The sequence below is a fragment of the Gavia stellata genome, chromosome 2, assembly GCF_030936135.1.
Source record: "Gavia stellata isolate bGavSte3 chromosome 2, bGavSte3.hap2, whole genome shotgun sequence".
NCBI classification, from domain to species: Eukaryota; Metazoa; Chordata; class Aves; order Gaviiformes; family Gaviidae; genus Gavia; species Gavia stellata.
The window spans coordinates 76,239,056-76,301,967 of NC_082595.1; the positions used below are offsets into that span (position 1 = coordinate 76,239,056).

The 62,912-nt window shown below is 39.4% G+C and overlaps 1 protein-coding gene across 4 annotated transcripts; it reads left to right on the top strand.

Moving 5' to 3' along the window:
• Window positions 1-21,307: 21,307 nt before the first annotated feature.
• On the top strand, window positions 21,308-47,447 carry HMGN3 (high mobility group nucleosomal binding domain 3). Of its 4 annotated transcripts, none has more exons than XM_059835138.1 (6): window positions 21,308-21,431; window positions 36,065-36,115; window positions 42,480-42,509; window positions 43,125-43,172; window positions 45,527-45,640; window positions 45,757-46,138. In XM_059835138.1, the coding sequence occupies exons 1-6, from the start codon at window positions 21,417-21,419 to the stop codon at window positions 45,886-45,888; spliced, it is 390 nt and encodes a 129-aa protein (XP_059691121.1). In that variant the 5' UTR covers window positions 21,308-21,416; the 3' UTR covers window positions 45,889-46,138. The 4 variants fall into 4 exon arrangements, with proteins under 4 accessions (XP_059691121.1, XP_059691127.1, XP_059691115.1 ...); XM_059835144.1 differs by lacking the exons at window positions 21,308-21,431; window positions 45,757-46,138 and adding exons at window positions 21,935-22,010; window positions 46,154-47,447; XM_059835132.1 differs by lacking the exon at window positions 21,308-21,431 and adding an exon at window positions 21,935-22,010.
• The last annotated feature ends 15,465 nt before the right edge of the window (window positions 47,448-62,912 follow it).

Consider the following 62,912-nt stretch of genomic DNA (forward strand, 5'->3'; position numbering starts at 1 on the left):
GGAACAATCCCTGGGACAAACGATCGCCAGAACTGCGCCAGAGAATGGTGGCCCATCCAAAAGAGAGTCCAGGGACAGCTTTGCATATGGTACTGACTTCCTGACACATCCTGGAATCAATAGCAGAGATTCCTGTTCTTTGTTCCTAAGTCTATTGCTTTGCACTTGGCATTGTTAAATGCCATTCCATCCTCAAACTCTTCTCCAATCCCCTTCTATACTCTCTGATTCTGTTTTATACCCTCGATATTCAAATCCTTTCCTATGTTAATGTTGCCTCTCAGTTCTGCATCATCATCAGATTTCATTAGGCTAGGCACATTTTCCCATGAAAATACATACTACATGAAAATACTAAATTAGCGATCAAGACAGACCAAAACTGCTCCTGGAGGAATCTTGCTACATACTTCCCTCTAGTATTATGACTGTATTTTCAGCACAAACTCCTGTCATCTGTGTTCTAACTATCATCTTTTCAGTTCTTATATATATCCTCTTCATAAACTGATGATTCTCTGTGTGGAATAAAAAGTGAGTAAACAACATCCAAGTTGATTAAAGCTATTGCATTTCAAGGGAAAGATAACATAGAGAAAATATTTTTGTCTTTAAAAAAATTGTGTCATTACCATATAATCTACTTTTGGTGAACGCAAAACAGATTTTGTTCCATTTATCCCAGACATACTGGCAAAAAAGCAAATAAGCTCAGCTTTACTACATAAGACCCCTCCTCTTCTTTTCTGGTTCCCTTTTTGTTCATACAGCTAAAATTAAAATCTACTATTTTAATTGCATTTACAAGATCTAATTCATCTTAACTTTCAGCAATTCTTAATTTAGCTCCACACTTTTTGTCCTCCAGGAAACTGTTCAGTCTTTTTTTGTATTTCACTGAGGGTATCTACTTACTTCTGATATCCTTTTGAGGTGGTTAATTGTCCAGCTTGATTCTGAACCTTTTCATACCAGTTTCTGGATAAAAATTCTATACTATTTTTTGCAGTTTTGACTTCAGAAAAATCCAGCTTAAGCATTCCCTTCCCTTAGAATTTCAGTCCAGCCTGCTTCCCTATGTAGTTTTCCCAGCTTATCAAACTTTGCCCATTTAAAATCTTCACTGTAGCACAGATCACTTTTGTTAATCCTTCCATTTCATCACCTTTCTTCTCCAGATAACAACGTGCTCCTTAATGAATTCTCTTAGTCTAAAAGATTATGAGCTCTGTTAGTTTTGGCTACAGTTTACATGTCCAGATGAATCAGTTTGAATGAAGTTGTTTTACCTGAGGCATCTCCCTTGCATTTGTTTGCAGAGAAGATGAATGCAGTGCCCCTGGCTTTCCTGTCCTACCTGCATGTATAAACAACTGAGTGTTTTAAAACATAAGCTCCTGTGGAGGGAGTCATGTAAATGTCTATATCTGAGATAGTCACTGCAGATTCCTCTTACAGTCCCTGAAGAGAAGCAGACATTTTAAGGTTGCAAATCAGAAATGAATAATTCTAGTCCTTCCAGTGACTAATTTTGGATAGGGAGGCTACACAGTTAGCTCAGATGTAGGCATCTACATTGCAGATAACTACTGTTAAAGGAGATGAATCAAACTCCTGCTGTGCTTTAACCAGTTGTTTCTGAAACAAACTATTGCACCCATTTCAGTGCTAATGAGGTGGATTCTCTCTGCCACCTATTACCACTGTTGGAGACAGGATACTGGGTTACTGGGACCTTTGATATGATGCAGTTTGACATGTTCTTATTGCAGACATTTTTCAAGATAATTATATCACTTAGATTTTAGTTCACTGATAATTAATAGTAGTGAGATTCACTTGCTAGATAATAATTAGTATTATCCTTCAATAGTCTTGTATATATTAAGTATAAAAGACAATGCTTGCTCAAAATAAAGTGCTGGTCTGAATATCTGCCTTAAATTATATATTAGGTTTTGTACAGAATAGGATAGTCTCTGGAGACCTCTACATTAGGTAGTGCATATAAGCTGGTGTATGTTTATAAAAGGTTATCTACTAAAGATAATTACTCAGTTGTCACACACTGCAAAAATGATGTGCTAATAAACATACACATATTTGTCTAAAACCATACGGTTCACTTAAATTTGCATGACCATAAAAAAAAGCACAGTTGCTTTCTTCACACTGAGTCATCCTGATTAACCTTGCTTTCCTATATTCTTAGTTGAGCAGTCAATAAAAGATTAGAAATTTAACACATCTTCCTTCAAGCCAGGAACAGCTTTTCCTCTGATTGTCCATACAAAAATTTACTGAATATATTCTAACAGCAAATAATGCAGTTAGGTATTTGCTTTTGTTTGGTTATTTAATTATTAGGTCCAACATACCTTTTCTGTAAATGTATGTCCTGGTTTGTTATTATATTAATCAGATATGTAAAGTAATAAACGATTTCTAAAGAAATATGTCAACTTTTACTGTAAGGCTAAGGAGAGCAGAGAAAACTGCACTGACTATTATATAATAATGAAATACCTTGACATCTAGACCGCTTTATGATACTATTATATCTTGAGGCTGACATATAAAAGAACAATAATACTGATATTAAGCAGTAGAAAAATATCTAGTACTACTGACATTTTGACATAAGAAAGCTTAAGGTGATATACAGACACTCAGTGCAAAAAGATTACCTGATTTCCACAAGCTCAGCTGAGGCAATAGTCTGGTGAGGTGGAGGTGAATTTCCCCTAGAAGGCGGTGTGCAGTGATGGAGGGAAAGAGTACCACTGCCATTTCAGGAATAGGAAGTTCTGCATCAGGAGAGGTGCTCATGGAGCTGTACAGCCGTGACATTTTCCAGGTAATCACATTTCATCAATTTAAGCCCTTCTTGTCCTTGTGGATATTTCAGCAACATTCATAACAGTATTTAGGTTTGTAATATTTGCAGAGGTTACTTATTTTAAATGCTGACTGAATTTTTTGCATCAAAATTGTGTCTGAGCTTTTCCACAATATTATAAACTCAGCTATTCTCTGGTTTTCACCAGGGATGGGTAACTCTTCACATCTTTTCTACTTACTGATCTGACAGCAAATTTTTAAAACAGTTAGGTAGTAAACAATGGATAGCAAGCACTATTTGTGGAAAAACAGACTTTCTTTTTATAAACATAAAGTTACATCAATGAGGAATAATCTAATGATTGTGGTGAGCATTTAAAACCCATTACATAAAAAGACAGTTGGAGTACAAGCATAATTGTATAAGAAAATTCTTTGGAATTTGACAGATATATGCCCCTTACTGTAGTTTTTCATGTAAAACTGGCACAAATTTGAATATTACATGGGATGGAGGTGATCAAAACAGATTAGATTTTATATTTGGTTATATCAAAAAAGTCTAGCCTGAATTACCTGATATTAACAAACAAAACCCAGAAGCTGTTTAACATACACGTGCAGGAATTCTATTACAGACTTTACATGGTATTTGCCAGTAACCGATCTTAGAACATTAGCAGCTAGGCATCTTAACAATCAGGTGCATTAAATTCAGCTGTCATGTAATGTAGCGACTCACAAGAACTTTGAATGAATTTAGGAGGAAAAAACCCCAAGTAATTCCAGTTCAGTACTTGTGTGAGAAAGAGCAGACTCCTGCCCATTGTGGCTATGATCTCAAGAACTAGTCTGAAAACCAAGTTAAAGTACTTTACAAAGTTCCTGGTTAGGAACACAGGAAGCTGAAAGGAAGGAAAAATAAATTATTTTATGATTTTTCTTTTCCTCTTTCTTTGGTTTTCCTTTGGCTTAAAATATAGTAGAAGTGCCCCAGGGCTCTGAGCACCCAGCTAAACCGAACTTAGTACAGTCACTTCATGCTGTACTACCAGGTAGCTGTATGCATACTCCCCTCTTCATCTGTCTGCATGTTCCTCCTCCAACCACTCTTCAAAGAACAGCTAACACAAATAGGTGCTGGACAGGGAGAAGGAGGCAGCACCCCAGAGTCTTCATAGAGAATATATTCCCCACCCACCTCTTTCAATTCTGTTGCACTGGATCTAGCAACAGCATGTCTGCAGATTGCAACCTAGGCTCTCTTAGATATTCCGTGTAAAGGTATCCTAGGACATACTTGGCTCATGCTACTATTAATTTACCTTACTATGCTAGTTCAGGAGAGCTTTACTGAAACAGACTCAAGCGGATTTACACCCAGCTGTTTGAGGGTAGAAAATAATAATGGAATTCATAATTAGACAAATGTCAGTGTCATTACTTCTGACTGCCATATTGAAGTTCGAGACAAAAGAACAACTGCTCCATACTCCTAGAGGAAAAACCATTTAGATCAAGGCTCAGCAAGGAGCCTTGGACAAACCTGATGTATCTATTTACAGCCATGACAGAGAAGAGCAATTTATCAACATCAGTAAATCCTGATGAATGCCAAGACATACAAGCCTCCTAAATCAAATACGGGCCTCAACCAGGTTTTGTCTAATAATTGCTTGCTGAAAGCTGAATGCAACATAATTGATTGGATTCTCCCTCCTCATAGCATAGCACAGCCCTAGAGTGGAGGCTGTGAAGGTTTAGGATATTGAGCAGGAACAGGAAATTAACTGGCAGAAGATACAGGGATGGAATTCACCTTCTCCAGCAGGTAAGATCATGTGAGACTTGATGCAGTTTTTGACTGACCTTTCCAAGCCCCACAACCTGTTTTGAAAGTGAGGAGCTCTGCCTTCCATCTGCTATCCCTGACTGTCCCATTTAGCCTGAATACTGTGAAGTTTCTGTATATACTTGGCAGATGCGAGAAATCTGTATTTGGTTTAGGTACTATACGATACTTAATTCCACCATAACAAGGTACTGATCTAGAGATGAAAGAGTTAAGGCCACATTTTGGTCTTGTTAAACAAATTAATGCACTATTTTAGCTTGTGAAACAAATCAAGCCTTGCTCTGCCAGGGAACAAATGTGATTTTTCGTGACCATGGATACATGTAAAGTTGGGCAAGTCATTTACACTTTTCTTTCTCTGTTCCCTTTTTTTAAACTGGTTTACCAGTGCTAGTCTGACCGCAATGGATTTATTGAAGATATGTATGTTAAAGCTTATGACTATGCTGTAATAGTGGAGCTATGTAAGTATCTTCCAAGTAGAACAGTGACGCTAATATTCCTCCCACATTTAACCAAGGTATAGAGCATGTGGATGAACCTGCAGGACCTGTGGCATCCAGCAGGTAGCAGGAATAAGTGACAGAGGGAGGGCCATATTTATATAGCTTCCTGATGTTTCCTTGAGGTGTAGATAATAGGAGAAAAGAAAATGCTAGGATCTGCACCTGATGTGTTTGGGTTTTGCCACTGGGATAAAAATATCACACACATACACACACTCTATGTATACATAGAGTAAGAATTCACAGGAATAAGTGAGCTTCCTTTCTTGTATATCAGTTCCTCCTGTGCAGGGGGAAATAGGATCCTGAGAAACTCCATTTCCTTTAATTTGGCAGAAGACAGCTTTCCCTGAGAAACAAGCTTTCAAGCTAGAAGACAGACCAGCTCTAATATTCACCTATCAGTAATCTCCTGTAAGGATTATACATTTTAAAAAGAGAAAGGGATGTGCTCTGTGATGATCCTTTTACTTCTCATCATTTTTCATAGTTGTTCTGTCAAAAAGTACTGCTTCTTTGAGAACACAGTCCTCATGCAAGTATGTAGGTGACTAAGATTGTTGATGTTTTTCAAAACCTACTGGTAAAAATCCCCAAATCTCAGAAAAACTAAATCCCAGGCATCAAGGCAATGATAGCCAAGATGTAGCTTATGTAGCTTTGCTGCTAACATGGAGGGCTTCCTGTTGTAAAATTAAGTGAAGTGTTAGTCTCATTCTTGTAAGTTACGACCTTAGGAAACAAAGAGAAAAAAAGGACAGAGGAGATACACAGGAAATACAGTCCAACCTTAATGAATGTTGAATTTCCACTGACTTGTGCCAACATGCTGCTTGTACCAGAGAAATGGCAGGTGACGTCCAACATAATCAGTACCTAGCCAGTGGAAGAAAAGGTAGATTTAAAGAAAATTTAGGGAGAGAGTAACCTGTTTCTTTTCCTTTGCATGAGAAAACCCCATGGAACCTGGATCTTGTAGCCACATGAAAAGTCACTCAAAATTCGTATGTCATCGGCTGCCACTGTCAACAACAAAGCAGGGCTGCTATTGACATTTCCACAGCCAGATTCTGTGCTGTGACCTGCAGGGCACTGACATCCTGCCATAGTGGATTTAGTGAAACTTATGGTGAGTCTGTCCCCTGTGAACGGGGAACTCCCCAAAAAGTATTTGGAGGTCAGCATAGTGGCTTCCCTCCATGATCTATAGTACCCTTTTCTGGGTTCAGTCAGCTGTAGTAGGCAAAAATGAACACTTCTTAGGTTGAGTAAAACCTTGTTGAAATGGTTGAATGTAACAACTGCTCTTTGTTCAAGTTAATTGTAAGGAACTGTGCAAGGGGCCTCATACCAAAACACAGCCACTTGTTACCACTCTAAACAAATGTGTGCCCTGTGAGATCCCACTCAGGAATTTGAACTATCTGGGTGGCGGGCTTATATAGGTGGAGTTTCTGTGAGTGCTCTTGTGGATGTGTGTGAGTGGGACAGTGAGAAAGAAAAAGGGAGAGGGAAAGAGAAGGCAGGGGGAGGAAGCAGGAAAAGAACAGAGAAGATATGTTTACACTTCTTTTTTTTCCTTTTTTTTTTTTTTTTGCAAGCAGATGTGAGCTTGCTTTGGTTGTGCTCCAAGCAGACACAACTTGTTGTGCCCACGCTATCAGCAAAGGCTTAGTAGCTCAGGCTTACTAACCATGGCTACACTGTTTATGGTTTGGAGCTGACTCATGCCCATCCAGAGTAAAGGCTCACAACTGTGCAGTTAAAACCAGAAGTGACCAGAAAAACAATTCCAGGCACTGGCAGAATAAGCAAGTTGTGTCACCTCTGAAAAGTATATAGGCACTGTCCATAAAAGTCTAAATTAATATTAGCACTGAGCCATGGAAATTCATCTTGCAGTTCCTGTTTCCCAATCTAGCAATTCAGCACTGGGCTACACATACCTTCGGGCAAACTTCTGTTCTTGGTTTTGAAACTGGAAGACATATTCAGTTACCTGCTCTATAAGTGAGCTAATTTTCATTGTTATTTTGCGGACACCAGCTTTCAGCTGTGAGATTGATTGTCTCATTTTTCTGTTCTCTGCCATCTTGTCCATATTGTGTGACGTTGGCTAAATCCAGCTGATATTCATCAAAACAAATACTGATGTGCTCATTAAAAAAAAAGACAGCAATTATTTCAGGCTTCAAACCTGGAGCCTGAATGAGAGTTCAAAATGACAATCTGAAAACCTCGGCTCATTCTGAACATATCTCTACAAATCTGTCAGTTCTCTGCCACAGGTGTATGTGAAGCATCTCAGTAACTATCTCCCACCTGCACCAGCTCAGTTACCAAAACCAAGATACTCCTCTATCTCCCTGAGAAGAAGGAGGAAATATAGTCAGGAAGACTGATTGGCCTTAGAGAAACATCTGGGATCTGAGTTCTGCTTTGACAATTTCTGCATTTTATAAGAAACAGCCAGTGAAGAAAATGCATGAACAGTTGGAGCAAAAACTAAAAAACCAGATCTACCCCCTCCTGGGTAAAGGCCCTAAGGCAGAGAAGCCTAGGATCACATCCTCTTTTCCACTGGGTGGAACCCAAAGTCCTTTTTCATTCCTCTGGTGCTGTTAAATTATTGGCAGTTGCAGCTCCAACAGGCTGCAGATGTCCAGAAATCCTAGCCAAAAGACCACTGATCTCATTTGTAGATCTGCTCCTATTCTTAAAAAGACATTGCTGCCACATGGCCTGAGGGGAGGAGAGATCCCTCTTACAATATTGAATGCCTCAGTCCCAGGTCAGAGAATTACAGTCAGCATTGGCTAGGTATAGGCAAGCCAAAACCTTAGGAGTGTGCTGACCCTAAATGCTCTCTTAGTGCTACTTTCCTCTGACCACACGTAGTGTAGGGACCTGAGCTGACTCTATACAGGAATTTCATAAATCCTGCATGAGATCAAAGGGGTTGCAACTTTCAACATTGTGATGGTCACTTTCAGATATAGATGCAGGCTCACAAGAAAGACACTGATTTCCCAGCTATGGTGGTTGTACTGCATTTATCTTGATATGTATCATTTCAAGGGCCACCACTCCAGGTCTTTTCATGTCTTGATATGTCCTACGAATGTGTCTGAACTCCACACTGCAACAATCTTCTCCAAGGACAATAGGATGATCATTTTGTATCTTGTGTTTTGAAATTTTGACCCTAAGTAATTTAATTAATTAATTAAAGGTTTGGGGTGTTTTTTCCTTTAGTTTCAGTAAGGATAAGACTTCATTCTTCATATACATCTCTCTTCTGTGTCTCACAGTGTGATGGCCAAACCTGGCAATGTTTTCAGTCAGTGGTGGAAAGCATGTCTATAATACATAATGAAGGGTGTTACAGAGGGCTACCAACCAGAGCTGACTGAAGCTGGTTGCTTCATGCTGAAGCATGAAGTACGTGCTCTTTGTTACAGCACCATTCAGGCACACTGCTTCCACAACAGAGATACTACATTCGCATTACAAGGTAGCAGTAACTCTAGCAAATTTCTTTCCCACAATCTAGCTGCGTACATAGTTTTAGATAAGGTATTCAAAGGGAAAGAAAGAAGCAGGTGAACAGCAGATGTATGAAACTGCAGAGGTGGGCTTGAGGCTGTGACCCCATTCATTTTCTCTCTAAGAATGAAGACAAACTTCCAGTGAAGAAGCCAGAGAAACCTTAAATCAACAACGTAACTTTTTAATGTATATCTTAGTCTGTATATAAAATATACCATGTCATATGTAACATATGGTAATATATTAGGATATATAATACATGAGGTAATGTATATTGTCTTATCTTTTCTATTACAAGTTATATTCCATGCCTATTTATAGATTTTATATATATGTGTATATATCATTATATGTATAAATATAAAATTGAGTTTACTTCTTAATTTAAGGAAAGATTTTAACATAAATGGCACCCAGTACAGTAGAACAACCTCACCTCTCCTCCCCCTTCAAAGACATGTCTCTCTATGTCTCTGGCATATAGAGATACTGTAGCAAAACACTGAGGCAGTTTAACTTTACAAAGTCCAATGTAGAAGTGCTTTCAGAGTACATTAGCATACTGTGCTTCAGTAGTTTTGGTTTCTTCTCACAGGAGTTAAGAAGAAATTCACTTAATCAGTACATCTTGGCTCAGCTTACCAACTTCTTTTAATACTTTAATATCTTTGTTGGAGATAGTACTGTGAACCCTCAAAAAACAATCGTCAGAACTTCTGCTGGCAATTAAGATGAAGAAAATTAAACCCGGGAGACACACTAGCTGTACATACAAAGCTGATCCCCATGGGGGTGATTGTCTCACCTACTAGAGCATGCCAGAAACATCTCTTAAGGCTTTGACATCATCACCGTACTGGAAAAAAAAAAAAAATTACTCTATAAAATGGCAGTATGTTTAATATATGTTGTAGACCTCTGAAGTTTTCAGTTAGAATGCTCTGACTTTGGCATTGCTACATCAGTAAAGGCCATACCAGGTACATAGCCTCAGCTATGGATATCTGTTTATTAAACAAAAACAAACAAACAAAAAGCGATCTTCAGTCAACTTCAGCTAACCTTCTTCTCACTAAAGTTCTCCACTGTTTAAATTCTAAATGCCTAAACTAGCAGCTATGGATCCTTTCAGCTCCCCACTGAAAACACTTTTTACTGTATTTGCTGACTTCTACTGTTCACCCAGCTGTACAGGTTCCCCTAAGATAACAATGCATGCAATAGCTAATTGTTTATCATTTGGGGATTAGAAGCAGCAATATGAGTTTTCAGGAAGATTGGTTTCTTTTAGCTGAGTTTGTGATAGGGCGTTTACAGAGTTAGCCATACAGGCTTATAAACATTTTAAATATAATACATATTTTCAAATGCTTTTTGTCTTTGCAGTTGACAGGCAAAGGATTTGTAGAAGCACTCAGCTTTGGCCTAACTTTGCTTCTATCAAAGACAATGGTTTCATTGTTTTCAGTGGCAGCAGACAGCTGACAGCAAACCTTTGGGAAATCCCACCAATGAGGTCTCCCCGGTTTGAAGAGGATGCGTGATGTAAAGTTTTGTGGGCTTGGGGGGTGGTGGTGCTTGTTTTATTTTTGTTTAGTTTTACTTATCTTAGAGTGTCAGGAGCCAACTTGTAGCAGAAATGGGTGGAGTAGTTACATTCTCATATCTGTTTTTATTAGTGGGGATAATGATAAGATTAATTCAGGGGAAAAAAAGGTCTGCATGTAATGAAAAAAATATGAATGGATGCAAGTATGCTGTAAAGAAAAAATGGGGTTTGTAACTACAGCCATATCTAACACACCAAATTTTTTAAAAAGGTACCTTATTAGAATATTCCATAAACATCCGGCCTGAGTTTATATACAGGTTTTGGGTTTTTTTTAAAATAGTGACAAAATTTCCCCAACAAATGCTTTTTTTGTACAATGACTATATACTGTTTACTGTACAGAACCAAGCACTCTTCCAATAACAGTTCTATCATGCATTCCTGAACTTTAAGCATTCTTTGAGCATTAATGCCTCTAAATCTCCTAAGTGGTTAGGTCTAATTGAGAACAAAATGATGATTTTAAAGCAGCACTCTGGAAATGATTTTTTAAAGAAGTGTTTAGAAGCTGTGATTTATAAGGTCCATTAAATGATATACTATCTTTATTTCCCGAGTTTCACTAACTGTTCCTCATGCCTTTGTTGACTGCTATGACTAGACTTTGATATATCAACAAACATAATTTATGACTTTGTGGCTGGTTAGTATGTTTACTTACTGGTTAATATGTTTACTTACTACATTATCTAGCAGTTGATTTAGGATTTCCCATTTAAATTGCACTGGCTATTTAAAGGCCTTATTTGTCAAGGCTTCCATTGCATTGTCTTTTTCTTCCTGACAGCTCAATCAATTATTTATTGACATATTTATCATGAAATATATACAAAAAGGGACAAGCACAGTTAGCCCAGGAAAACATATGCAAGGAAGATGGAAAGACTTAATTAATATATATTTACACTACTTCCTTGCTACAAAATAGCTAATAAACTAACCTCTACAACTCTAGTACAACCTTACAGAAGACTGATTCATATTTAACATCTAACAGCAGACTTGTACCCAGTAGCAGGTGCAGCCTCAGTGTAAAGGAGGGATGAGAGCAATCTCATTGCTGTAATCTCAGGAACTCTGCGCCAGACCACTGCAGCTACAGTTTCTGTTCGTGTGTATGCTTCCTACCTTTCCAGTTTGAGGAAGATGAATTGATTGCAGAGAAACTCTAAGCAAAGATTCAAAAGAGCTAGTAATAGGGGATGCAGAAGAAGTGCTTGTTTTGTTTCGCTGGTCCAGAATTTCAACAGAACATTAAGAGCAATGGCTTGAGCTGTTCAGAGTGTCATTAAATGACAAGCTCAGAAATATTATTGTTCCTGTGTTGTAGCAGCATTTTATCATTAGTCAAGATGGTCTCATCACATCTTCAAATAAGATGAACTTCATACAGTGCCTACACAAAAAAAACCACTTACCTTTTACCAAAGTAGATAAATGTATACTCAGCACATTTAGAGAATTTTTTAAACAACTACTAAATTTTAGCTGATCCAATTAGGCCCTTTATAATATTCCCTACAGATAAATTCTGATTATTGACAGTAGGGCTTAATGTTGTGGAACAGAAACAAATGAGTAGTTTTGGGGATTTTTTTGTTTTTTTTTCACTGCATGTTAACAGAGAACCTATCACTTACCTAACTTGCCTTAAAATTAAACTTAATTTTAAAGTTTAAAAGAAACTCTTCCCTTTTTTTGTCAATCAGCTGTCGTATTTCAGAAAAGCGTGATAGTGATGGAAATGCTACTCTACACTATCAGGAAAAAATTAACCTAGATTTATGAATCTCCTACCAATGTTTATGTGGGTTTTGCAATTTCAAAGGGTGATTCAGAACCTTAGAAGGATGAAGTACCTCTTATAGCTGCCCAACTCTCTCCATCAGTTAAAGAGGATGCTCAGGGCAGCCAGTTTTCTGTGTTCACACAGCTAGTTCTGGCTGTAGCTATGCTGTGTGGAGACCACTTGGGGCACCCCCAGCTGCTCATTACCACCCCCACCATAGATTTCCATCTCCCAGGTTCTGCCAGTGTAACTTGTTTGATTGCTCCCCAACCTGCGTTGAAATGAGCCAGGCCCACTCACTTTCAATGACCGGTCTTTGCAGGTACATTTTGGTTTGGCGAAACTGAAAGAGAGTGACCGTCTGAAAGACTAGGCCAGCAGAATTAAGGGCAGCAGCTTTCAGAGGTTTTTTATGGTCAAGGGTGTGGAGGGGTCCCCTGAGCTAGCAAAGCTGCAACTGAAATGGGGCATCACCACAATTAACTGTCTGAAGGCTAGAGGGCAGGACAAATGCTGCAGTACAACTGCAGTCAGACAGGCTGTTCCAGCAGAAGCTCAATGAAGTCTATTGCCCCTAGTTACAGATGACTGCCCTGCCTTATTAACTGGAGGTTACCATTTGCCCAAAACCCACACTGTATCTGTGATTGCTCTCAGACTTGGGTCTATTAAATGGTTTAATTAATTAAATACCTTTACATACTTGTGTTTCTAACCCAACCACTTTGATAAGTAGTGAACTAGGGTGTGGCCACATAAGTTGGTATATCAACAGACCTGAGAGGAATCTCTAGCTTCACCTGGTTCAGTGGTAGGTGGAGCAATGCATAAGACCTTTGTTAAAGCCCTCTGAAGAGGAATCAGGTCTACTTTTGCCTGTTTGATGTATACCACAATGTGGAAAGCACGTCAGCATGCTTCTCTGTTCTCATCTATTAGCTACTTCATTCTAGAAAGGCTTAGATGTGCTAAGAATAAATATGGAAATAAATGGTAGAAAGGAATGTCTTCAAGGTAAGTCTCCTACATTCAGAAAACACATTAACATCACACTGGAAGTATGAGTGTATACTTACAGGTATGTGTTTGTGGGTGCTTTTAGAAAGGGCTGGCATAGAATTAAAGACAGAGTTCTGAAGACAGGGCTACTGCAAGTAGAATGACTCAGGAGAAGATTTAATGCGATAGAATCACTTCGCTGGAATTCTTGTCTAATTGAGAACAGAAAGGCTTTTCCCCGGCCATGCAGACTAATTCAAGATTTACTACTTTTAATACTACTTCATCTCAAAAAGTGTCCAGCTTTTTATATGCAAGGAGATTAGAAGGTAAGATGCTGAGAGAAGGGAGAGAGAAAATATTGCAAGAATATTGTCAGTTGTGGCAATCTAGTGCCTATGTTAGCATTTAGAAGGCATCACAGCTGGAGGTGTTGCTGAACCTGAGTCAGGTGAAGGCCTTTGCTCTTGCTTCAGCAAGTCACGCAAAACAATGCACTTGTATAAATAGGTTGTAAGTTGCCTCATGGATTTATGTAATAGAGTAAGAAAGCTAGAACGGGAGGTGGTTGCCTTACTTTGACAATGGGCTGGATAACCATGTGGTGTGCTTCTCATTTAACTTCAATATGCAGTTGCATCTCCAGGGTGTGTGTTTCTACTGTACTACTGCATCAAGGCTTAACAGACTTGTTAGTCACAGAACCCTGATTCTCCTCAGCTTTTTAGAACTTATTTTCCTGCAGTCTTTATTTTTTTTATAAGTCAAAATGAATGTTGGAGATATCTAACTGATAAGACTTTTCTCACCGCAATCTCTGGTATCTGGAAAGAGTTGTTTTACTTGCTCAACAAGTTCAAGAATTACCTTCTTAAAGGCTTTTTTTTTTTCATTATTTCAGTTGTTCTTGATTCTCTGGAACCAAGGAGGATCCAGAAGATTCCAAAGAAGTTTCCAAACAAACAGACTTCTTTTGCTTGGATATTTTGAGAACTCACAGGACTGGGTGCTGCTGTGGGTGGATACAGGCTCTTCAAGAGGGGCAGGCAAGGGTGGCAAAGAGTAGGAGTTGCCCTTTATGTGAGAGAGCAGCAGGAATGCATGGAGCTCTGCCTGGGGACAGGTGATGAGCCAGCTGAGAGCTCATGGGTGGGATAAAGGGCAGACCAACATGGGTGACATTGGGGTGGGTGTCTGCTACAAGCTGCCTGGTCAGGAAGAAAAAGATAAGGCCTTCTTTGGACAATGGGAAGAAGCATCATGTTCACAGGGCCAGGTCCTCCTGGCAGACCTGAACCACCCCAGTATCTGCTAGAGGGGTGACACGGTAGGGTGCAAGCAATCTAGGAGGTTTCCGCAATGCGTTGATGACAGCTTCCTGGCACAGGCCATTGGGGAGCTGACAACAACAGGTGCTCAGCTGGATCTGATAGTTCCTGTACTGGGTCTGGCTGGGATGGAGTTAACTTTCTTCATAGCAGCTCATATGGTGCTGTGTTTTAGATTTGTGACCAAAATAATGCTGATAACACACTAATGTTTTAGCTACTGCTGAACAGTTTTTGTAGAGAGTCAAGGCCTTTTCTGTTTCTTACGCTGCTTCCCACCCCTGAATAGATTGGGAAGGGACAGAATCAGGAAGATGACCAAAACTAATCAAAGAGCTATTCCATGCCATATAATATCATGCTCAGCAATAAAAAAAGGAGAGGAGTAGGTTTAGGGAGGTTAGGCATCTTTTGCTTGGGAACTGACTAGGCATTGGCCTGCCTGGGGGAAGTGGTAAGTGATTGCCTTTGCATCACTTGTTTTATTTTCTTTCTCTCCCACTTCTCTTTTGCTTATTAAACAATTTGCATCTTGACCCACAAGCTTTCTTGCTTTTACTCTTCCTTTCCTCTCCCCCCCCCCCCCCCCGCAATGGGGTTGAGGGGGGAGTGATCGAGCAGCTGTGTGGTGCTTAGCTGCCTTCCGGGGTTAACCCACAATACTTACAAACAGTGAAAAGCTGCCTGGCTGCTTGGGGTTGTGAAGGTCAGGGGCAGTCCTAACTGCAGTGACCATGAGGTGATGGAGTTCAGGATCCTGTGAGGAGGCAACAAGGCAAAAAGCAGGGTCACAACCCCGGAGTAGATTTTGACCTGTCTGGGGCCTGCTTGGAAGAATGCCATGGGATATGTTCTGGGGGAGAGAGGAGGGGTCCAGGAGAGCTGGCTGTTTTTTAAGGATCATCTCTTCCAGACTGAAGAATGGTTCATCCTGATGTGCAGGAAGGCAAGCAAAGGTGGCAGGAGGCCTGTATGGGTGAGCAAGGAGCTCCTGACAAAACTCAGAAACAAAAAGGAAGCGTGCAAGAGGTGGAAGCAGGGACAGATGACTTGGGAGAAATACAGAGCCACTCCCTGGAAGTTCAGCAATGGGGTTAGGAAAATTGAAGGCAGCCTGGAGTTGAATCTGGCAAGGGATGTGAAGAGCAACAAGAATGGCTTCTTCAAGTATATCAGCAGCAAAGGGAAGACTATGGAGAATATGGCCCTGATGATGAATGGGATGGGAGACGGACACAGAAAAAGACGAGATGCTTGACTATCTATCTTCTGTGCCTCAGTCTTTAGTGGCAAGACTTGTCTTCAGGAATCGAAAGTCCTTGAGACCAGAGGGAAAGTCTGGAGAAGGGAAGACTTCTCTTTGGTGGAGGAGGATCAGGCTAGGGAATGATTAAGTGAACTGGCCATATGCAAATCCATGGGACCTGATGGGAGACACTGGCAAGTGCTGCTGAGGGCACTGGCCAATGACGCTGTGAGGCCATTCTCGATTACCTTTGGAGGGCCATGATGATCAGAGAGGTTCCTGAGGACTGGAAGAGAGCAAATGTCACCCCTGTCTTCAAGAAGGAGGAATTACAGGCTGGTCAGCCTTGCCTTGATCCCTGGGAATGTGATGGAGAAAATAATCGTGGAAACGTTTCCAAATGTATTAAGGACAAGAAAGTGATTGGGAGTAGTCAGCATGAATTTATGAAGGGGAAATCATTCCTGTCCAACTTGATAGTCTTCTATGATGAGATAACTGGTGGGGAGAGTGGTGGATATTGTTTATTCTGACTTTAGCAAGGCTTTTGACACTCTCCCATGACAGCCTTATTGACAAACTGATGAAGTACAGGATAGATAAATGATGGACTGAAAACTGGCTGAACTGCCAGGCCAAAGCCTGGCAATGTGTGATCACAGGGATGTGATTAGTGGCATGAAATCCTGCTAGAGGCTAGTCACTACTGATGTACCCCAGGGGTCAATACTGGAGCGACTAATGTCTAACATTTTCATTTATGACCTAGATGATATAACAGAGTGTTCTTTCATGAGGTTTGCAGAAGATACAGAACTGGGATCAATGGCGGATATAGAGGGGTGCGCTGCCACCTCTGAAGAATGACCTCAACAACTGAAGAAATGAGCAGACAGAAATTCCACAAAAAGAAATGCCAAGTCTTGCCCCTGGGGAGGAATAACTCCATTCACCAGTAGACACTGGGGGGCTGATGGACTGGAAAGCAGCCTGGCAGAAAAAGTCCGTGGAGACCTGCTGTTGAACAAGTCAGACATGAGTAGTATAGCGTCCTTGTGGCCAGTGGTGTTCAGGGCTGCATTAGGAAGAGTATTGCTAACAGGTCAAGGGAGGTGATTCTTCTTTACTTATCCCTAGTGAGACATACCTGGAGTGCCATGTCTAGTTCTACCCAGTACAAGAGAGACATGGACACACCAGAGAGTCCAGCAAAGGTCCATGAAGATGATGAAGGGATTGGAGCATCTGATGTACAAGGTGAGGCCGAGGAGCTGGGACTCTTCAGTATGGAGAAGAGAAGGCTCAGGTGGGATCTTATCAGGTACTTGTACACATGGATGGGAGGGAGTAAAGAAGCTGGAACCAGGGTCTTTTCAGTGATATTCAGTGGCAGGACAAGAGGTAATGGGCACAAACTGAACTACATGAAATTCCATCTGAATGTAAGAAAACACTTACTGTGAGGGCAGTCAGACACTGGAACAGGTTGCCCAGGGGGGTTGTGGAGTCTCCATTCTTGAAGATATCCAAAACCCAGTTGGACGCAGCTCTAAGCAACCTGCTGTACTTGACCCAGGTTTGAGCAGAGGGTTGGACTAGATGATCTGTCCCTTCCCACTTCAATCATTCTGTGATTCTGTGACCTTAAATGTTCTGTGATTCTGATCTAAAATGTTAACAACTCATAGGCTGACCATAGCATGGAAGTGCCCAAAACAGTCCAAGTTCTCTGGGGTATATAGTCTTAGCCAAATTCTGCTCCAAACTTCATTGGTGTGGTTCCCCTTGACTTCTATGGAAACTGTGTATAGCAGCTGCTCTTTCTGCAAATAATCAGGAGAAATTTATGGCAAAAAAATGAGAATTATTAGATTTCCAAATTCAGCTGCCTTTCTAATATGCATGTGGAAGTGTTCATGCTTTAATCGATTAGTACAGTAGAAAAGTTGGCAGTGCTTTCTGTTTCGTCATAGCTAGCTACTAAATGTCTCTGTTTTCTGCTATTCACCGTGGTATTTGTGCAGAGCACTTTTGAACAAAAGTTGCCTTCCTTACAGTACAGGACAGGTTTAAAGTGTGGTTGTAGTGGTTCAAAGTGGTAGAGATGTCCCTGAATCAACGGTAGAAGGAGCTTTGCTGAGAACTGCGATATGTTCCAAATGCTTAACAGCTTGGAAGCCATCATGATAGTAGTGTGGTGAATATGGTGAGTGCTTGAACTTTTTTCTTATTCAGACATAAACCGTAAGGCTGTTCTGAAACTACTTTGACATGCTTTATGGGAATTCCTTCATACCAACTGAACTGCTTGACAGGTTTCTTTCCAAAGGTAACTGTCATACATTATTTTTGCTTACAAGTAACAATTCTGAAGTAACGGAAATTTATAAATTTCACCTTTTATTAATAATAATGAAAGAAAATAATAACCAGACTTCAGAATGCCTATGTTTGCAAGAGTTGAACTAACTAGAAGTGTATTGATTGCTTAGTTTGTACATCCATAACCCCTTACCTCCACCATTTTGAATTATTGGCCTACAGGCACATATTCATTTATAAGGAACGGATCACAATAATACCTCCTTTGACAGTTCCGAGGCTATCTATCTGGGTGTCTCCTTATTACAAGTGTTATCGCTTGGACATGAAAGGTGATGTGGGGCTACATAACTTTGATCTGTGTAATTCCTAAATTAGTATAGATAAAGTGGTACTGTTACAGTTGCATTCCCCTATTATAAATAGAAACAGTTGTGAAGTTAAAATAAGCTATAAACTAATTTCTACGACAACCAAAAATATGGTCAAAATATGTCTTTTCTGACATGGCCTACACCTGTGGTACAGAAGTTTTCATCACATACTGGAAGAGAGCATTTTTGCATGTTCGCTACAGATCAGCATTTCTCTTGTTAGTGGCAGGGCTTTTCAGATGAGGCATTAACACTAGCAGGTCAGGTACGCTCATAAAAGACAACAGCTGTAGAAAAAAGAAGGTACCAGACAATTCCCATGCTTTTTAACTGAAGGCTGCAGCAGCAGGCCAGCCAGTCTGAACACAAATTCTGTCACAGAGACAGTGTAACACAGACACGGGTGGACTTAGTATATGGGTAGTAGAAAAACAACTTGCTGCTGTTCTCATGTCTCAGTGAATTTCCCCTACAACCTGCCACTGTCCAGAGACCTGATAGGACTTGCAGTGACAGAAAGTGACTAGAAACAATTCTGTACTGACCCAGAAAATATTGATGGAGTGAAGAAGCAGACAAGCTGGACTGTTCCACAGAGCAGCGACTTTCCTGAGTGACTTCATCCTAAGATGTAATGTTTCCATTGAACCTGAGTTTGGTTCAGTGGAGGAAAAAAGGCATCTGCAAATAACTTATCAGTTCCACCAGTTCTTTCTCTCACTATCTTGGTGCTAACATTTTGCCTTTCCTGCACACTGCTCATTAGTTTTAGCTAATTATAAATGACATGTCAACAGAGTTGCTTCTCCCCTTCCCATAAAGACAGGAAAAATTACCTCCTCAAGTCTACTGGACTTTCTCTCTGCTTGTTCCCAGGCTCCTACTGCTCTCATGGAACTGTTGTTGTCATCTTCTACCTCAAAGTTTAAAGAAACTGGAGTAAGTGACTGTGGAAAGAAGGTGAGGACAGTTTTAATTGAACTTATGCATAAGCAGGGAAAGAACCGAAGAGTTGGCATAGGGTGCCCAGAGAGATCACAGAATCTCTGTTTGTGGAGATACTCTGAACTGATGAGGCTCTCAGCTGCCTGCTCTAACTGAGCAGAAGGCTGTATTTGGTGATCTCCTGAGGTCCCTCTTAACCTGAATTATCCTACAAGTCTAAAAGCAGAGGGACAAGATGAAACAGGAATATGATAGAACGAGGAGGAAGGTGGTCACAGAGCTAATCAGAGCTTTTAATATGTGTGTCCCCCCCCCGTTATTTCGGTTTGAAATTAGATGTGGGCTTAATCCAAATTTTTGGTTGGCATAGGAAGAAATATTGTGGTTATGCTCATCACTGCAGTTGTGTGCAGTTCTCAATAGTATTCACCTGTATTAATGGAGGCCTAGCTCTTGTTTCTTTCTGAATGGACAGCCCACAGTGAAGCTGTAGGGGTTGCTCCCATCATCCAAACTAAGGACACATGAGAAAAATGCTGGAGAACAGGTGAAGAAGGAAATAACATTAGGCTATAAAGACATTGCAGCTTGTTTCCTTCCTGTGTTAATCAATATCTAGGCATTACACTATGTAAGGTGGGACTAAATCTTTGATTAGCACAGGCCTCTCCTGCTGAAGTGCCTGTTTCTCAGTCTTTCTGTGTGGAACTATACCGCTTTGTATAAACTACTTAAACATACGGAAGTAGCATGCAAACAAGTGGGTGTGACTCCCTAGTTTGGTTTACACTCTTAACTGGGAGCAAACCCAGCTGGGTTCCTGCTCTGGTGAATTGTTAGTCCAAAATAATAAATATAAATTCAACAAAGCTGTTGAAACACTATCAACAGCAGTATCTAAGCTCTCCTACTCCAGAGATGCTGTAGTTTGTTGTCAAAATAATGTTATGGGAGAACAAGAGGTATGAGTTCATATCCCCTCAGGTAAAGAGGAAAATCAGGCCTACGGCTGCTGCATCCTTGTGTGCATCCTAACTGCTTAGCTCTTGGCTAAAAGGCAGGTGGCCAACCCCTTGGCAAATCTCTGGTTTCAGTTCTGCTCCTTCTTCTTCTGCAGGTGCTTGAGAGGGATCATTCCGTTTCAAGCTGATAGCAAGTCGATCACGTTAATTTTCGCATTTTTTTTAAAAGGTATTTGCTGGCATTTGAACTTCATTGAAGAATTGATTACACCACCTTATAATGGAGTGTTTCTCTCAGCAGCACTGTTTTGTCTTGCTAGTGATTAAACAGGGCATGTTAAAAGGAGACTTGAAAAACCAGCTTCCTTACATTTAGAGGATGAATGGGTTTACCCGGCAACATAAACCCCCGGGTTGAAGAAGGGAGAACGGTCACGATGGGGAAAGACTGCAGCGGATTTCAGCCGAGGAGGAGAAACCGGAACTAGTGGGAGGAGAAAGTGAAGGGAAATTTAAACAGGCTGAAGTAATTCAGCTGTACAACGAGCACTGTAGTTTTTCTGAGCGGATGCTGTTCGCCCCACGCGACTTGCCCGATGCACCCAGACGGCCGGTTCGCCTTCCCGACCGTTAATGAAGAACCGCGGCACCTGGCAGGTCGCCTCCGGGCTGCAGGCGGGCTCCCCCCGAGGGCGTTCGGCGGTCGGCCCTGCCCCCGCTCCCCACAGGGCCCGGGGCCGCCGCCAGCCCCAACGGTCCCCGCGCGCGCCCGGCCTCTGACCCGCCCGTGCTGGCCCTGATGGGCTAATCAGGATGGGCTCCCGCCGGAGAGAGGGGCGCGACGCAACTGGGGAACCAATCAGGAGCCGGGGCTGCCCCGCTCTGCCCGCCCCGTCGGCGAGGCGGGCTCTGGCGGTGGGGGCTGCCGGGGCGCCGGGGGCGGCGCGGCGGGCACCGGGCGCGGGCAGAGCTGCGGGCACCAGCGACACCGGTGTCGCCGCCGCCGCCGCCACCACCACCGGGCGGATCCGCGCTTCTGCCGGAGCTTCTTTCGTCGCTTTACTTTCGCGGCCCGGAGCAGGGACATTATGCCGAAGAGAAAGGTAAGGCGCCCCGGGCGTGCGGCGGGTCCTGCCTCCGCGCCTCCCCCGGGCGGGGGCGGGGGGCCGAGCGGCGGCCGGTGGGTGAAACGTGCCTTAGGGCTCGGGGGCGCCTGCTGCTCTCCCGCCGCCCTTCCGTTCCGGAGCCCGCGGATTGCTCCCGAGCCCGGGTATTTTGCTGCCTGTTGCAAGCCACCTCCACCCCTCCCCGCGCCGCCCGCTGTTTACTTTCCCGGCGCCGCGCGGGGCCGTGTCGCCCCCGTCCCCGGGGGGTGAAGTCGCTATCATAACTCCGGCCCCCCCCCTCCTCCCGCCGCCGCCGGGGAGAAGCTCTTGCAGCAGCTGCGGCTTCGCCCCTGGCCCCCGGCGGGAGGAGTTTCCTGCTTGCAAACTCCGGCAGCCGCCGCTGCCGCCGCGGGGGGAGCGGCGGGGAGGGGGCAGCCCCCACCCGGGGCGGCCGGATCCCGCCGCCGCCACCTCCCGCCGTGGCCGGGTGATGGCTCCGAGGTAAAAGGAGGAGGGGAGAGGCAAGCCATGTTTAAAACAAACTACACCCTTCTCCTCGCCTCCCGCGGCAGACCCGTATGTACCAACTCCGGCGCCCATCCGGGCAGGGCCCCCGGGGGCGGGGGGCGGCCGCCGGGGCGGGGAGGGGAGGCGCGGCGCCTCCTGAGGGAGCGCGCGCGGCCCCCGCCGCCACCCGCGGGGCCGGGGAAGCCACGGCCGAGGCGGGGGGCCACGGCCGGCCCCCGCCGCGGTCCATTTTTTGTTCTCGGAGCGGGCAGCCTCCTCGGTTGCGAGACCGCGTTCCCGAAGGGAGAGAAACTTCGGCGGCTCTGCGGCGGCCGGGCTCGGTCGTGGGGGGGGGGGGTTTCTATCCCTCTCTTTCCTGTTTGAACCCGCAGCCTTGGCTGCGCGGCGTCCTGGCCGCGGGGAGCGCTTGCGGTGCCGGCAGAAGGCAGGCTGAGTGCGGACGGTGGCAGCCGGCCCCCTCCCCTGCAAGGTGCGGGGCGGAGGAGGTGCCCGCCCGGCCCCCGGGGGTGGGCGACCGAGGGAGGGCCTGCTGGAGATCCTCGTCGAGAACTTAACTGCCCGCCTTCTGCCGGCGCTGATTGAGTGTGATGAGAGACGTGACACTAATGCACACTATGACAAAAAAATAATAGCTGCAGTCCTTTAATTTTAACTAGGTCAACCAAGGCAAAGCAATTTGTGGTTTTGGGGATTTCCCCAATGTCACCTGTGACCTCCTAACACACCATATCTGGGCTGGGGCTCAAATCTGTTTTAATAAAGTTACAGGTAGATGATGACTTCCAGGTAGCTCGATGTTCCGTTCTTGTCCTTTTGTTATTCCTTATGGGAGGTATCAAAATGTCAAATTGTCAAGTGTGCTACTGAATTATTTAATTCTTAGTTAAGAACCTGATTAAGAACCCTGAAAATGGGTACAATTGTGGGGTTGATTGCCTTTATTGGGGTAACTGAACTTGAAGTTAGTGAATGTTGGGCAGTTTTTCCTCTTGCTCTTCTGTCACTGTACCCTTGTATAGGCCTCACGTGCTCCTGCTCTTTTAGTGCCGTGGCTTGTCATCAGGAAAAGGTTGAAAATTGGCCTGTGCCCGTAGGACTCTCCACAACTTCGGAAACCTTGCAAACTTCCTACCCTGTTTCCTTTGCCCTTCTGCGTTCTTATAGTACAGGTAGTGTTTCAGGCTGTCCTTGCTACGAGGGGGTAGAGTTAAAGTCACTCATGTAGATTTTTTTGTGGTCTGTTGTGAAATGTTTATTAAGAGAAACTATCTTTGAGTACTAAGTCCTTCAGAACATGTCCTCTTTCTAGAAGATTATAAAAAAGTAATAAGAACATTGCATATGGGATCAGAGCAATGGAGATGGATTTTAATGGTGCAGTAAATTTTAATTTACTTAGCGTTGTATGGGTAAACATTTAAATTTTAAGATTATATATGAATTATGGGTTTTGGGAAGCACTGGTTCCAGGAAAAGTGTGTGATTAATGGCTTTGCTTTTTGAGAAAAGTGAAATTGCCATAAGTATTCTACAATAGTCAATTTTATTCCAGAATAACATCCACAGAGTGAGAAGTTAGTGATACAGCAGTAACTGAATAATGACACCAGTCAGCTTCCACATAGAGACAAAAGCATCATGTGCAGCTAACAGTCAATTCTTCTATTAAAATTTCTAACTTATAAAAAGGCTGCTAACACTGAAAGTTTTATAAGGAAATAAACGTCAAAATGAGTAATTTTTACAGTTATGGGGGTAAGTAAATAAATAATATTGCAGAAAGGGCATGAATCCACCTGTAGCTGGTTTTGTATATGCCTTAGTTATCTAAACTGGCTGGTTCTTTTTGTTTGCTTTTCTTTTCATCTCTGATTTTTTCACCTTTATGTAAACTGAAGTCCACTGCTGAGTCCGTGGCCTTATGTTCATTATGAATATTATGAACAAAAAAAACGTAGGCTGTCTCCCCTTCTGTAGAGGGCTGCGGCCTAAGGTATTGTGGTATCGGTAGTCATTGATTGAGGGTCACGGGGAAAAGGAAAAACTTATTTTGTGTTGAGATGGTGTTAAATACTGCGCTAAAACAAAAAGAGGTTGAACTTTGGATTCCTGTCAGATTTCTGTGCCCTTTGTCTGTTGTAATAACATGTTGTGGTGTGAACATGGCCTTTCACAAGAAGAATGGCATGCCAGTGTGGGATAAAACAGAATGCTTGTTGTGGTATTGATAGCAATGAACGCTTTTAAATGGATTGGGATGTTTTGTTTTGTCGCTGGTCTTGCTGGAATTAGCTCTTGGGTCGTACTGGAAAACTCCTTGATCTTGAAACAGCCCCAATAAAAATGTCTCAATGTTAGCCGTAAAAGGATGAAGAACCATTCTGTACCTGATGGCAAGAAGAATTATGGTACGGTCACATACACCTGTGTGCATAAGCATACATATGTCAGCTTTAATGTGATTGTCATCAAGGTGAACGGTACTTGCACCTTTATGTAGAATGTGCACCATCTCTGATGAATGTTAATAGTGGTGACTTGTCCAGTATTGAATGGGGAGCCCATCAGTTAGTTGGGGTTGCAGTCCAAAATGACTCAACTCATTCTTTAATCTGACTCTGTGCAATGCGACCTGCACCTCACATATTGTTTTGAAAACACTTGCAGTTGAATCAGATGTGAGGACTAGATGCAACTTTTTCTTATTATTTTTTTTTTTAATATAACATCTTTGAATGTTGCTATTGTTTCAGAGCAAATAAAAGATACCGTGGTCTAATTAGCCACTTCAGTAGACTATTTGCTGCCTTCTTGTAGTCAGGAATGTTAGTTTCTGCAGTACCATTGATGCTGTGAAAATGTAATAGAGAACATCTGTGGCAGGTTCCTGTTCCATTGTGCAAACTCACTGTCTTTAAAGTTGGAGAGACTAGTTGGTTATATTTACTACAAAAAACCAAAACTTCTGAATATTTTGCTTGGAATGCTGCTTCTTTAGTGGAAGTTGGACTTGATGATCTTATAGGTCTTTATGATCCTGTGAAGTTAGAAGGTGCCATATCCGGGGTTGTCCTATTGTAATGTATTTAGTTACATGATCACATGATAGTTTTTTTGTGGGACTTTTACCTTACTAGCTGTTTTGCCAACCAGGTATGTAATCAATGTATTTTCTAACTCTTGGGGTTAAACACACATTCTTACAGGTACTAACCTAGAGCTGTTAAATTTTACTTGTGCTTTTTTTTTGTCTGGACCTAAACTCAATTCTCTTTGTGAAATCCTTCTGCATGTTTGAGTTCGCATTTCTGAAGTGTCATGAATATTCAAAATGTTTTTCCTCATCCACTGATAAGGAAATGGGGCACAGAAGTAAATGATGGAGTTGTTAGAAAGGTCCCTTCATCTTGGATTCTCAGGTTAAGATGTCTGTCCTGATTTTCTCTTCCCTCTAATAAGCACCTCCTGCACTCTGAGAGGTGCATTTGTTGTTGTTACTTCTTCGTATTTGTCTTCTTGCTTTGTGGTGTGAAACTGAGGAACTTGCAATAGTAACCGGTTCTCTAAAATTTGGTTGGAGCAACTTGTATGTGATGAAACACCAATTAACTAATGAAGCCAAGGATCCTGCAGATGACAGCTGTTTGCTGTGGCTCTGAATGATCCCGCTGTTGCTGTTTGGTCTGTGGAATGAGGTGTAGATCTTGTGCAAAGAGTATCAGGTGAGTTTGTGTTCATCATGCAGCAGTATGAAGCACACTCAAGTGCTGTTTAGCTCAACTTCATGTCCCTTTCCATGTTTTGATACTTCAGCCGTGTGTCAGTCCATGCCAATTCAACATACCAGCATCAATGTAACAGAGTGGTTTTTCTGCTAAGGTTATCTACATTTTGAAGCTACTTGGCAGGAAAGAAGCTGCAGTGTTGTTGTGGGGACTCGCACCTTGCCAACAACTTGTTTCATCACTGGGTTTGGAAGCTCTTGGTCTGTAGCAGAGGCACTCTTCATTTTATCCTAGGACACACTCTGTTAGCAGTCGGACGTAGAAATGGCAGCGGTTCTGTATTTTATTTCACGCTCTGGAGGTGATTATAGGTTAGAAGGGAAAAGGGGGTCAGTACCAGATCCAGATATCTTGGCTGCTGCCCTCTCCCCCCTCCCATTCTGTCCCACTTCTCTCTCCAGACTTTCATTTGAACACCCCTGCATTTCATGCTGTCTGCTTCCTCCTTTCTCCCTGTGCTACGTGAGGACTAAGAGCAGAAGTCAGAGCTCTGAAAAGGTAGTTTCTCTTTCCACTTTTCCTGTTAGACCAATCCTAGACCATTCAGTAACTACTGGCAAACAGGCTAGGCAACAGCAGAAGATGACCTCCTTTGCATCCATGTCACTGAGGTATCCCTGACTTTGACAAACTCCTACCTAACATGCCAGCAGGGTCCTCAGGTGGGCTTCTACCTTCGGCATTCTTTGCAGGGACAGGTAAAACGATTGCTATGCAGAGATGCACTTAACATTCAACCAAGCCAAATGGAATAGAGGTGCCAGAGCATCTTCAAAGATTTCAGGAGTCTTCTAATACAAGGGAAAAGCATGTTTTGTCACTTATCAATTTTAGAAATTGTACCATTTGTACTAAATTTGTAACTATTGAGAATTTTAAACCTTGATGTATTTAAAACAATTGAAAACTGCTTAGTTTTCTACTACTCCAAGTATCTGATCAGACTGACTCAAAGGATCTACATCTTTCGTAGAAAAATGAAGAGATCACAAATTTTTATCTCCATATGGTATATTTAGATATAAAACAGTGCAGCAGTGTTGAGTGGCACTGAAGAAAAAACATGCATGAGTAATGCTGCTATGCTGTGTTGCAATAAATTATGTTTACAGGGCTATTAAATACATGCAACAAATATTTGTCCACGTTTTATATTAAAGATACACTTTAAAATAGTTAGGAAGAGCTAATTATAATTTTTAGCTATGACTGTTTTTTAGTTATGGAGATTAAAAGCTCGTTGATGAAGGATTTATAGATCTAAAATTTTTCTGATCATTTTATACGAGTCTGTAAAAATCTGACCCATTTATCAGCAATTGATAACAATGTATATAAATTTTTTTCTTAGACCACACTGAAATACAGTTGGACTTAATGAATGGGCAACCTAAAATTTCTTAGGTTTTCACTGAATTGTCAATTAAAAATCATTCTTAATGCTCCTTGGGTGCATTAAAACATGATATCTGATGAGGTGTAGCCAGTAGTATGATCTACTTTGTAAGTCATCACCTCTGAGTTCAAAACTAACCAGGTGCAGGTAATCTTTTTTATATACAGTAGTTCAATATGCCAACGGGGTAATACTATTTTGTGTTCTGGAGTATCAGTATTGTTAAGTTTAAAAAATAAAAAAGTCCTGTGTGTAATGGAATGTAGCAGGTATATGCTAATTAGTTTAAGGCTGCTTTTCTTCTGCCTTCCTTGAAAAACTTCACCTTCTCTGCTGTTTTATACCGAAGCAGTATCTGTGTATAGGCCTGCTAAGTTCCAAGGTGTATCCATTGTGTTTCAGAGAAATTGTATGAAGTTGAATTTTTCTTGACATGATTGTAATGTTGTCTTTTGTGTAAGTAAACCATATCCAGAGATTTCTCTTGGAAATTAGCACTTCATAGGATCATACTGGCCACTATGTATTTTCTGGTTTTTAACTGCACTAAGCTAGCACAGTGATTTATCCCATCATCCAGTAGCCAGAAAGGTGTTTTCAGGTGCTGAGCTTAAATTTCAGGCCATGATCCCCTTAATGGTTTTTTGCTTAACAGGTTTGAATGTGCTTTTGAATTTTTTTTTTTATCCTGGATCATTTTACTGATCCAGTTTAGAGATGCTGCACAGTGGCACAGTGAATGTGTGGTAACCTGTTAAAGGGGAGTAGGGCTGGGAACGAGCAACTGGCTGCATGCAGAAGTAAGATGCTCTTATACCAATTTTATTGTTGGCAAAATTGTCAGTGTGGGACTTTACAGTTTGGACTGTATTTCAACAGATACTTCAAGCTGGAGTGTACAGGCCAAAAGAAGCAATTCCAGGTACTCATTCCTGTCCTTACTCTGATTTAACCTGTGGGATATCATATGTGTTTGAGGTAGTTTTTGGCCAGACTGGTCTGCTGATCTAGTTTCCCATACCTTGGCAAAAAGAGTTAGGCTGGTTCATTGGCAGGAATGATTAGGTGGGGAGGGGCAGAACTCCTCTTAGCAGCAGCCAGGCATTAATCAGCAGCCCTAGCCAGCTCTTCTTTGACTGTCCCTAACTACGAGTGCATAGAGGAGTATGCTTTAATCCATTAGAATAATCGGAACAACTCAGTGGTCAAATTGTGTCCTTGCCCCATTTTGGGAGGGGGAGGCATTGGGCTTGGTTTTTGTTTTGTTTTGGTTTTTTTTTCCCCTTGGTGTCTTTGGAAATTACTAATTTTCAAGTAATTACTCCTGTAACTTGGAGATACAGCTCCTGTCTTTCTGTAGTAAAGAGTGGGTGTACTTGGTGACAGTGAAAGCTGCAAATATAAAATGGGGTGTTCCCTAAGAATGTTGGGATCCGTCTTCACAAAAAAATTGCATATGTTCCCATCAACACCGTCTTCATTGGGACTGTTGGGTATGTTTGCTTTTCCCACCTAGCTTTCTCCATTATCCTACTGCTACTCAAGTTAGTAGTAGCACACAGTGCTTCCATAGTTGGAAATCAAGTGTCTAATGACATTTTTACCTCTGCAGTGTTTTGTTCTTCTCAAGCAGAGTTGAGGAGAAGTGTCGGTGCTTTATTTGTAGTAGGGAAACATCCTTTATCTTTGCTGCATCCTTTCTTCCTTATCCCACCTGCAGCCTCCTGGAGACATTTTACTTTTTTGTTCTCTTGAAACTGCATTTAGGTTGTCTATGAAGCTCTTCATTCTGGCTGTTGTGGTAGAGCAATACTCCTGTTAACCCCAGTGGGAATTATTACTGACATGTAAGAGGTTGGTGTATCTAAGACGTTGTACCAGTTGTGCCTTTAGTACCTACCTCTTACTCTTCGACCTGCTATCATTATCTCTGAGGTTTGCTGTTCTGTGGCACCAGTTAGTTGAAACAACAACAAAAAAGGTTCTTTTCTAGATTATTGTGGTTTTATCACAATTATGTCCTCTGGGAGGGGAGGAATTATACACCTTTCTTCAGTCATTCGGAGTACTTCTTTTTGTCAGAGGTGCCTATTTTCAGGAATCAGTTGTTATTGAAAGTAGTTGTCTAAATTTAATCTCTAAGTAGATAGAATAATATTTTTTTAAAAGATTTTTTTCAGAAGTACTTTTTGCTAGTTTTGCTTTGCAAATCTGATCAGTTCTATTTAGATACAGATTTCAGAACCTAATCTTCAAGGTTTTAAAAACTCTGGCTCTGTATGTAGACTTGCATGAGTTGATCAGCTTCATCTCACTTGCAGCTTTGAAAGGTCAGAGAAATAATATTAGGGACTGGATTTCATCCATCATATTCTTTGAATCTGCCTATTTATTTTATGGTGGCAGTAAAATGGTTAAGCAAATACTGAGACAAGAATTTACTTACTACCTAGCTGAATTTTCACGTTTGGTGTTCAGGGGAAACAGAACAATTGCAAATGCACTGTGCTCACTGCTCCTGTGGCTGATCTGTATTTTTCAAAATGCAGCTGATTACTTCACTGTCTGAAAAAGGAACTGTCTGCCTAATTTTAAATTACAATGCTGCGTTTTTAAATCTGAGCCTCTAGAATCTTTACTCTGCTGTAGGTAGACTGACTACAGGGAAGACAAACTTGGAAGGAAAAGTAAAAGTCAAACCAGTTGTGAGACTTTTAAAATGTCCCATCAAATTTAAATGTGTTTTAAATTATATTGGTCAATCTTTGACCTTTTTTCAGTGGGAATAGCAAAGCCTCAATCTACAATGAAGGAATTTCCTCTTTTGGAAAAGCATTTATTCTGGCCGGATTTGGATATCTAGAAATATCCCAGGCTTAACTTGGTTTCTGTGTCTTCTGTCTTGTCTGGAAGAGCATAAAGCTCACAGAGGGCACCTGTTAGGAATTACGGAACTTAATAAAAAGCATTTTCTGAACCTACTGATTTTGTTTATAACCAGTTTATTTGCATTCTTATTTTCTCATATACTCTTTGAAAATTCAATGCATGTTAACCAGTCACTCAGTTTGGCTTGAATCTCTAAGCAAGAATTGAGACTTTGATCAGGAAATGTTTTCTCTGATTTCACACCCCCCCCACCCCCCCAATTGCTTATTAATACCAGGGGACATTAATGGTGGTCTTTATATTTAAACTTTTAAGTACCGTTTGTTTTTTCAGAACTTTGATCTTCACATTCTTCCCCAAAGAATTAGAAAATTAAATATTCTGCTCTTAATAGATGTAAAATGGAGGTATTTAAAGTCTGAAAATTACATATTGTATAATATTTCATTGAAATATTTATTAACATAAAATATTAAAATATTATATACTTAAAGAATAAATATTTAAGCAGGTTTTTTGTTGTTGGGGTTTTTCATTGTTTTTTTAATTGAAGAATATATGTACATAAATATGCAGTATATACAAAAAAAATCACCTTGGATTTTTTGGAAAAGAACAAGACCAATATCATTTTGGATAAGCATTTAAAAAATCCAGCCACTAACCAGATTTAATCTGTACTTTGCTCATGGTTCTGGCATAATTACTTGATTTTAAGTTAGTGGCATGCATTTTTCCCCCCCCCCTTCCAGGTTCAGGCTCTTGGTGGAAAAAAGAAATGAAGGGATTCAGTAGGAAGAATTCCTGATTTCTTAAAGCATTTATTAGGGGCAATTAATTTTACTTGCTAAGTTCATCCACATTGACTTGGCAATGAGCACTGTTCTATCTGCTGAAAACATCACAAAGGTTAATGATAAGATGCTGCAGGAGCTGAATGAGGAAACAATGGTTGGAAGGGTGTTGCAGGAGTTGGTTGGTGTTAAATTAGTCAACACATAGTCTTCATTAATCTAAAACAAGAAATAAACAGCATTTTAATTACATTTATGAACTGGCACAAAATTCAGAGCTATTCTGAAGGCAAATAATTAGAAGATCTAGCATGTATGGGGAAACAGTTCATTGAATTAGATTCAGTCTAATGCAGAGTTCTACTCACAGAGAAATGAGGGGAGGAAAAATTTTAGGAAGACAGTGCAGTAAACCCTGAAAAAGGCTTCTTTTGCATTGTGGTTTTGTTGCAAGCTTTTATTGTGTTTTAATTGGTGAAAAAAGTTGTTGGAGGACTGACCAAAGCATTACATCATGAAAATTGCAGCTAGAACAGTGAGCCAGGAAAGTATCTACAGGCAAATCCCATTTCACGCAGTGTATAGAGATGTGGCTGTACAAAACAGCTTGCAAAGAAGGGAGTAAACACTGTAGAGAACACTCAGGTGCTAGGTGTTTGAATGAAATTGGCATATGCTTTTTTGGGTTTGTTGGTTTTTTTTTTTTTCCCACATGGGTGTGAAAAGACTAATTTCTGTCCCAGCAGAGCCAAGGTGTTGAGTTTTGGCTAGTAATAAGATCCTTCAGAGAATGAATGATCTATTTCATTTTATAAGCACCCTTCTGTACTGACTGTTACTTCTCACACACTTGTATTCTCATTCTTTGTGCTTTTTAATGTACTCCTTTATATTAGTACAATCTGTTCATTTAAGTACAAACAAAATATTTATCCAGAAGCTGGTCACTGCAAGTTCAAACACGTACCTTTGGATGTCTCCAACAGACATCAATAACTTCACTACTTTGTGTAACTGTACTTTCATTACATCCTGCTTATATTGCAGGGGGTTGATTAGAAAAATTGAAGCTTTTTGTTTCTTTTGTGATGCATCTCTACCAGGTAACTCAGCCTTAAGAACAATAAAAAAAAAGGACATTTGCCTGTATGTTCTATTAAATGTTTCCTTAAAACAGTTACCTAGTTTTCTGTTTTCAACTTAAGAATTCTGTAATGGTGTTGGCATTGCAGATACCACAGTATTGTCCTGGTGTGTGGAAACACCGGTTCTTATATGTACTTCACAGCTGGTGAAATGCAAGGACTGTGTATACAAACAAGCTCAATTTTAATATTCCTTTGATTGTTTTTTTTGTTTTTGTTGTTCTCTATCATCTATTAATATTCCTTTGTTTTTTCTAATCCTCTCAAAATAATTTTCTAGGTTGTCCTTAAAAAGGGGCAGGGGAAAAAGCAAATTAAAAAAAAAAAAAAGCAGATCGCTGATAGACACAGGGAATCTTCCATGCAGCCTTCCAGGTTAATCTTGTGGTATAAAAGTTATGCAGCTCTGACAGATCTTACAAACTTAGCTACAGCTTAATTTACAATCTTATTGCCAGTATGTAGTGCTAATTGAGATATGACACAATGTGTGGTCATCTGAACCTAAAACTTGCTATTAGTTTAAACGTTGAAAGTGCATTTAGAGTTAGCCAGTCAGCTTCTTTCCTTCTGTGTACCTCTGTGATTGGGGGGAAAAAAAAAAAATCATTATTATCTGTGTCCTTATTTGTTTTTTTATTTTATCTGTCTTGTCTCTTGTAGGCATTCATACAGTCAATATCAGGCCCAGCAGGCCTATAGCGACTACTTTATGAGTATAATACAGGCATCTGACGAAGTACAGCTGAAGAATTACCGAGGTTGGAGTACTGCCTGTGTCAAGTGATTCAGTGCTTGCCTTGGTCTTTGATTTTGCTGCACAAAACCTGCAGTGTGGACAGTCCTGCTGCTGACTAGTTTACGATGTAGGGCACAGTATCCAGGGTGCATTTTAATGTGACTGGGGTGTCATGTGAAATACGGTGAGCCATAGCATTACGTCACATGGAAAAATGTGCCAATGGAATAGGTTACTTAGTATGTTTGGTTGCTTTGAAACCAGAGTTCCTTCAGTAGCTTGTCACCAGGACAAAAGATAGGGGAAGGGTTCCTGTGGAAGAGTTACGGACAAGGACTTCAAGGTTTTGGTGGTATCTACATAAGAGTCCTGTGACTTCCAGATACTAGTGCAGACAGTCACTGTGGGTAGCATGCCAAGTTCTTTGGGAACTATGCTTGGCTCAAATCCATTCTGTACAAATCTCTCTGGTCCCTAGGGAGAGGAGAAAGTACTGCAAAAACTAGCATGAAGATCCGCATCAGCTGGGACTCACTGGAATGTCTAAGTAGGACTCACAGGGGGGAAGATAAGTTTCCGTTCCTCTTTTAACAAATATATTATAGCCATATCTGACATGCATATTTTTTTGGTGTGTCTGTCAGGTTAAAGAGTCCCAGGCTGCTTGCAACTACCCTGTGCCACATCATTCTTGTCTGTTGTACTGGCTCAATTGTTTGTGCAGCTGTGCAGTAAAATGATTCTGCTGGAGCAGGGAAGACTATGTATTTATAATTTGTATATATATTTATAATATTTATAAATTTGTTTAAGCAGCATGCTATTTTTCAGTTGGATCAATTACTTTATTCATGACATGGCCTCCGATGCAGCCCTGCCGGCATACTGCGGAGCCAAGGCCCTGGGAGGATGAGCGCAGCCTCCAAACGCCTGGACTTTTAGTGATTTCAGAGAGGAGGGAGTAGATCTGAAATGGAAATGAGAGCATGTCAGAACCCCTTGCTGCTTATTCACACCTCTGAGATTATTACTGTGCATGTCGCTCCATGGAGAAAGTTATGTGGCCTTCAGAATTGCTGTTGGATTTTCTAAGTTGAGAGGGAATGCTAGGCTAATTAGCTAACTTAACTGAAGCATGTTGTGTAATATATCATAGTAGTATACAGTGGTTGTGGTTGCATTAAGAGTATTTTTTTATCCCCCCCCCGCCGTGCGGTTAGCTTCATGAGCAGTTTTTAAAATCTGTTGTCAAGCAATAATATTGGCATTTAAAATCAGGCTGCTCTGTCTATCAGAAATGTAGGAGACTTTCATTAGTGCTAAAGAGAATGGGCTAAATTACTGTGTGGTAACTGTGCGGTATTGCAGTGTGGGAGTTTGCTCCTGGGCAATTACTACAAGGCTATTGGCATGTGGCAGTGCCATCTTGTGATGATTTAGCCTTGTTTCAAAGCTCTGTGATTCCTAAAACTGAAGCAGAGTGAAACAGCCCGATTGTGGAATGTCAGTCAGCTTAATTTAGTTTATGGTGAGTTTTTTAGCCTGGCTTCTGAAGGAAATGAATCATGCCATCTTTCTGTCCCTACCCCTGTAAATCTTGAGCCTTTTGGCCACTATGAGGAAAAGATTATAAAATCCGAGAGAACTTCCATATAAATAGGTGCCCAGAACAGGAAGGATGCTATTGGAGTTCCCTCTCAGGGAAAGGGCATGGTGCAAGTTTGTTAGACTCAAGAAAATTTATATAAGAGAAACAGGTGTTATGAATTCACGGACTACAGAAAAACTATACCGAGAGCTCATACCATATTGTGAGCTGAAGAGGGAAGGTGTAGGAAACAAGACTTTGTTACTGACAGTGATCATGGAACTACTTGGTTTTGTTTTCCTTACGGCTTTTGATGCTCCCAGCATCACACCATCAAGCTGTAGCAACTCTTTAGTAACCAAACTGAAAGGCTTTTAGGAATGCAAACATGAAACAATCCTGCAGGCGGCTGGTGAGGCTGCAGTAGTGTAGGGAACAGTAAGGCTCCATTTTGGATGCCTGACTGTTGCTATTCTGAGTTGCTCTATGCTGTGCATTGCTGCTTAACTTCCTGCTGTTTTCTAGCTACTTAGATGATCAGTCCTTGGCTTTTTTTAAACCAGCTGCTTTTGTGGCATGCTGCCTTTCTGTCAGGAGAGCACACAGTAATAAAGCCACGTTTTATTCTCTGGTGAGCGGTGTCTTTCTGTAAGTATGTTAGAGCCCAATGCCAGGAGAAGGCAGTGGTCAACTGCTGCAAACTAGCCCGTCTTTTTCTCTGCTCCAAACCATAATTGTATAACTCCGAGATGTGCCGTGTCAAAATCTGGGAGGAGGTTTGGGTTAGGATTGAAATGGAAAGGCAAAGGAAAAGATAACTAGCCTGCTCCTTTACTGATTGAAAAACAAAACAGCAAGCAAATTGCTTTCTCTGCTGCCTGTTAAATGCCTTTTTGAAACACACGCCATTCTTGTAGTTCTCCTCTGCTACTGCTCCCTGTTTTTCCATGAATTGCTTGCTTGTAGGTAGAAACCCAGTCATTTGCAAAATGTGAAGTAATATGTCCTGAGATGTAAACAAAAGGCAGAGTATTTTTCCGTTTTTTTTTTTCTTTTCCCTCAACTGTGGTTTAACTAACGTTTCTCTAGTACCTCTGGAAGACCAGCATTAGGATGGTCAGATTGATACTTTGTTCTTGTGAAAAAACATGTTTGTCCCTAGTTTCCCTGTCAATGTCTTGCTGTTTTACTGATTTTTACTATTCTGATGGAGGAGATGAGATGAGGGAAAGATAGTGGTAAAGCTTCCAGCTGAGTGAACCTGAGGCACAAAAATAGTAAATGAGGTAAAGAAATCACTCATTTCAGTAATGCTGTGCTTTTTTGGTTCATCTTATCACATCTCATTACTATTAAGTTCATGTTTGTGAAGAAATATGTTAAATTTCTTTGGGATTTCAAAAGCCCTAGTAGAGCAAACCTCAGATTTCCAGTTCATGCTGTTGTGCTACCAACCACTGATTAGATGGAGCTCCCACTGCAGCCTGCGGATGCTTTAGTTAATTGGCTAGAGGGACCACTGAGGGATGCTGTGTGATATGATATATATATATGTACCTCGTGATGATCAGTCCTTGTGTTCTTGCTTGGAAAATCTAGAATGGCTTTGGTATAATGCTGCTTGTGAGTACTAATGTAAATTTGCCAGGCTTCTGTAAGTTGCTGCAATGTATAGAAAGAAGAATCTTCACTGTAATCTTTGTTTTGCTGTTGCCTGGATGCTTTTAAGTCTGTAATAAAAACACTGACTTAATATTTTCTTTCAGTCTCCAGAGGGTGCTGAAGGCAAGGATGCAGCAAAAGTAACTAAACAAGAGGCAAGTAGATTTCTTTTTTCTTTTTTTTTAATTTATTTTGGCATGTAATTTTTGGCATGTAACTTTTTAACTGAAGATCTGCAATCTTGCATATCAGAAGACTATGCATTGCTCTGGCACTTCTAGTGAGGTGTTTTCAGTGGGAATAATGACAGTAAACCATATTTGTAGCTTATCTGGCATAATTTGGTTTTGGTGCACTGAGGATTCATACAACTTATTAGTACACAAAATACATTTCAGAAATACTTAGGGCTTTGATAGACAATCTCTGGTGGATCTTGTGGCAACAGTGTAGGATGTTACTGCCTGGAACTGTTGCTCTGTCTCTAGCGGGTTGGCAGAAGAGGGTTAATGCACACACCTCAGCCAGTCTACTTTAAAACTATTCTTAGCTTAAGTGACTGATGGAAGGGTGTCTTGAATTAAGATACCAGGCTCTAAGCTGGAGCAGCTGACACATTTGTGTGATTTCTTTGTCTGAATTTGTTTTAAGGGCGTAGTAACTTCTGTCAGAGAAGGCAAGGAGACAGCTGGTGATACCTTGACCTCTACAGTAAAGTTTGCTAGTTTGTCTGTCACAGCCCTTAATGTCAATTGAAAAAAACAAGTAGAGAATTATGAGGATTCATTTTCTTAGGTTGTCATCTTTTGTGGCAGACAAAGTTAAATCAGGACCTTGAAAAGAATGGGTGAATATCCAAATGAATTAACAATTAATTTCTCTTCTTGTAAATCTTTGAGCATATTTGAATAGGAGAAATTGTCTGATGAAGTTTTACACTTTCTGAATTGAGAAGTTGGTTGTTGCTCAGTCCAGCAGAAAAAGAGGGTACAGTGGAAATGTCAAAATATTTCAAACAATAGTAAAGTTTACAATAAGCTCCTGAAAAAGACAGGTAGAGTAAAAAGGAGGTCTGAGAGGAATAGGTTTTGATACCTCGGTATCTTCCTATGGAATTTCCTAGAAGACAAATTAGTTTCTTTTTCATAAAGTATGAAAAGGCTGACTAAATCATAGTAAAAATATAATCTCCTTTGCTTGGAATGAATATTTTTCTCTGTCCAAGTTTAAATATTATTTTTTCAAGAGCCAGAAAAGTAGAAGCTCCTCCCTCTAAAAATTTGAGACATGATTGCTAGAATAAAGAAGAAAGACCAAAAAGCTTACAGAAATACACAGGCTCTCTGGAGAGAGCCTGCTGACTGAAATATGAGAGCGCTTAGAGTAGTCTTCAGTCAAAGTGAGATAATAGTGGCTGTTGATGCTACAGAAAAAAAAAGAACGAACAAATTAAGATACTTTCAGTAGATACACCTGTAGCTCTTAGTGTGTGAATGAGGAAAATAGTTGTTGGATTAGATAAGAAGCTGTGGGAGCTCTTGGAATAGGTGGAATTTACGCAGGAAAGGTGGCTTCAGTCTGTATCAAGAGAGGCCTATGTGGATGGCACTGAGGAGATTTGCAGAACTATTTTAAACTAAACATCTGAGGGGAGACTGGCAAGTTCTTGAGAGCACATAGGGCAAAGTCAGAACTCCCTATCAGGTGGAGAGCCGGGGCTAGCACAGAAGCCATAAAAGTTTGCATCTGAAAAAGTAAATAGTAATCTTGAGAAATAAAGCCCTGTTTAATTCATGCTGATGAAAACAGACAGTCAAGCCAAAAGGCAAAAGCTGCAAATCTAAATCTGGGCAACTTGGACCATCTAGCTTTAAATAAGGACATTGATATAATGGGCAACTAAGAAACTTGTTGGGACACTGTGACATCAAGGCACAAATTATGCAGAGTTGAGAGCTAAGTTGCATTAGTGGTAGAACGGCTTTCTGTTATGTGTCTTTAATATTTCTCTGGATTAATTGTATCAATAAGTACATCAGAATCCTTTATGGATTGCCAAGCCATGTGTAAATGGGAAGTATATAGTGCAGAAATTGTGCCAGGTGTCATCTGACCACAATAATAAAAGTGGCAATGGGGGATGTTAAGGGAGATCAGAGAGGCGCTGAGGACAGAAATAGTGTTGATGGGTATTTCACTTACCCCTCAGAGTTTTGGTAGAAGGCAGCGGATGGTATTACAAAGACAAAAAAGTTGAAACTATAAATGCTTGTTTCCTGGAGGAACAAATCAAAGGGCCAATAAAAGGATAATCGACTCTTTTTATTTGGTCCTCAGTAGTATGTAGGAACTAGTTAAAAAGATGATTGTCAGAGAACTGTTCTGTAATTGTGACCATTCAGGTTCATCATCCTTGCAGGAATGTAGGTGCAAATAAACTCTGCTATGGTAAGATTTGATAGCAAGAAAGGGAATTTTATTAAAAATGAGAGCCTTATAAAAGGAGCAGCTAAAAAGTTCAGTGGTTTCAGGTGGCAGAGAGGCTTTGTGGTATCCCATGCTAGAGGCTTGCAGAAATGCCTATTATTATTTTTCAAAAGCCCCCCCGCCCCCCCCCCCCCAAAAAAAAAAAACAAAAACAAAACCAAACCACCAACAAAACCCCAGAATTGCTTAATAGCAAAATAAGGGAAATTTATTATTTTTGAAAGGTGTTTTTTGTATTGATGGAAAACAATAAGGAAAGGAGCAAACCCTCCAGCATGGCGAATGTGAAGCTGAAGAACAGTAATGAAATTTCTGCTATGGAGAATTCTTAGGGAGGTTCTCACAGAGGAGCCTTTTTTAACGATTGTAGGGTTGGAGGACATTCTTTAATTGAGCATGAGCAAGAATTAGGCAGTATTCACCAGCAATTGCCAAACTGTGAAGTGCAGTATGTAATTTACTGCTTGCATTGGCCTCAGTACCAGAGTAACTGAAGGTAATGAAATGCTCCGAGGACTTTAGATAAGGGATTCTGGAAAATAAAGCCTGTGAGTCTAACTTGCAAATGTAGTTTAAAAAAAAGTGTATGTGGACAAATGTATAATGGGAGAGATGACGTGGATTTTGCAGAGAGAAGTCATGCTTCAGGCAGTTGCGTTCTTTGTAGAAGTCAGCAGATACAAGGATGATAGCATGCCAATCGATACAGTTTACTTGCATGTAAAGAACACTTTTTGATAAAGCTCCCCAAGCAGGTTCTTAGATAAACTAAGCTAGCATGGATTAAAGGGAAGATCTGCCTAAGAATTAGTAACAGATAAAGATATGAGAAGAGAGTAGGAAAGAAGTAGTTAATTTTCATAATGGAGGAGAATTATGACTGGAGTATTGGAAGAATTTGTGTTTGGGCATGTGCTGCTGAATATATTCATTAATGATCTAGGAGAAGAGGTAGTGGAGAAATGGCAAAGTTTGCTGAAGTTTATAAAAAATTATCAGGGTAGTCAGCAGTGAGAGAGAACTGAGAAGGGTGTTACTGTCACTGAAAACTAGGTGATAAAATATCAATAGAAATTCAATATGGAGAAATGTATCTTTCTGTACTTTTGTACTTGGCACTTGTGAGACCACACCTCGAATACTGTGTTCAGTTTTGAGCCCCTCACTACAAGAAGGACATTGAGGTGCTGGAACGTGTCCAGAGAAGGGCAACGAAGCTGGTGAGGGGTCTGGAACACAAATCTTATGAGGAGTGGCTGAGGGAACTGGGGTTGTTCAGTCTGGAGAAGAGGAGGCTGAGGGGAGACCTCATCGCTCTCTACAATTACCTGAAAGGGGGTTGTAGAGAGGTGGGTGCTGGTCTCTTCTCCCAAGTGACTAGCGACAGGACAAGAGGAAATGGCCTCAAGTTGTGCCAGGGAAGGTTCAGGCTGGATATTAGGGAAAATGTCTTCACTGAAAGTGTTGTCAGACATTGCAACAGGCTGCTTAGGGAGGTGGTTGAGCCACCCACCTTCCCTGGAGGTATTTAAAAGATATGTAGATGTGGAGCTTAGGGTTTAGTGGTTTAGTGATAGACTTGGCAGTGTTAGGTTAACAGTCAGACTTGACGATCTAGAGGGTCTTTTCCAACCTAAATGATTCTATGATTCTAAATGCAAATTAATACAAAGAGGGGAGGGGAAGACACAGTGACGTCACCAAATCAGCTGTTAATCAGGGGAGAGATTGCGAAATCCCAGTGAATAGTTACTAGAAAAGTCAGTTCTTTTAAAGAAAAGGTAACTACAATATAGGAAAAAATACTAGAGGACAGGGTGTGAAACATCAGTGTATCACAAGATTAATTTTTGTGCTCCCAGAAGTGGGACTAATAAATGAAGTTCTCCTGACTCTTCCTTAAAAAGGCCGTGATAGAATGAAAAGGATACCAAGTATAGTGGGACAAACAGAGGATGCAGAGCAGCTTTAAAAAGTAAACCTCACTACCCATCTTTTCTAGAATTCTTGACTTTTTGTATAACAGAGGTGTGATTAAAATCATCAGTAATACAAAGAAAGGCATTTGGGGAATTATTACGCATGTAACCCGAAAACAAGAGGAATCTAGTTAAAGTAAGAGGCAAGAAGTTTAAAGGAAAGACAACAAAGGGGCAAGGTTTTGCTTTTTCTTTTCCACACAGTGCGTAATCCTATTACGGAACTCATTGCCACAGGATGTTACGGAAACTGAAAGTGTAAACGGGTTCACTAGGTTATTAGACAAATTTATGGAGAAGATTACCCCTGGGGACTTAAACACGTGATGTGGCTATAGTACCCAGGTTAGCAAGTTCGTGACTGTAGATTGCCAGAAGCTGGCACGGCAGGAAAGTGCAAAGCGTTGTTCCATGTCTGCTCTGTTTCATAGACTCTTTCTGCAGGTGTTTGCTAGTCAGCCACTGTCAAATAGACTTGGGCAAGCTGCTAGTTCCTGGCTTAGTACAGCTGTTTGGAGGGGGACAAGGGTTCCAAAAGCACATTAAAATGTGACTTTTGCTGACTTGACTGCAGTTTCCTCCTTATAATTGTATGACACAAAATACGTACAAACTCTGAATGAGAATTAAAATGACTTACCCGTCAGGCGTTTTTGAAGAAGGTTTGTAAAAGAAGATGCCTTGAGCTAGGAGTTCTTTGATTACCTGACCAAGTGAAATGCTTTATTTAACCTCTTCTAAAATAATGCTAGGCTGCTTAACAAGCAGTTGATATTCTAGATTGCCAAGAAAATAGAGGTTTACTTTTTTTTGTTAATGATGCATAAATATTTGATAGCTGAAAATATCGTTAGATGATTTATGACAAGACTTCTATTTTGCTGGATGCAAATCTGAACTATTCACTACTGCTTTCCATTAAGAATATTTAAATGGCTCCAATGAATACAAATTACTGCATTCTTCAGATATTAACAGCAGCTTTTTCCTGTTGCAAGGTGTGTGGAGGAGCCATGTTTTTTCAGCTCAATTTAAATGCCTAATATGTAATTAAGAAGATTTTTTTTTTTTATTCACTTTTTAAGCTGTGTTACACTGGGTATTTGTTGCAGTTGAATTGTCCCTTTATTTTGGCTACAAGTGCCATTCCAGTTTTATGACAGAGACCAAACTTTACCTCTGTTTGATAACCATGCTGCGCAACTGGATCATGGGTTCATCTGTTGTATTGAACACAAAAATATTGTGAACAAACTAATGAGTTTATAACTATTTCTAAGTCTTAACTCATCTTCAGTAATAAATTTATGACAAAGAACAAAGTGAAATAAAATTTAATACGGAGGTGTCTTGAAGTGATAAAGAAAGGTGGAGGAAAGCAGAATACCTGACTTTCTTCTTTCCTTTTGAGAATTGTGTTTAAATAGAATAAATAATTTCTCCATCTCATCCTGCAGCTGTCTTTGTGCACCTGGACTCTCGGATTGAGTGTGTGGGGAACTGAGGAAGTGGAAGGACTTAGTTTCATGTTTTGAAATTTTAGCGCTCTGATATCCTCTAGGGGAGGATGTTAACTTTATTCTGCTGTAATCAGATGGTATTTTTACCTGCTATTACAAGGAGCATCTGCTAGATTATAGAAACATCATTCTAAGTATTTATGAGAAAGGTTCAGTGTCCTGTGCAAATGTCAAGCTTGCTATATTTGTGAACCTTTTCATAGAGCAGCAAGGGATTTGGAAGTACTTGTAAAATATTGGAGGGGAGGGGGGATTTGGAAGTACTTGTAAAGTATGGGGGGGAGAGTATTTAACTGTATGGGTATTTAGACATTATAATTCCTGAACAATTTTTATTACTAATTTTCACATCACTTTGTCCTTTTAAAATTTTGATCGTCCAAAATGAGGAAGATGTGAATTGTGTACGGCAATAGAGATGTATTTTGGTAGTGGCATATTTTATGCTGTCACCATGAAATGACTGATACTATGTTGCTTTGGATACTGTTTGCTGTAAGCGTATAAAAATGTTTTCTCCTTTTTTTCTGTAGCCCACTAGACGATCAGCAAGATTGTCAGCTGTAAGTATGTGTAACAGCTCTTGGTGTATACTTTTCTAGGCACATATGGTTTCTCAGACCAAACAGTTTTGTTATATTTTGCTTGATTCAATTTTTATTCTTGCTGAGGGATATTTAAGAACTCTGGAGCTAAAGTTATCTGTGTTTTCTTGGTTTCAGGTTGTTCTGACAAAAGATGTATTTCCCCACCTCAGTGCAACACTGTCTGTTATGTGCAGTATTGACTTCATACTGTTTTGCAGGCTGATGTTAGTTGTGGAAATGCAACTACTTCTCTGGAAAGGAGAAAGAGCTGTCCTTCAAGGACTTCATTTGATGCCACTACTAGTATTTGGTTTTAGTTCCTTTTCTCTCTTAGAACGTATCTGACTTTTTTTTTAATAGTTACTACTAGTTTACTCTTAGAATGACCCTCAAATTGCTTTGACTCCTAGAGGAATGAGCTAATGAAAATGGGTGTGTACAGTGATGAGGTGCATTTGTGCATTAAGGTTTTTCAGTCTTTTTCTAGATGCATACTAATGAGCAGGAAGTAAGGGAAGGTGTGGGGTGGAGGTGGCTGGCTGGCTTCTGGTAGTATGTCTAACACATTGTGCAACTAAAAATGTTTTATAGAAACCTGCTCCACCAAAACCTGAACCCAAACCAAGGAAAACCACGAAGGTAAATACTCTTTGTAGTTGCCATCATTGTAGCCAATAGTAAGCAAGTATACTCCTTCTTTGCATTGCAAACAGTTCAATTAACAGCGTTTTTGTGAGGCATCAGCTCCCATGCTCTCCCCGCAGCTCCCTGCCCCGCCCCACTCCAGCCCCCACCCCCGGTTCCGTCCCGTCCATCCCCCCCCCCCCCCGGAAAAAAAACAAATTAGATCATTCTTTTCTTTCTGTTCCACCCCTTCCTGGCCTCATTACTGGCCCAAACAAAATGTCTTGCCTGTTTGATATGCAGACCATGTTAGTTTGTAGTGAATTCCTAGTTTAAGAAGAATCTTTACCTTTCCTACACCTTTCCTGAAATGTACAGGTTTGGTTGAGTAAGCTCTGCCTGAGACCTAGCAATTTCTACAATAGGATTTGAGATTACTCTGTGCCATCCAGTTTCCTTGTCTAGAGGGGCAATACTTCATTTCATAGTGAGAAACTCTTATCTGTTCTTGAAGCCTGGCTGTTGCTGAGAATGCACAATTATAATTAAAGGTGAAATTAAATATATTTAAATTGAATGGTTTGGGTTTTGTAGGCCAGTTACAGTCAAATTAAAATCTTATTAGTGTCTGAAATACCTTTTCAGGATTTCTGCATATAAATCATGTCCTTCAGAAACTGTAGATTTATTTGTGCCCAAGGGGAATGTGAAATAAGAGCAATTGCTTTATTGGAAAAAAAAACATGCTGGAAACTGAGTCTAGCACTCCTCACACAGATTTTTCAAGTCCTTTTACTGGTACCTCAGTTGGGCAAGTATCAGGATACAAAGTCCACGTGTTAAAGTAAAACTCTATGACTTTGAACACTGTATCAAATGAAATTACCAATAAAGTCTTGCTGAGTCTATCCTGCTCCCCTCTTAAAAAGACTGTTAATATAGAAGGGAATATGGTAGCTTCTATAGCTTCATGCACATGTTGTGAAATGACTTCGGTGTTATGGAGTCAATCTAAGCTGTGTCAGAGACATTTGAAGCTCATTTCCGGCCACTCAAATCCTTTATGACATTATTCTAAGTAACTTTTTAATACAGTAATCTGCGTTTTTTCCAAACTCTAACTGGATCACGTTTTAAGGTGTATATTAATCTTGGTCTCCTAAACAGAAAACAGGAAGCGTGTACTGTGAACCTGCTAGTAAACAACCAAAAATAGTAGATTTCAGGTAATTTTTAGTGTTAAAAGCTTGCACATTATGTATTTACTATGTTGAGTCCTTAGCTTGTTCATTCGTAGGTGAAGAGTTAGGACTATACTCACAGCACCAATAAGCTTCTCAGTGGTGTAACATTGAAGCCGAAGGGTGAAAGGAGTAATTCAGCCTGCCCTGCAACTGGGATTACAGGCACTCCCTCCTTACCACCCCACTCCTGTGTGGGGATTGCTGGGGAAAGGTAGTTAATGAAGGGAGACTGACCTTAATATCCCTGTTCACAGCTACTCTTGCCAATTTGCATGGAGAATCTGGAGCAAATGATCACATGGAAAATCTCCGCAGTGTTTATCAGAGCTACTTTAAATACTAATGTAAAATATTCAATGAAATGCCATTTAAATTTTTATCCTACTGCACTTAAAATCCTTAAGCTGTGTTTCTAGTAGCCTTAGATCACAAATACAAATATGTACATAGAGTAAGGATTAAAAAAAAATAGACTTCAACATATGGATTGTTTGTTTAAGAGCAAATCTCCAAATGAAACTGTAGCTGTTAGAATAGCTCCTTTTGATAAATTCTCTGCTTTGTGTTGCTGCAGATGGAATTTTATCAGTGTTTGCCTCCCTAGTGTGTTAGTTGGTTCTTTCATTGACATGGAATGAACATCACAGATGTTATCAAACTAACAAAAGGACAGCTAACAAAAATACTTAATTTTTAAAATCTAATTTAATATTTTATGTTAATTGAAAGTGTAGTGCTGCTACATAAGCAGTGTGTTGTTTGTTCTTGGCTGAATAAGCTTTCGGTATACTGTAATTGGATTGGTTCATACAGATATCTTGTATATACCTCTGAATATATACAGCTCAGCTCTACCAAAATAGTTTGAGAGGTTTTTGTATCCCTGTAAATTAGCAGAAACAATAAAGAAGCGGTCATCAGCATTTTCTAGATTTTTTGAGAGTCTCTATATAACTTTTGTGGATATAAATTTTCCAGGTAGTCTTTAGCTGGTTTGCTGTTTCAGTCCAGCACATGCGGCTTGCCAAGATCTGCTTTTTAGTTCATACAAAGTTTTTTTGATAAAGATGTAGGGTGCTGGCTACTCATACAATGTCCATGCCCATGTTTTTAATCTTCTGTCAGAAGGAACCTGGAACAAAGGCCAACAAAGGTGCTAAAGGGAAGAAGGATGAAAAGCAAGAAGCTGCAAAGGAAGGTACTACACCATCTGAAAATGGTGAAAATAAAGCTGAAGAGGTACTTTCCACACATACCTCCTGCTGATTGAATCAGTGTTTTTTAATTATTCAGCCTTTCAGACGTTGATAGCATGTTCATAATGTTTCTTTTTATTGCCCATAATGTTATTGCAGATTCGCATCTCTCGCTCAACTGTTAGTGTTTCAACATCCAGAGGTGCCCCACCCAGCACACTGTCAGTAAAAGGGCAGATTGAAACAGTGAAAGTTAAGGGTATGGTAGAGCATTCAGCATGTGTGCAGTGAATAGAAACAGGTAGTAGTGTGGTGCTTTTCAGTATGAACAATGGAAGCTGACAGGTAAGGCTTGTATTGCTTTTGAAAAGCTGGAACAAATAATTTAAGAAAAGTGTGTGAATGTACCTGTTTTGTTTGTGTAAATGTAATATGGACATAGGTTTGAAACCGAGCTGTTGCAAATAAGAAATCAAAGGAATAAAGGTAGTTCAGGTATTTAGGTATGTAATGGCAATTTACTATAGTAATTAATTTCTTTCTTTCTTCTCCACAGGCTCAGAAAACTGAATCTGTAGGTGACAAGAATGAATGAAATATCATGAAAATTTTGGGTTGATTTTATGTACCTCTTGGACAACTTTTAAAAGATATTTTTATCAAGTATTTTGTAAATGCTAATTTTTTTAGGACTATGATAGTTGACATATTAAACTGTATATGAACGTTTCCCTTCTCATAACAGTGCTTTTAGAAATTCCCATTGTTGCCAAGTAATATAAATATCAACTTAATATTGCAAGGTATGTGTAAAATTGGATCAGCATTCCATACACTTGCTTTAAGAAGTTAAGTCTTGTGCATATGGTGATGTTTTTACTGTGTGTATTTGAATTTTTCATGCAGTTTTTCTAGAGCAATAATCAGTGGTGCTTTTGTACTTAGGGTTTATGTGATTTTAATGAAACATGGATAGATGTGGCCACCTGCTGACTATTTTGGGTTCTTTTAATGGATTAAAATAAAAGGTCTCCTTGCCTGCAAAACTACAGTCTCATAATGTTTTCTCTAAATCTGAGGAATGCCTTATTCACATTTTCAGCTGTTACAAGGAAGACTAAATGATTTAGCAACAATTATTTTGCATGCAGTCTATTTGCTTTTTTGCTGATGTCTGATTAAAAAATACCCACACAGGAGTAGCAGGCTGGGATTTTCAGTGGCCCACAACTTAAGGGACTTACAGATACATTCTTCAGATACACTGTCACAGCGCGAGTAGAGTTGCAATACTCTATCAGGATCTTGTGTCTGTAACGAGCTATCAATACAGAATGAATTGCTTGATTGATAGAGACATACAGTAACTTAAAAGTAGCTTCGTTTCTCCCCCACTCTCTTTTCAGTAACTACAGAAGGCTTGTGTCGTACTCTGTGGAAACCTTTCTTTCTATCTGCAGCCTCAAATTTAATATAAATAGTAATTGCTGTTCTGCTTCAGCTGAGGACAGTTGTTAATACATCAAAATCGCTGTTAAACAGCACTATATATTTGGTACCTGGTAGAAATGGAACAATGAAAGTTATTTTTGAGGTGATGTGGTGGATTAGCTAATGATTTTTTTTTTTAGTGTCCATGTTTCAACTCTGCAGCTCATTCTAAGTGTGTTTTATAATTTTTCTCCTTCGCTTTTCTCTAGGGGTCCTGGTATTTCTATTGTTACTTCTGGGATGGGAGGGGTGAGAGAAAGGATGTTCCCTGTTCTTCAGTAGCACTGATTTGTATTGCTCGAGTGGTGGCCATTATGTCTGAGGATACCTATTGCTTGTTTAAGTCAATAAATAAACGACTGTTGCCTGACCTAGCATTCTATTTATTCTTTGGGAAGAAATCTCCAGTTGCCTTTTTAAATTAAAACAGAAAAGAAGCTAAGCCTCTTTATACTTAAAAATTGAAAATTGGTTACCAAAACCCTATATGCTAACCAGAATAGTAGTTAAGACCTGCATTGAGGTAAATGCCACTGCTGCTCTTGTGATAGGCTTGCTACAGCCAAATAAGAGGAGGCTGTTCTCTGCATCATGAACTTAGTTTAAATTTTCTTCCAAAACTAATTCTCTGCTTTTGGTGATGGAAGGTAGAGGGCTGTAATACAACTTGTAGCTGAATGAAGAGGAAAGTTCATATTGTTACTCAGTGATACGTACTTAGTGGTCCTGCACAGTACTTAGACAGTTGGAGTTCTTGAGATGACCCTTTTAACTTAGATTTAACTTAGGTATGAGCATCACAAGACACCGACACATCTCTGGACAGGCTTATTTTAGCAGAGCTCCTTTTACTAAATGCCTAAAAGGTAGGCAGAAGTTGGGTCCTTAAACTAATCACACAATATCCTAGCCTAATAATTTTGGCACAAAATTATTCCGTCAGCTTGACCAGATTAGGAGATTCAGCTCAGTGCCAGAGTTCTGTAGGAAGCATTTAATGACAGAAAATCCACTTGGGTGAAGTTTCGTGAAACACACTATCCTGCTGATTCACTTAACGTTTCTGTTTTTCCAAAAGTGCTTTGTAAATGTGATGCTTTTCTGTCTTTTTCCTCTACGTGTCAAGTTTTTAGAGAAATTTTCAAAGCACTGTATCAAGTTCTAGAACACATTTTTTTTTTTAAATTAGAATGGTCACACATTCAAACACATGTAGCTAGAGTCTTCGTGGGCAGCTGGTGATCTGCCACAGAGCACCTTCAGGAAGTATGTAAGTATTTTAGTTTTGAAGTGGCACTTGAAAGTGCCAGGTGCTGCATCTCAGCCATGAATAAACTTGCATCATCACTATTTAATGACTGGCTGCTTCACACTTGGAACAGAAGGTTTGGAGGGATCCCCAAAAGTGGTGTTTGTCCTTTGTGGGATGTAACAGATGGGTAGTTCAAGGTACATTAAAAAAAAAAAAAAAAAAATTTGTGAAGGATAGATTGTTTTTAAGCTTAAAGAAGGCAGGTACATCAGAAACAAGACTTAAAGAATGATCAAAAAAAAGTCACTCTTGAGTAGTTAAAGGTCTGCCTTCCTTTAGTTTTATATAATTTCTCTGGGTTGTTACTTTCTGCTGCTTCCCTATCCTTGACTGACCTTGGGCTGATTGCGTATGTAAGCACAAGGTTACGCTTGGTATTTTGTCTCTTCAAATGGCGAAGGCAGCTTTTTCTGAATGGAGAACCGTGCAGATGAGATGCAAGCATTTAAGTGGAATGCTAATGGAAAATTAATCCTTATGCTAAACAGCAGTGAAAATTAAGTTGTTTAGCTACATTTTGCTCAACTCTCAAAAGTTTGAGAGTTATTTGGTCTGTTCATAACTGCAAGAAGAAAAAAAAATGTGGGGAAAGGGAGAAGGAATAGCAAAAAAATAAAGATTCCTTATTAGAATAAATAGCATACATATTTAAGAGTTAATTTTCTAGTGGAATAGAAAAAGTTGTTTGGGGTGGTTGTTTTTGTATGCTCAGTTCTGTGATTTTTTTTTTTTTTTTAATGTCATTTTAGAAGGGGAAAATAGGAGCACTTAAATGTTCAAGGGAAAACATAGTTTAAAGTCAAAGCAGTTCTACAACCCTAAGGTATGCATCATGATACCAAGCCTCAACAGCCACAATGTTGATTAAATTTCTGCTGAAATTATACAAAATTTATACAACCCAAAAGAGATTATACCACTGAGGAAACAAGTGGCCATTCTGTATCCTATAAAGGTAAGGTGTTATCAGGTGAGAAAGGGCTGCCTTGCTGGACCTTGTATTTTCAGTTTTATCATTGTATCTGGAAATACCTCTGGGCAGCTGACTGGTATCAGATTTAAGGTGACAATTTAGCCCACTATGTCAATTTATATTAAATAAGTAAACTTCTATATTTGAATCAAAGCACAAAAAGATACAGGACAGTGTCTATGAACAAGTTCAGTGGCAAGAAGTGCATCATCCTCTTAGCTTAAGGTTTATTACTCTCTTATTTGTAGGAAAACTTGAAGAATACTTTCACTGCTGGTTAAATTGCTGTGTACGTAATGGTCAGGAGATGCACTAGAATGTTCAGTGCCATTATTTTTTTGTAAAGGCAAGGATTTTCTACTGCTGTTCTCTGTAATAAACATACTTTTTGTTTTATTCAGAAACTCTGAACTTACTGTAATGCTGTTACTTGGCTAGATAAAGCCAAATTACCTTGACAACTTGCCACCAATTGCCTTCTGTAATGTCCAATTCTGCGTTTGTAGTAAATCAGAATGAAATAATGATGGCTTTCCTGTAGAAAATGGACAAGGTGAGAAGCAAACTATTTTGATACAGTACTCTTTGTGATGAACAGTAGTATTAGCAACAAAGTTCATGTGTAACAAGCAGAGACTAACAAGTGTTCGACTGGTACAGCAAAGTACTCTCTTGTAAGAACCTTCAAAGTAGCTATAAATGAGTGCTGGTGAAAAATGACTTAACTAACAGTAAATTTCAAATTTGTCTATTGATTAGTCTCATTTTTTTCCAAATGTAAATGGAAAAGCATATATGCATACCTGCTCAAAAAAAGAAACCTGAGTGCCTGAGGCCATTGTGCTTAATTCTACTACTGCCTTTAAGTTACAGTAGTATAGCTTGTAGGAATTGTTTTATCACTGTTTTGATTCTCATTCAGAAACAAATTTCAGACTTAGAGCTCATAAAAACTGAATTTGTATTGGACCATTTCAGGTACTAAGCTGTCTGATATGAATCTTCTAATAATGAACAATCTAATGGAAAGCAATATAATTTAAGATGACAACACAGAGACTGGAGTAGTGGTCTTGTCAAAGTCCTCAGTCCGTTTCTGAAATGAATATAAAATATTACTCTAGTTCCGCACAAAGGTTGTAGAACAATAACTATTGCCTTATCCTGGGACTTAAGCTGGAAGGCCATTCTGTGCATTCTTTAGAAGAATCAGAATAAAATGTCATAAGGATCTAATTTCTTCAAGCCAAACCAAACCCATCCTAATCTCTGGTAATATTCTGTAAGGAAAGAAGATGGAAGGTCATGTGGGCTCTTAAAATAACACCAGGGGATTCATAACCATTAGACATTAAGAAACTGATGTAAATATGTCAGTTGCATCTGGAACAATTGAGAATAAGAAAAGGAGATGCATGTCTGGAGAATTTTTGTGATTCTGTTCACAGCCATTTGAAAGGTAGCAGTGTATTATTCACAAGAGGGAGGAGCGCTTCTGCTGCAGCAGCTGTGGGTTGTCCAGGATGAGGTTGAAGAAAGTTCCCTTATGGTTGGATGTGGGAGAGATGTGTGAATACCCTGCAGTGATTGCAAAGCAGTGTTGTTCTGTGGAAGACAACAGAAATGGCTGAAATTCCCCCCAGAAATGAGAGAAATGGCAAGAGGGGAAGAAATCGGACCCTGTAATCTGGGTTGGGTGGGTGCAGAGGAAGAGATCTCACGCAACACAGGAGAAACTGATTTTTCTTGGAATAGGTGCAAGAGAGAAACAGCAAAATTCTTTGCATGTGTAAACAAGCCTTGAGTGTCCCTAGATTGATATTCCCCCCCCGACTTTTATCAACAATCCAGTTACTGAGTGTACTTTATTTTTTGTTCCCTCTGGGATACATTTCTGGTAAATCTTACAACTTTAATTTTTTTTTCTACTTCCTTGAGGGCATTTTTGCAGTTAAGTATCATATCAAATTTCTACCTGTAGATTAACTAGTAGTTGTGTTGATAAACTTCTGGAGTCTTTCAGGAAGCTTTGCCTGCTTCGCCTGCCAATGGAACTAGGTATGTGAAGGTTTATAAGGTAATTCTGAGAGACAGTGTCCAGAATCTGTTTATTGAAGTTTACCACATCATATTGTACTGTTTAATAAATGTATTATATTCCATTTTTAAATATTTTTTGTGAGTCTCCAGCCAAGCATGACATTCATGGTGAGAGGGTTCAGCAAGCTCAAACTCCCTTCCAAAGCCAGCAGGACAGCATCCTCCATGATGTGAATGAAAGTCCACATCGACGTTTCAGCTCATCTTAAAATGAGGGTCAAGATAAAAATTTTGATGCCCTTTTTTGTCATGGAGGTGATCATATAGGCTAAGCAGTCAGTCTGGCATCAAGATGCTACTGAGAAGTCTATCTACATCAGTGGCAATAGATACCAGCCTTTGAGGTGAGACAGAAGATTGCAAATGAAGATACAGAGCCAGGGGAAGGCCTTGTGAACTTGGCACCTCTACTACTACTTTGTGACTTCTTTATAGACTGGCCATGCACCAGATAAGGGTTGCTTGGCCTCACTAGTCAGAGGGGAGGTGTGGGCCGTGAATTCACAATGTGTGTGTAGTGGTAGTTCATCTAAGGGAACGATGTGACTGCTGCAGATTACTCTGATACTGAGTAGCAGGGAAAGGGCACGCTTCCAAGAGGTTGCATAAGGATAGATTTGGTTGTGACTTTTTTGGCAGCTGGTTCTCTTAAACGATCACAGCAAGTCAGAAAGCTGGCAATAATTATTCAAAGATAATGGATGTAGATAATGTTAATAGGAATTAATTACAAGAGACAGCTCTCTGGTAGTAGACATGCCATTAGGACTATGGGAAGTGCATGAAACTGATTTTAAAGGTTGAGTTGCAAGCGCCAATTACAGCAGCAGTTGAATATAGTTGTAAAGGTATCCCAAAGGTCAGTAAAAAATGAAATTGTATTTCCAAGTAGATGTCACCCTCAGTGATGAAACTGCAAGGGGGATCACAGCCACACAAGTTTAAGTAACTGATGTTAGGATGCTTTTCTTTGGCTCTGTCAAGCCACTGTCCTGTTCACACTTGCATGATCACAGGGGTGTCCTAACTTATTTTTGGAATGCTGAAGTAATATGTAGAAAGCAGCCTGCAGTGCAAATACTGCATTCTTACAAAACTCACTGACTGATTCAATTGATTGCTAATAACTATAGCGTTGTTTTATACCAAGAAGCATGGAAGATACTGACTGTCCCCTTTATTTCATGAAGCAATTAGACAATATGTTTGCTATTGTATATCTCTTTACCACAGTGCATCTGTCATGTTTAGCAGATTGATACCTTTTGTGTTATTGTTGGACTGTGAATAAAGGGCTCTGTTATATATTACTTTTTTCAAAACTGGGTGTTCCCCCTTCTCCCCAATTTTCACCAGATAAGACAGCAAGAAGCTTTATGCCCAAATCCTATTTAAGGATTCTTTTCAGTGCTTTTCATGCACTAGCCTTACTGTTCCTAGTAAGGTCTGACAAAGTCTTTGATCACTGTAGCATCTCCTTTGCAATATCCCTCAAGCGCTTTTAAATAGATGCATTGCAAACAACTGCAACCAGCTCTTGACTAACTATAGTTACCAGTTCAGAACACTGTAAATATTTGAGACATACTGTGAATCTCCCTGACAGCTGTTAATTTACGTTTACCTCCATTTAGTGTTACATTGTTTTCTTTCAATGTCTGGGCAGTTTATACTTTCTATTTTCTAGGTTTGTTTTCCATGTCAGCTCTTCCTTCAGTGATCTTTTAGTGTGGCCCTGAGAAGCTTTTATGACTATTTTAAGCATTTCAGAGTTTTCTCATGCTTTGCTGGACAGAATGAAGAATCAAATAATTTGGAGGCTGAGCAAAATGGACTGAGATGTATTAGGGTTTTGTTACAAACTAGCTAGGGTTTAGCTCAGCCTCTAGAACTTCCTAATGAAGGACATCTGTGTTGGACGTATTCCATATTTTATATACTATACCTCACTAAAAAGACATCTGATTTTTTTAGAAGTAAAGCACAATGGCAGTTTGGGGCTTTGTTGCAAAGGCTGCGACTACGCTAGCAAACTAAAAGGTGCCAGGGTGTAGAGCTAAAGACTTGAAGCCCGTTGCTTACACTGTTAAATTGCCGTCAGCAGAGACTGCACACTTGGTCCAGGCCAAGCAGCATTTTCTCAAGCAACCCTTGGCATGGTTCAGGGGTTAGCTGCACCCCAGCTGACAATGCAGAGGCAGCTATCCTGTTTTGGTCCTTAAAAGAGTTTAATATGGACATGGCCATTGGAATGAGGCAGTTGGCCTCAGAAACAGAGTGGGCACTAGTACTCTTCAGTTTACTAGTATGGGTAAAATGCAAAACTGAGGAATACAGTAACAAGTACTCCTTACCTTCTGCATACTGGAATTCAGAACGTTACTGTCTGTAAATATGCCATGATCTGCCCTCCTAGAGAGAGTTCTACCCTATTAGGAACATCCAACAGTGAATGAACTGAGAGGCACACACCACGTTGCTGGAGGGAGGAGAAAAATCCAAGGATGCTGGCTGCTGAAAAATTTCACATGGAAAATCAGGGTTGGGAGTGTACATGAACACATTTCACAGTTACACTTTATCTGATGAAATCTTGGATGCACCGAAAGTGGTGGACCATAAATCAAAAAGTCAATTTCAGTTGAGGGGTGTTCTAATTTTACTTGGATGTTAATTATTTAGTTTAGATTAAAAGACCCAAAGAAAGGGGATTTAGAACGTCTAATTTGGACTGGTTTTGTTAGGACTTGTAAAGAACTTAAAAAAAAAAAAAAAAAAAAGGACTTTGACTGGAAAAAACAGAGCAGAGGTGCTGCTATGTTGTTAGGATTTAAGAAGCATGTAGTGTTTTATTTTCAAATGGGATTAAGTAGGTGAAAACCTTGTCCTGATTTTTTTTAAGAACATTTACTACTTTGAAAATAAGTTTTAAGTAATAACTTAAATGGCACTGGGACTCAGGTCTGGGCATTAGAAATCAGCTGCCTACATTGTTAAAATTGTCAGCAACTGCTATGCAGGGTCTGAGGAAAAGGAATGCCCTACTGGGGTTTCAGAACCTACTGTATTCTTTAATTCTCAGTAACAAGAAACATTGACACTAGAACTTCAGTGGGAACCTCTGTGATTTTAAGTTACTGACTCTGAACTCTGGTGTAAATCAATTCTTTCTTAACTCGAGCATTTACCTGAAGGATGGAAAGCTGATGTAATTTTTTTCTAAGGGACTGTACAATTTTTTTAATGGCTTTCCATCTTGTTTGGGAGGTGATTTACCCCTGACTTCTGCTAGTTCGACTGCCACTTTCTCTCTACACTCCTTGTTCATCCCTTAAAAACAGCAAAACCAAAACTAGAAAAACCTGACAACTAGCAGGCTCTGCAGGAAATATTTTTGGTAATTTATTAGGCAACACTTTTTTCTGTTTGTACAAATTTTCCAGAATTCCCTGAAACTTAACTATGTCTTGAAATGTAAGCTTTGAGACATAAAGTTCTGATGAAATTGTGATCAACAGGATCCATGTGATCCTTTCTTTAAAAAGTCAGTGTATTATTTTCAACATTACCTAGATTTAATGTGGGTAATTCCTCGTGCGTATCAACAGAACACCCCCTATTGTTCTTCTCAAACCCTAATGATTTTTATGTATTGTATTAGACTACATGGGATAAATTATGTTTTCTATTTTTATTTCACAAATTGTGGGAATTTGACGTTTTACTTTATTGCTCAGATCTAGAAGAAAGTAAACTGTGAAAACCTCAGCTTTCATTCCTAATAGATGTTTAACAGATAGAACATGGCCCAACTGTTTCTTAAGAACAAAAATACCTTGCATGCAAACAAAAAGAACCTCAGTATTTTTACATAAGGATTTTGGAGGGTCCCAACTCCTCACATGCTGATATGCAGGTTTAGTGTGACTTGTATTTTAATTACGTGATTCCAACTTCAGTTGTATTTAGGTGGAAAGGTCAATGAATCCTACACAGTCATTTCTCTTTTAAAGCACTTTCAAACATATATACAAAAAACCTGATACATGGACTAAATAAACATAGCTTTATTATAACCAGAGTAACCAACTCCAAAATTAGAACTATGTTAAAAATAAATACCTGTGTATTTCTTTAAATGCTCAGTCAGTCTTTGTAAGACATTGTGTTTCTTTACATTAGTTGATTTTCAGTGTTACTCAGTGCTTTACTCATAAGGGCCTGTCAAGGGGCAATTAGTAGTCAAACTTGACACTGAAAGATCAAGTTCAGTTCCTTTTTTATTTGATCTTGGAAGTCTGAGCTTTAATAAAACGCACACGTGTAGAAACTAGCAGGGTGCTAATGCTCCAGAGCTTGCTGCAAGAACACCCATCAGTGATGAGCTGACCCAAAGCTGGGTGAGAATGCGTGTAACAGTCTGGCTATAAAATAATCTTTAGATAACCCCATTCAAAATGTAGATACTTAATTTTCTAACAGCAAAAGCTTCTGGGTGTCTGAAAGACTTCTGAGTGTGCCCAAAGCTGCCTGTTCTGACTAGCTCAGGATCCACAAATCTGCTTGTCTCACTTGCGCACTCCATTCACGGAACATTTCCAGAGCATGCTTACCAAACCAGGTCCCAACGAAAGCGGTGGTAGTGCCTTTCATCCAACAACTTTGTAGTTTTCATCCACTTGAGTGCGCAGGAGGATCCAACTTCAGTTCAAATTTTTCCACAGGGAAGAGAAAACAGTATTTTGTACCTCCGAAGAGAATGAGCTGTAGATATCCTTGAAAGAGGGTTTTTCATAGCCTCTGTTAAATAAACTGCTGCACTTCGCATGGGAAAACAACAGGTCAGTTGAACTAGAGTGGGCACAATCCTTTAATCTTGTGGTAGATCCTCACCTGGGAAAAGGGAGGCAGGTGTGCCAATCTCCATCTTGTATTAGTATTAGGTTAAAAACAAGGAAGCAAACAAAACGTTTAACCAGCATCACTTATATGCAAGGGTCATTTGTGGTTTAATCACACTTCCCGTTTCTGGTACTCTAAAACCTGTAAAACGAAGAGATTGATTCCATGATTTTAAATCAGCGGTTACCTTACACAATTTATATGTCAATTAGTACACCATGCCTACCTGGCACACCAAAACTCTTCTACAGTTTATCTGGGCAAACTGAAAAAATTAACAATAATCCTTTCAAGGCACCAAGTAGATGCTATAGAGGAATACAAAATACTGAGAAATCTGGATCAGCAGCCCAGTATTTTTGCAAAAGACTGAACAATAAATGCAGATCAGAATCTCAGTGATGTGTATTTCATGAATGATTGACAAATCACAGATGCTACACAAAGTAGGCACTGTCAGCCAAATGTTTCAATGCTAACAGCACTAAAATCTTTCCTGTAAGTGCAAATATTGGTACTACTCACACTGCATCATTACTATTTTGGGGAAAGCAGATATTCCAGCTACATAGAAATAAAAATACTTCGCAGCTCTAAATGAAATCAAACAATACTAGAAAGAAACACTCAGGAAACCTAAGGATTGTCTTAAAGCTAGCAACACAGAAACTGTGTTGGATCAGACTAATGATCCTTCTAATTATGTATGTGTACTCTCACTGGATGTTCTTACCTATAAAAGTGTCAGTTCTTCTGAAGACTGCTAAAATCCTTGCTTTAGCAATTTCTGAGGCAAAAGTAAAGCCAGGATGGCTATATTTTGTGATGGGGAAAACCATAATTTTTAATTTGAAATCTTTCAACTATTTCAGTTCTTGAACTATGTCCTAGAGTTTACAACAGAGAAATTTTGTGTGCCATACTTAAATGTCACCTCCTCCAAATATGTTATTCCATTTCCTTGGTCTTTAATTCTATTCCTAGAATATTTTTTCTTGATCCTAACAATTTTCCTCATATATCTCTGAAGTCTAATTCTTTGGAGATAAGGTGAAAGACTCAATGCAGTATTCCAACAGATGTGTCATTGTTTTGTTTCGTTGGTTTCAGATTAGAGTTCTAGAAAAAAAATTACCATATTCTCAGTGTTGAATATGTAATAAATAGAATGGTCTTTTAAAAAGATTTAGTACCGGCTATCGAATAGAGCCTTTTTTCTTATATTGGTTTAGAAGCCCATAAGGAACATGACTGACTCATATTGTTTCTTCCAATAGATTATTTTGAATGTAACATCATGAAATTTTACCTACATTGTTCCACTCGTCTCTTCTCTGGGTAGATCCCTCCGATATTTCTTATGGCCTGCTCTGGTTTTATCTAAATTGCACAATGAGTATTTGTAAACACTGAAATATTTTTCCTTCAGCCTTTCCTGTAATTACACATTAACAAGTATATCAGACTGTATCTCTGATAACAATATGACAGAATCTCTCAAGTTATTACATAAATGTAAATCTGTAATAGTCCACTGTATTAACTTCAGGGAAATTCCAAGTCTATACCAAAGCTACTGATAACCAGCCCTATTCCCAAGAGTCAGAAAAGTAACCCCTCACCTGTATTTTAAAAAGTTGCACTTCTAACAGGCTACTACTGTCATTGAAAAAATCAAATCCAAATCGCTAATCACAAATGGCCCTCAAACTTGGTTAAACAGAAATCTAGATTTTCATTTAGAGAAACGGAAAGATAAGTATTTACTGAAGGACACTTAAAATGTGTCTTCATAAACTTTATAATTTATCAATATAAATAAAATCTGTCACTCAGCCTTAAAATTTCTTAGACTTAGTACTCTAATATGAAACTAGTGAAACAAATCAATGATACATCTTATTTTGAGAATCATCTGCTCAACAAAAATTGCCTTAGCTTATTGGAATACCTTACTAGAAAGTATAGTAACAGCAAATATTTTCAGCAGTTTTCTAGATGTAATGATCTAAGAAAACAATCGTCAATATACAAAGCAACATAGTAAACATTCTTTTTTTCTGCTCCTATATTCATTATGGAGTAGCTCTCCTCTAAAATACACCCTGTATATTCATTTTTTCAAAGCTCCACTGAAAAAACCACCACATAATCCTTAGAATTCTCACAAAACTTTGGAGACATCAAATGGGCATGAAACTGAACATGGCAAATATCCAAGATTCTCTGTGAAGAAAAGCCCAATAGCAAGCAATTAAGTACAGCAGTTTAATAATTTTCTCAAAATACTCTGGATAATTAGGGAATGTATTCAGCATAGAAAGTTGTACTGTCAAACTGATCCAGTAAATTTAATCGAAGGTCTTTTACAAAATACAGGAGCACAAATTAAATTTCTTTAAAACAAAACAAAACAAAAAAACACCAACCGCAAAAAACCCCCACCATAAAACAGCAGAATTCCTTTATTAGGTAGGAATTATATAGGTCTAATTCTTTCTTAGTTTCTCTTCATAAGAGAAGTTTTTTGTACTCAAAGATATAATAGTGAAACTGAAAGAATGTCATGGCTGGTGCAATTCATATTTATTGGGGTAACAACAGACTAAAGAGGATTTTAGAGTCATTGGATGAATTTCAACCATATTAATTTACTGCTCAAAATATAAACGACGTATAGATCTACTTTCAGAAGCTTGGTAGCAGATTCACGGTTTATTATTTATTTTTACACAAAAATTATGTCTTCGTAAGTGACTTGATTTTGCTTTACTCTTCTAGCTGCACACAACGAGAACACCTAGAAATATGTTTGTCAAGAGATTAATCTATTTGTGTGCTTTTATAAAACATTAATTTGTCAATGCTGATGGTGGTTTGGGTAATACAGATACCTGATTCTACGCTACTTTTTACCAACAGGGAGAAGCAAGCAAAGGGTAAAATGGTGTGTTTTGGTTGGAGTGGGAAGACATCCACCTTCTATTGTAACGAGCGGACTGAAAAAGGAAATAAAGGTAAAGAATAGAAGCATACAGTTCACTATTTAATATCTGATATGGGCAGAACACACACTGGCTGAGCACTCTAAAGAACTCCATAGTTAAAAGTTCAGGCAGGTTACCAATGCAGGGTGCAGAAAGGATATATTCTTGGCATGACGGAGGAACAAGTGAGTATTTGAAAGAATTCCGATGTGAAGCTACTTAGTTAAATTATAGGTTATTGCTTAAAACTGCAGAAGGAATTTATTCATAGTAGTATTGTATTTTGGCACACTTAGTTCTTTCTGCAGATATTTAGTATACATGATAATAATAATAAAAAAAATTGGCTGGCCTCATAAGTACCATCACTCACTTCTTGCCCTTGTTAAGATTAATGGTTGGTTTCAAGAGTAAGAATCACCAGTCACAAAAAGGCAAGCAACGGGTGGTGATAATTCTCATCTGAGGTGAAAAAAAAACCCCACAAAAAAAAAAAAACAAACCACCAACCAACCAACCTAAACCTGAGGAAAGCTTAGTCGATGCTTTATGTTGCTCTCAACTGACCTCCCCCTGCCAATATCATGCTTCAAATATTTAGCTACATTGTTCAGCCTGACAATTTACAAACCCTAAATACTTTCCTTTGTGTATAAAGAAAAGGAAAAAGAGTAAATTTCACAAGAAATAGAAAGGATTTTCATATCAAGAACTGCCTCCATTAAGTTTCAAGTAACGCACTTTCTGGTTGCAAGCTATTAAACCATACTCATAACTGACATACATAAGCAATTATGGGGGAAAAATGTCAGTAAAAAACCCATAAAAACTACCAAGACACAGAAAAATCAAGAAGAAACCAAAGATACTACATTCTTATCTGTCAAAAGTAACCAGTAATTCAAGAGAATTCTAACATATCTGTATTTGTATTTGCTTATAGCACTTTTGGGGGAAGGAGGAAAAAAAAAAGAAGAAAAAAAAAATAAGGCCAAGGTAGGGGAAATAAAAAAAAAAAAAAAATCAACCCAAACCCTTGGGATCAGTCCATAACTTACTGTAAGTTTTACATATCAACTTTATTAACAGCAAAATCTAATAAACTTTATTCTTGCATTTTTGTAAAATTATTTTAGTATACATATTTGAATATTCACATTTGAAAGTCACAAAATAAAATAAGAGGACACAACATTTGCAAAAAGAATATGTAAAGCTATCAGGTGTTAAAACAATCAAATTCCTAGATTAAAACAATCTGAGATTTTCTTTTTAATTGTAACGATCGTTATAGCTGAAAAAGGATAATAATTCCATTGCTACTACTTTTTTTTTTTAATGCAGACCTTTCAGCATAGAAATATCTCCTAAAAAACATTAAATCTCACTGACAAAGTAGAACTGATGTATTTTTACTTAAAGATAACATAAGGTGACAAGAACACACAAAAGAAAAGCAATTATTTGAAAGCAGAACAATGAAGATGATAGTAAAAATTCAGACACAAGGATATTTTTGTCCGCTTCTGTACATAACAAAAACATCCTCAATTTAACTGTGACAGGGAAAAAAAAAACAAAACTTTTAAAATATCTCTGAAAAATTAATGGAATATTTATTACTGCTGCAGGAATTCTTAAAATTCATTCTAACATGCATTACCAAACACTAATAATTCCCCATCTTCTCTTGTGGCCCGTGTGACTTCCGTGTTAAGCCACAAATAAACAAAAACCCCCATCAGATTTCATCTGTAAAAAGAAGTGTAATGTATGTTTGTAAAAGCGGTTTATTAAATATTATTTGTAGTACTGCAGTGCTCAGGCTCAAGTCAGGGACTGGGATTCCATTTTGCTTGGTGCTCTACAAGAATTAAATAAAAGACACAATCTTTATTTTACTATCAAAACACCAAGAACATTTTGATTCTGTGGGCTGTATTTTAAACTGCATCAGGAAAAGTTATGAGTTGCCAAAAGAACAGGAAAGTTCAATATACTGCGGAGTTTTCTCCTGCTTTCAAACTCTTTAACTATTAAAATTTCTCTATTCCTTGGTTTATAGTTTTAGTGATGTCATATGTAAGTACACTTTCTTTTACGTAAACATGAAGGGAAATTAAAATGTTAATCACATTATTTGTGTAGCCCTTTGTTGTGAGAACCACCTACGAGAAATACAATCCGTATTTTACACCGCTAAGAAAAGACTCAAGTCACTTGATTTTTTAAATCTTTATTTAGATGGTAAATATGATTTCATTGCCATTTCAAATAATTGAAGTGTGGATTTAAAATAAAGCTGAAACACAGAGTGGTTATCGTTATAAAAACTGGGAAAAGAGAGACACCCGTATATTTTTAAATATATAAAGTGAGTGTAGCTACAGATAAAGTGATCAAATCTAGCATGCATGATTTTACTTCTTAAAAAAAAATATCTATACTGAAAATACTTTTACCCTAATGATTACAGACCACGTGCTAGATTATGATTTTAATGATTTTTAGGACATTTGATAATTGTATGTCAAAATGCATAGCAAGTAGGTATCTGCTATGTAAATCTAATTTTTATCAGTTTTTATAACATTACTTCATGGAAATACATGACATTTTAGCCTCCTTTCTCTAACCTTTCACGGTTACGTTTGTGCAATAAAGCAGAAGGTTGGCTGCAGCAAGCTTTCTCACCGTGCCAAGCACAAAGCTCAAGCAGTAGGCTCGTACACCGAGCTCGTGGGCCTTAGAAACATACCTGTAAAAACGCTCAACTCAGCCTCCCCTCAGTTGCACAGAAATACGGTTTAAATTGAATTTTGTTAAAACTTACATAGCTGAGAGCTTCAGGGCCTTTACGCACAAAATACTCTTTTGTCTAGTTTCTGTATCATTTCAAACGTACTTTTGGCTTTGCTTCACGAGTTGCATTTGTTAATAATTTGGGCAAAAAAAATGTAAAAAAATTACAGCTTCCCCTGCTTACATCGATCCCTGCTAAATTCATTCTTATTGTCCACAAACACGTTTGTTCTTGCAAGGCCCCAACTCGACCTGAAAAAGCATAGATGCATTGCAAACCATAAAGACAAATAACTATGCTCCTTTAAACCCCTTCCTCATCGGATACGGATTTTTTTTTAAAGGTAATTATCAGTGGACATTCGCTTTGTTTTTATTTGCTTTTTCTTTTTGACTGTAAGCGGCAAATAACAGTTACAGCACAAATCAGAACGTTTATTCGGTATCGTCAAGCTAGCAAAGCGTTGAATAAATAAATGATTTAATCACTAATCAGGCTCCGTGCAATTTTGCAGCCTTTCAGGAACCTTCGGTAGGTTATTGATCCGCTAGCGAATTACCTCCAGTTCAGCCATAGGTTGCAGGCATCGCCATCCCTCGCTTGTCCTCGCGTTGACAACACTCCTCCTCTTGCCGGCCCTCCTAGAACCAGAAGATTCGTCAGTCCCGCGTCTCTGATTTGGTTGGCGGCAAGAACAATGAATAAAATCGTTATTAGCTGTTTGATTTTTGGAATTTTTTTTTTTTT

What these genes read in the sequence shown, in the direction of transcription:
- HMGN3 (XM_059835132.1), top strand. Translation starts at nt 21,963, where the DNA reads ATGTTTAAAACAAACTACACCCTTCTCCTCGCCTCCCGCGGCAGACCC. An exon ending in GATCAGCAAGATTGTCAGCT is followed by an intron (nt 42,510 to 43,124) that starts GTAAGTATGTGT and finishes AATGTTTTATAG; the next exon opens with AAACCTGCTCCACCAAAACC. An exon ending in GTGAAAATAAAGCTGAAGAG is followed by an intron (nt 45,641 to 45,756) that starts GTACTTTCCACA and finishes ATGTTATTGCAG; the next exon opens with ATTCGCATCTCTCGCTCAAC.